General features: G+C 34.9%; 1 pseudogene across 1 annotated transcript; it reads right to left on the reverse strand.

The window, feature by feature from the left end:
• Nucleotides 1-12,645: 12,645 nt before the first annotated feature.
• On the reverse strand, nt 12,646-16,592 carry LOC149579966 (uncharacterized; annotated as a pseudogene). Its single transcript, XR_016352946.1, has 2 exons — nt 13,402-16,592; nt 12,646-13,294 (listed from the first exon to the last, which is right to left on the reverse strand). The product of XR_016352946.1 is annotated as an uncharacterized LOC149579966 (transcript).
• Between the last annotated feature and the right edge of the window lie 55,497 nt (nt 16,593-72,089).

The raw sequence follows: 72,089 nt of genomic DNA on the forward strand, positions 1-72,089 counted from the left end.
AAGAGGGGCAAAATTTATAGTACCAACATTCACAGTCCAATCTCCAATTAGTCCAAAAATGGTGTATCAACATGATAGGGAAGTTGGATACTTCAAGGCATAGAAAGAAAAGAATAAAAGGAAAAGAGTTTCTCCTCAATGAGCTAAGCCTGAAATTGAAGGGACTCAAGCCCAAGAAGCCACTCAAGTTCAACATAATCCATAAGTGCCACCACTAGAATAGGGATAGAGACCTGAAGAAGAAGCACAAGAGGTATCCCCATAGGTTCAAGAAGAAGAAGCCTCTCCATTAGCTCCTAAGAGGAAAAGGGCTAAGACTCCAATTAAAAGGACTAGAAGGCAGAAAGTGCAAAGCAAGGTTATTCACATTCCTTTAGTCCTAGAAACCATTCCTAAAGAAGTTGAAGAGGATGAAGAAGATGAATAGGATAACCTGCCCTTGAGTAAGAGGACTCATCTAGCCATGGCTATCGAGGAAAAATGAAGAAGGAGTTCCATTGTAACATTGGGCCATCTATTCCTACATAATCTATTCAAGTTACAACCTCGAAGGATGACCTACAAAAATGGATTGATGAGTGAGATGACCAAGGGATTGATGTCTTTAAGATTTCTGATTTTGAATTCATGCTTGTAGGTACTAAACTCATAGGCAACAAAATAAAGGATACACCAACAAATCAGCCTTTGGGAGAAGATGGGAGTCAATTCCCACCTTCTCTACAAGGACCTCTAGGTGCCACACCATTACTAGGTCAAGATTTATCTTTAGTGGATAAAGGTTTAGCCACTCCTCTCCCTCCTATTAATGAAGAGAAAGTACAAGTTATGCAAGAATAGGAACCACGAAAAAGATCAGCTGATGAAGTATCAGAAGAGGGGAAAATATATGAAGACCCTCAACAAACTTCTTAATATATAGAGGTAAGGAATGTGAACTCGACAAATACAGGGATACCTAATGTAGATCCCTCATAGAAAGAAAGGACTCCAAAGAGGAGCGATAAGGGAAAGGGTCTAGAAGAAAAAACCCCCTCTTCATCTAAGTATAAGTCTCCAATGGAAACTACTCCAAGATGGTTGAGTTAAGAGGTGATGGTTAGGCATAAAAGGTAGCTATATTGTAGTGAGGATGAGGGAACAAAAGAATTATTTGAAGCCCTCAAGAAACCTGAGTTACCTAAGAGTGATGCACCTATATTGACTTTTATTATGAGGAACCAAAATTAGGACTTGTTTGCTCACATTGTCATCCCTTATCTACATGAAAATACTAAAGATCTAACCACAAAAGTTTATTAGATTAAAGAAGTCTTGCTTGGAAAGCCAATTGTGGAAATGACTAAATTGATGGTCACTACAGGAATTAAAGAAGTGTTTAAGAACTTGGAAAAAGATGAGTCTGAATCATTGAGGCTTTGAAAATAGAATTAGCTTCTAAGAGACTATTTGTATGAAATGGTTGGTCCTTTGGACCTTGATAATCCTTAGGAAATTTTAGGTGTGACACTTGATAGGAGGGAGAATGTAGGTGTACAATTGGATCCATTTTGGAAGGTGTATCAGCAATGGTAGGAAAGTTTTAAGGAAAAAGGTGTGCAGATAATATAAGTAAACCTTAAATTATTGCACCATATGCAAAATAATGTAGATAAATTGGTTTCTATACTGAACCAAGATTTTGGATTAATGGATGAGATACATACTTGGGGTAAGGATCTTCAAGCATTATAGTCAATAAAGGGCCAGAGGTATCGTATGCTCATGGATGTATATATGGGGGATGAATTAGATAAGATAGATGATTGTATTGAGAAGATTATTTCTAGTAATAAAGTAATGAAGACATTACATGTGGATACTCATAAGCTCGAGGATCAAACCCAATAGCAGATTTTGGAAGTTGAGAATTATTACAACAATGCTTGCCTTGACATTTTTGAAGATTAGTCAAAGGATAAACTCCTATCTATGAAAACAATTGTTGAATAGTTTTGGAAGATCTTTGAAGAAGCTTCGACTGATGAAGACATTAGACAAGAATTTAAGACCGAGGAGGCATTGCTAGAATTGGATGTAAAGCTTAGAGACTCTATCGAGACTCACGTAGAAGTGACAACTATAGACAAATAGTAAAAGATAAGTATGATGTTTTGGAATTTCCAAATGCAACCCAAGTGATGGAGATCATAGAGAAATTCAAGGGCAAAATAGTATCCAAACATAGCTCTGGTATGAAGGGGAAGAAAACCCAGAAGCTAGAATTTCAGTTTTGACACTTGAAATTTTTTTGTATTTTTTGATTTGCCACTAAGGTGTGCTTCTCCAAAGGTGTGCAAGGTCTGCCTCTCCAAAGGTGTTCTAGAATTTTTTTGAGAAGTTAAAGGTGCACTGATAGTTAACTACCAGTTCCAAATTTAGAGCTTTCCATGCACTGAAAACACATTCTAAATGATAGTTTAACTCCTACAAACATCTTGATAAGGTTGAGCTTCTATTTTTGGCATCTCCAGAGACTCCTACATCATCTAAAAACTTCTTTCTTCTTATTTTATCATGCTTTCTTTGTTTTAAGACATGTAAAAGGCTCATGTAGCCATTAATTGATACAAACAAGGGTGGAGTCCTACTTAGCACCATTTAGAGAGTTAGTTTGTATATAAATAGATTTGTTTTATTAGTTTAGAATCATATGTTTGTAGGATTTGAGAAAAATTGCACAATAAATCCATGAATCCCAAGAAAACCTACATGCAGAAAACCTATCACAAAGAAGAAAAAGACAAGAAGAGACAAGGGTTTGATCTGAAAAACTTAGATGAAGAAAATATTATTCAACGAATCTTCATAATAAGAAAAATACAAAGAGATCAATCCTTATAAAAGGAGATCAAAACCCGAAAAGGGTAACCTAAAGCCTAAAAAAGCTAGGTTGCACAATATAATTAATAAAATATTAATTATATGCACCTACAATATAGCTTAAGAAAACTAGAGTAATAGGCAACTTATTTAATTAAATCAAAGTGATTTAATTAATAAGTGAAAACAACTAATTACTCTAACACCACCCCTTAAGCAAAGCTCAGGAGGTAAGCTAACCTAGCATAGCTATGAAAGTAAAAAAATGGGTCCTGGCAACAAGGCCTGATGAGGTACCCAATACAAGGAAATCTCTATAAATTGGAGAAATAGAGAAAACCACATGGGAAAAACCCTACTCCAAAAAGAGATAGCAAAGAATGTTCTAGAAGAAGGAACACAGAGATCAGAAGAGAATCACTGAAGCATGAAGAATTTCAAAACTCTATCAAAATGTTGATTTGTAGAACCTCCATGGAAATAGAAGGCACGAACCGAGTATGTCTATATGGTAGATGATCCATCTCATCGAAATGCATAGGTAGCTAGCCACTAAAATCACCTAGTATGTAGGATCAAGTACTAAATACATAGCTCACACGAACGAACCATCAAACCAAGGAAGCATAGAACAATAATATAACCCCCCCTTAATGTAGACTAGGTGAGGTGACAGGAAACTGAAAAGATGGTCCAAAAATCTCCTAAAACACATGAACCAAACACATTGAGAGTGAGGTACAGACACCTATAAAGGCACATGTCATTGACACATCATGGGGCTAATGTCGTGGAAGGGACACTCACTTGACAAAGGAAGAGGGCCTAAATGACAATCAACTATCCCTCCATGGCACTTTATAAAATAGTGCAAGTACAATGAATCACAATGATGAAAAGGATCCTGAAACGCAAGAGTGGCACTGTATCTCAGTGCATTGTATAAAGATGCTTACAATGAATATCAACAATGATAAAAAAAAACATAAGGCTAAAACAACAGAAGGTAGAGCTCAAAATGAAGCATCTAAAGCAACAAAATTGATCCCTAGACCTGAAACAACTAGGATATCCACCAACATACAAAAATGTAGAAGGCTAAATAAAATGTTCCTAGAGAAGAATCTAGAACAACAACCAACATCATTGAAAAGAGAATAGAAAGAGCTTTCCAAAAATATAAAGAAGTCCAAAATTAGAGATCAAATGCTCAAGAAACACTCACTGGAGTCAAAAATAGAACTTCAAACTTTAACTACAAAAATAGGAAAATAAACTATATCAAAACCAAAAAAACTCTTACACCACTCTCTCCATCTCGGAACCAGCTTTTTGGTGCTTCTTTCATATTGGAAAAATACCTCTGTATGCTCAAGATATGGCCAAAAAAGTGCGAGTAGGTCAAAAAGGGACCCTGGACAGCCTGCAAGTGTGTTGATATCATACTAACGTCAAAATTTTAAGGCAAAAAAATTGATGGCCAAGGGGCTATCACAGAAAAAAAGGGCCACGTGGCAGGAAGCTGACTGGGCAGGTGATGTGGTAGGGGCCACGTGGAAAAGTGCCAACATGGTACCCATGCCATGTGTCACCCCTAGAAACTACCAATTGTGCAAAAAATGCCACACAGGCGCTAATGTGGGTGGTCACTACAAACAGGCGGCGGAGGGGGTAGGATCTTCGACGGAGTGACACAGGTGGTAGGATCCCAGCGGAGGTGGCCTAAATGGTGGTGCTACAATAGAGAGAATAGGAGGTGTAGCTGTGGTGGGGCCCGGGCATTGCAAGAGTAGTGCGCCAGTGTTTGGCGGAGCATGGACTGAGCACGGGTAGCCCTGCAGTGGGCACTGGGCGGTGCCGCAGTGGTGCACCCAAAAATTGGTTTTTTTTTTTAAATTATTTTTTTTGCATCTCAATTTGTGAGCCGAGGGCCGTCTAGCCCTGTCGAGCAAAATTTTTTTTTGCCTCCCAGATCAATGTTGTCCAAATCAGATAAATTTGGGGGTTTTGATGCCTTCTGAATCCATCTGTGAGGTCTGTTTGGCCTCAAACTACTCCAAAAATTAGTGACCCCCCTATTTTCTCAGAAAAAGCCCAAAAAAAACCAGATTTGATCTGCCAAACCCTTGTTCTCCCTTTTTCTTGAAACATTGAACAAGCTATAATAGATCTGGCTCTAATACCATGTAGGATTTGAGCAAAAGCGCACAACAAATCCATGAGATCAAATCCTACAAAGGTAGGTTGCACAATATAATTGATAAAATATTAATTATATTCACCTACAAGATAGCTTAAGCAAACTAGAGTAATAGGCAACTTATTTAATTAAATCAAAGTGATTTAATTAATAAGTGAAAACAACTAATTACTCTAACAATGTTTGCATAAAGAGATCTTTCACTCTCAACACAAATTGAGGAGATAATTTCTTATAAAATCTAGAATGTAACATATATTTTGGGCCGATATTTTGGTGCTCTCATTCTAAGTGTAGTTATTCTTATTGAAGTGTGTTATTTTTGTGCATTCTTGTTCATGATAATAATGGAGCCAATAGTTTTGTTGTGTTGATTTGATTGTGTGATATTTTAGTTCTAGTGTTTTCCATGTAATGATGAATTCCACTAACATACAGAGTTGGAGAAGAGATCACCCTTTTATTCCTACATAGCTTCTTGTCTTGCATGAGAGCACTTTTCACAGCCTTGCGATTTGATAAGAAGTGAAACATCTTTCAGTTTTTACTAAGTTTCTATCAACAATTGCATCGGTGGATTTGAGGAAGTGCTGCTCCTACTTTCATTAGTTTCCTACCCAATCTTTTCAATGATTTAACTCGTAGACAAGTTGTTACTATGTTTATGTCCGTTAGGAATTTCCCTTTCATACTATTTACTTTTATCTCTTGTTACCTTATCTTTTTTATTTTCTTTTCTAACCCTTGGTTAAATTAAGAATTCACATAGTTGCATTGTTAGATTGCATTCATAAAAGATAGAAAATACCAAAAACATCTCTCTTTTGTGGGTTAATTTTGAAATAGCAAGTAAATTTATCATCTTATCCGAAATTGGTTTGAACTAGCAAAGGCCTCTTTGTGAACAAATACATTTATCTTCAATTGAGCAAATTCTAGTAGGTCACAAGATCGCTCAAAACCTTGGATTTGATCCTAGATCAGCTTTTCAGGTGAGGATTTCAAAAGAATTCCTATCATTAAGCATCGTGTAAAATGACAACTCAACAATAGGATAACCTACAACACCCTTTGACCCAATTCATTATGACATGCATCTATAGGGGTCCTAGGACCCCTATGGACATATGGTAATAGATCATATGGGTTGAATGGGGCCATAGGCTAAATTATGACCCCCTTCAACCTATTTCATCATGACATATTTCCCTAGGGGACCCCTAGGGACATATGGTAATTGATCATATTGTAATTTAATAAACTACATAATACAATGTTAAAATATACATTATAGTAGTATATGTAATAATATATATTTAATATTATATATAATACTATATAATAATATATAGCACTACGATCCTAGTATACTATCTAAAAATATTTAATATCATATATAATATTATAAGAATAAAATTTATTATATAATATATAATAATAAAATAAAAATCAGTAATATTCAAATATCATTATATCTTAAATGGGAAAATATTTAAATATGTTTGTAAGCCTTTTGGTTTAAAATGTACAATTGGTTCCTACTATCTCAAATTTAAAATTTTTTGTTTTGTCACCACATTTTGGAAACCTAATTTTGGACCAGGTACCTGATTAGGCTTGGTATTTATGAAACCTCTTTGGTCAACTCAAAAACATATCTGAGACATGTTTCCCTAACATTCAGACTTCGACTGGTCATCTAACAATATTTTTTCATCCAAATTCAATGGAACAAAAAGGATTCTTTGAGAACACTCAAGTTTCCATCAATATAATTGTTGTCAAATTATGAGTTTGATAAGTATTTATTAGTTAATTTCTAATGAAGATGTGTGTAAACTACTGATTGGCATATTGATTGAAAAATATATATTCTTTCAAATGGTATAACATTTTTGAAATCCAAAAGTTGTGTCACATTCTATGATTTGCCTAGTATAAAAAAAAATATTTTTTTTGTAAAGTTTTCAATTAGTTAAGGTGGTCAAAGATGGGAGATTTTTTATTCTAAAAAATTTATAGTATAAAATTCATATTTAATTATTTATTTGGAATAAAAATACCCAAAAATAGGTGTCACATCTGGCCATGAGTCTTCTTTTTATATCTATAATTATATTAAAAAATATTATCATTTGATTTTGATTAAGATGGTCAAACATACACCTACTTTTTATTTTTGCCTTGAAATTTTTGTAGTACTGCATTAAAATCCAAAATTTTGACCAATCAAATAATTTTTTCTCCAAATAAGGCCTAGTATTTTAGAAACTACATTCAATTTCTGACAGATTCTTTTCTTACAACTTTTTGATATAAATCCCATAACTAATTTAAAATTACGTGTCAAGTTAACATAACCTTAATTTGTTGGTTTTTCACTACCACTTAAGGCCATAGTTTGCTTGAATTTGATCCTACACATACATAGTACTGGAAAGATACCTTTTGAGATTGTTACTAGAATATGACCTAGACGAGTATCATATTTGAATGATATTATTGACGAAGAGAAGAGAAATGTTGAAGAAGAGGTATTTTCCAATTTTATAAAGTCTTTGCACATGAGGAAATGAAGTTGAAGTTGGAACAAAGTAATCAGAAGTAGAAGGAGAATGTTGATAAGTCTAGAAGACATCATGTCTTTGAAGTTGGTGGTGAGGTGATGGTTCATTTGAAGAAAGGTAGATTTCCTACTGGGAGATATAATAAGGTGAAGGTGAAGAAGTTTGGTCCTTTTGAGATGTTGAGGAAGTGATAGTGGTAATGCATATGAAGTTGTTACTTGATGATAGGAATATATCTCATATATTCAATGTTGTTGATTTGTATGAGTATTACAAGTCAGATGTTGAAGTTGTTGTACCTAATGACTATCCTAAGAAACATATTGAAGAGGTTTAACATATATTAGATTAGAGAGTTGGCAACAGAACAAGAGGAAGAGTTACTTTGAGTATTTGGTGAAGTGGAAGAATAGACTAGTTGAAGATGCTTCATGGATTTCTTAATTTGAGTTGGATTCAACTCAAGTTGTGACACTTGAATGATTCAGGAGAATCATTTCTTTCAACCCTGGTTGTTTGATGTAGAAGCATCATGTGTTGCCTTGTTATCATATTCATCTTCATCTATTCTGCCAATTAGTGCCGAGTTGTAGTTATTTCCAAACTCCAATGGTTGTTGAGTTGCAGTTGTTGTTGAGTTTTTTTAGTATTGATTGAATTCCCTATGGTGATCAAGTTTTGTTGTTGTTGAGTTCCTTCATGTGTCAAGTGAGCCAAATGTTTGTTGATGGCCAGTTCCTTCTTTGATCGAGTTTGTTTGTGATCAGTTCCTAGTATGAGCTGACTTGTGTATTTAATTTTTTTCATGAATTTAATGTATGGATCTTGTCTTGGGATGTGTGCAGATCGTTACATGAGGTTAGCCTACTATAATGTACAGATCTAGAATCTTCTGTAAGTCATTTTGGAAAGTATACATAGGGGTGTCTAGGGTTAGGTTGGGGATATATGATTGATGATAGAAGATGATAAGAGAGATTCTAATAGAAAATCATAGATCTAGCATGGTGAATGCATTTTGATGTACATTTGATCATTGTATTGGTCATAATCTAGAAAGCTTCACAGTTGAGCATGTTTGTTGATATTTGAAGAGTTAATAAAGATATTATTTTTCCTTTTGTCTTTGGTGTTGTTCTCTATTTTTTTCTTTTATTGTGATTACTCTAAAAGGTGCTTTGATAGTTATGTGTGCCTTTGGCCCTAATTTTCATCCCCCCTTGTGTCACTACTTAGGCATCTCAAAGAGATGAGCAAATAAAAGTCTCTAGGGTAGTCCTATAGTAGATGTAAAAAGGTGGTAGAGTGGTTAGAGGTTAGTGAAATTGAGTTTCTTACGTAGGACATAGGTCTAGGTTCAATTTTGGTTTGAAGCCTTGAGCTCAACTATTAGTAGTTGCTTCACAATTGAGACATAATTAAGGCTATTAGACCTATTGTCCTTATGCATGGTTTAGTAGTTAAATGTTGATGTTGGGTCTTGAAATTTTGGAATTTTTCGGTTGTCCAAAAGGGTATCTAAATCTATGTTTAGTTGTTTGGATACTTTGGGGTTTTTGAAAGGTAGGTTCTAAAAACTAGTTTACAAGGCCTACTTGTCTTGTTTTTTAAGTGTGCCGGGTAAACTTTTTAACGTGAGCGGTAGTGCTAGCGCGACACCCCCATCGGTACCACGGGGACGGGGGAGACTAGAACCCGTGACCAACTCCCTGCAACAGGGAATATTTAGCCAACTAAGCTAGGGCCCCCACCCCTTACAAGGCCTACTTGTCAACTAGGTATTTCATTGATCTATTTTTGTGTAGAATTTAGCTATGAAATAAATGGTGGTCCAAATAGCCTAGATAAATTGTGTTGTATAAGGTAGTTAATGTTTTTAGTAGTCTCCATTGATTCTTGGTGGTTATTTAACAAAGTATTCATGAGTTTCAGGACAAGAGCTAATATTGGGGTCCATGAGATAAATAATGAAACCTTGGTAAACCAAAATGGTCATGAATTTTTCCTCATTGTTAGGAATGACTAATGCTAATCTAGTTCTCAAATGTGGGTTCATGAGCTTCCAATGTAGCTCTATGTCGGTAATCCTTACCAGCATATATTTAAAGATAAAAAATTGTAAAAAATATTCTATGTTATGTAATGACCTCTACTAGCTTATATATATATATATACACTATAGATGAAAAATCCTTCTTGAGGCTCCTATTTTGAAACCCTAACAATAAAACATACCTTGCAATTTGATGAAAATAGGTGCCTCGGGAAGGATTAGTCTTAGTGTAGTATTTTGCATTACTACTAGCTTATATATACTTATAGATAATACACTTAGAGTAATCCTTCTTGAGTCCCTTATTTTCATACCCTAACACTAACAAAAACCTTTCTCTTTGATAATAACAGGTGCTTCAAGAAGGATTTCTCTTAGCATATACATACGTACATACATAGATATATGTATGTATGTATGTATGAATGTATGTATGTATATGTATATGTATATATATACATATGTATGTATGTATATGTATATGTATACATTTGTCTATCTATCTATATAAGCTACCAATAGTCTACATACATTTTCTTCAAAATATACAAATACATGGTCTTGGTAGTTTAGAATTATAAGTTAAAATGGATAGTAGAGTAAGAACCTCTTATGAGTGTACCATAGATTCTTTAGCACTTTAATCTTTCACTTAAGTATAAATTAACTTGCCCATGAAATAATGTAGCAAGATAGGAATATTGAGTTTTCATTTCAGTATATATGAAAATTATATTAGGTCACATATTAGTGTATATATGTATTGAAAGGATCTACACATAATTTCCTAATGTAGCATTACTGTTTAGGTAGAAGAATTTTGTATGGGTTACTGTGAGGAATAATTGTAGCTTTATTAACACATGATATATTAATAAAAATCAAAGATAACAAGATAGCTCCCTATCATATATTAAGAAAAATAAATCAATACAGTGACTATGAGCATAATTTATTTTTAATTATAATTTTGAATCACAAACATGAGTTTATAAAGATCCTCAATCTTGTAAAACATCTTACAAGATGCAAACAAAAGAAACATAAATACTTTATTAACTCGAACTACACTTTAAAAAAGATTATTTATTCAAATACATATATTATAAGCTTATGATTCACAAGAAAGCTACTTTTTCTACCTTCTGACCACATAAATCTTTTTGTACCTTCTCACTAAATAAATAAAAATGACTTGAGTTTCTTAATTTTCTTCATTTCAAAATAAAAAGAATTGATAATATGAAGAAGTTTTAGCATAATATTTATTTCAGCCATACTATTTTCAAATCTTTAAATTATAACTATACATCAATATTAAATTGTGAGCGTCAAAATAATTTTGCATTGTTGTTTCCGCCATACCAAAACCTAAGAAATGATGTGATTGAGATTGTTTTGTATTTAATTTCTTAGAACAATTATCCTTCATTCCTTGACTTTCCCGAAAGGGGCATTAGCTTAGACTTATGCTCTCACACTAAGAAGAAAAATAAATTATCATATACATTGATATGGGTACATTAGAGAGGGGACTATCATCTTGCATACATTTTCATAATTAAAAAAAAAAATTATACAAAGAAGACAAAGTTTGAAATGATGAGTGTGAAGAAATGAGTGAGATTTTGAAATTGGTAGATTTCAAAAGCATATAGAAGGCGCTAGAGATTAAGAAAGCGTGTGACTAGTGACACTAATTTTGAAAGTTCTCAAGTAAACAAAATGAATAAAGAGTGGGATTGTGTGTAGGTTAAAGGAATAGAAGAGTATGGCATATATGAGAATGACATCATGTTGACTCCTATTTGAGCTCATGTTGCTATTGCTTTTTGGTTTTTCTTGGTTTGTAGAATAATTTGTGGCAATTTCTTATGGACCTACACAATTAGATTTGGAAATATTGGAAACCTCTCTTTGGCAGTAGGATCAAACTAATTATTTGTACCAAATGATACTTAATTGTATAGATTGACTCCTTATAAAAAGGAGGGAGATTTTGTGCTTGATAGTAGATTTTGACTATGGCGAGATTAGAGATTTCTCACTTTTTCAAGCCTCTTTCGAAGGATTTCTCCATGAGGCTATTAAAATGGTAGTTTTAAATTATAATCTATTAAATTATACTAAATTATACTTTTGAAAGAAGATTACAAAGGATTAATAATTATACTACATTTTATAAAAATAATAACAAATACTTTAAGAAACTCTTATCACTGACTACAAGGAGAGATATTTTGCCTTGCAAGGTTCTCTCCATGTTTTTGTCAAATGCCCTTCGTTTGCTGCATTCTATCTACATTGGGGTTAATTGTTGGGAAGTTGTTTAAGCATGGTGTGGTTTTGGAGGAGTCTTTGCTCTTGGCAGTGCAAAAGTATGACCTTTGGAAGGATAAGGCTTCTATTGTGGGGTCTCGTCTTCTCTCAGGATTCTCTAGTAAATTGTCATTTCTATGTTTTTGGTTTTTTAAATTTTGGTCAATGGTGTGTTTTGTTTGAAGCTTAGCTGCATCCATTTTTCTATGGGTGAAATGTAGGGTATGAGCTTCTACAAGTTAAGGAGTAAATAGAAATCTTGATTATTTTCCATATACTTGCTTGGTTTGGATATTTTGATATTGCCATGCTCTGATAATATGTTTAGGTACAGTTTGGTTCTATACAATTTAGCTCAATGAATAAGGATATTTGAAAATTTGGTTGACTTATAGAACCATAATTTTATGTATTCAGGCTTAATGTCTTTCTGTTAACAACTAATAATAAATACTTTAACTAAGATTATAAAAAGATTATGTTAATTAAAAATATATTAAATAGATTGTAAATTGTAAATATAGTAATCAAATATAATAATTACATTTCATAAAACAAACAACTAAACTTGTTTGTAAAAAAAAATATATAAAATAGTTTTGAAATGGATCATTGATGAAAAATATTGCATAATATAACTGGTATCACTTAAAATTGTAGAAATATATATTAATCAAACATATTAAATCTTAATACTAATGTAAATTAAAATTGCCAATATAATAATTACAGGTCATAAAATAAACACCTACACTAGCTTGTAAAATAAATATATATAATATGGAACTAAAAAGTAAATCATAGGGTAGATCATTGAAGAAAGATCTTGGATAACTTAACTGGTACCACTTTCATTAGTAATTGAAGATGATGTTCCTCCACTTGGATGGCTAAATCTATCACCTGGTGTCATTAAATTCTCTACTGATGGACGCCCCTCTAACCTGCCATATGCTGAGCCATGCACAATCCTTTCGAGGATGCCCTCCACCTCTCTCATTGTCGGTCTTTCCCCTGGACTGTACCTCGTGCACTGCAACGCCATTCCAATCAAGTTAAGCAGCTCTGTGGATTCAATGCTACCCTCCTCTGCAAGCAACTCATCACCCACCATTTCTCTGTCGATCACTTCCTCGACTGCTTCAGGAAACGCCCTTCTGACCCAACTGGGCAAAGTTTTGTTTCCGGTGAACATTTCGTCAGTGGGCCTCTTTCTTGTCATCATTTCAAGGACCACCACTCCGAAACTGTAAACGTCCATCTTGGTCGTCACATTTGCCCCCAATCCATATTCTACAACAGTCATTCTTCTTATTAACTAACGAATAGATTGGAAAAAGTAAAGCTAGAAATAAAATAATCTAACACAAGCTTGGACTTCGTATCGCTTAGAAATTTACCTGGAGCAAGGTAGCCTACCGTTCCCTTCACTCTAGATGTGCCGCTGCTCTTTGCAGAATCGGTAGAAGGAATTAGACGCGCTATCCCAAAGTCCGCCACATGGGCAGTCATGTTCTCATCCATTAAAACATTTGAGGGTTTCAAATCACAGTGAACAACAGGACGAGAGCAATCATGGTGTAAATACGCCATCGCGTGTGCCACATCTACGGCAATGTTTAATCTCATCTTTAAACTCAACTGATGGCTACCCCCGTGCAGATGTGTTTCAAGGCTTCCCTTTGACATGAACTGGAGTAGCAGAGCCTTGAACTCTGGCGTTGAGCAACAAGACAACACTTTGACCAGATTACGGTGTCTAATTTTGCTCAGTATTCTGCACTCATTATAGAAATTCTTAAATGAATTTCGAGGGTCCTGATTGAATACCTTAACGGCCACCAATCTCAGTATACCGACCCGAAGCTACCCACTCCTAGCAAATTGGCAGCATTAAATCCTTCGGTTGCTGTGTGAATCTCCTGGCTAGAGATTTGCATGAAACCTTTTCCCAATAAATTATTTGTGAATACTTCTCTTTTACTCTTTCTGAAGAATACGTAAAACGCACCTAGGATGCAACACAATGCCAGGAATATGCCAATTGAAACACAGACAACAACTTCTCTGTTAAACCAGTTCGGACGGATGCCAGCAGAAGAGCTTGTGCAGTTTGGTAAATTCAACAGGCCTGAGACTGAACATAATCCAGGATTACTCAAAAAAGATGTTGCGCTTAGATGTCTAAAAGCTCCTTGATTGGGAACTGATCCATTCAAGTTGTTGTAGGAGAAATTCAGAATGCGGAGCATTGTGAGATTTGCAATACTGTTTGGTACCTGTCCTGATAGTTTATTGAAGGACAAGTCAATGACCTCAAGGCTCTTGAGCTGTCCTATTGATGTTGGCACTATTCCACCCAATCTGTTCTTGGTCAGGTTAAGGTACTTCAGCCCAACGCAACTGCCAATATCGCCAGGGATGGGTCCTGAGAGTTTATTAGCAGAAATATCTATGGCTTGAACAAGTTGCATTGCTCCCAGTGAAGGTAATCTTCCTGTCAATGAATTGTGTGAAAGATTGAGGTAAAAGGTCATTGAACGGAAGTTTGAGATCTCCGTAGGGATATTTCCCACAAGGCTGTTATGGTAGAGGTCAATCAACTCCAGACGATAACATTGCCCAACAGCATCTGGTATCCTTCCTGTAAGCTCGTTGTAACTGAGGTCAAGTTTCCTTAACTGTTGGAGAGTGCCCGTTGATGAAGGAATGTCTCCGGAGATTTGATTATGTTGGAGCCATAGATATTCTAGGTTTTCAAGTTGTTTCAGCTGCGTTGGAATGCTGCCTCGGAATTTGTTGGAGCTCAAAGATAACGACTGTAAATTCCTCAGGCGGCTTAGTGCTTGGGGCATTTCACCGATTACATTGTTATTGTCGAGATGAAGAGTAGTCAACGCAGTAAGGTTGCCAATTTCTTGCGGTATATTGCCAGTGAAACTGTTAAAACTCAAGTAAAGTTCCGATAGGATGGGAGGGAGCTTTCCTATGCCTCTCGGCAAAGTGTCAGAGAAATCGTTTTGAGACAAATCCAGATCTCTGAGATTGGAGCAGTTGGTAAGGATACCCAAAACAGATGTTTTGCCAGAGCTTTCAGTGGACAAATTGTTTGTCTCTAGATTCAGTATTTCCAGAGCAGTTAACATTCCCAGTTCTCGAGGCACTTTACCACTTAGCTGATTGCCACCAAGATCAAGAAGTAAGAGCTGAGAACAATTTCCCAAAGACTTTGGGATTTCACCGCTGAATAGATTTCCCCCCACAGAGAAAAATTGTAGATGGTTGAACCTGACACCAATCTCAACGGGAATGGAACCCTCGAACCTGTTCAACAGGAGTTCAACATTACCTAGTCGTGTACAATTAAAGAGAAAAGGGAAAACAACTCCGTGGAAGCTGTTCAGGCTAAGCGTAATTGACCGTAGTTGAGTCAGCATCCCTATCTCTCGGGGTATCATTCCACTCAACTTGTTATCGTCTGTCTGAAGAATAGAGAGAGCCGAACAATTTCCAAGAGATTTAGGGAGGCTACCGCTTAGAGTATTGTGGTCCAGGTAAATCTCTTGCAATTTGGGCTGGTTATAGCCTATATCCTCTGGAATTGTCCCTACAAACTTGTTTTTGCGCAGATTCAGATATTCTAATCTGGACAATGATCTGAAATTTTCAGATGGAATCGGTCCCTCAAGCATATTCTCCGACAGTGACAAGTAACGCAATCTTGTGCAGTTACTTAGAGACCTGGGGATTTCTCCCGAAAGCCTATTTGTTTTCAATTTTAGTACTCTTAAATCGCTGAGAGCACCAAATTTAGAGGGGATTCGTCCGGCTAGAAGGTTTGCGCCGAGATGCATGATTTTGAGCGCAGAGCAATTTGCTAATTCTTGTGGGATGACATCTGTCAAATTGTTTGAGCCCAGCAGAAGTCTTTCTAAGTTGTGCAATGAACTCAGCTTTGACGGTATGCTTCCGCTCAGGAAATTGTTCTGCAGATTTAGTTGGAGCAGGCTTCTGCATCCTTGCAAACTAGGCGGAATTGAACCTTGCAAATGATTTCCATGCAAGTTAAGGTACTGTAGGTTCTCCATTTTACCAAATTCACGGGGAATGGAGCCATACAAATAATTGTAAGAGAGGTCAAGAGTTTTGAGGAAGGAGACGTTGGCGATATGTGGGGGAATCTGGCCGCTCAGCATCTTAAATTTCAGAACCACACTTACTACGCGTTGTTTGTCATCACAAGTTATTCCAGTCCAATTGCACACATAATTCCCAGCAACCCAATTAAAAAGTGAAAAAGTTGGATCTATTTTCAGGGACATTTTTAATTCAAGTAAAGCCTGTGCGTCCATTTGGTTCTGACAGAGTGTAGGCAACACACAAGTAAACAAGAGTGGGAAGAAAATAAACAGACCTTTATTATTCAAGCGTCCTTGGAATCCTGTCCTCATATCTGCAAGAGAAATAGTCTGCATTTGCAGATGGCCGCCGGGTAGCAGTAGGATAAATGTGAAAAGTAATATGTGGAACCTGAGAGACGTTTTCTTCAGTGGACGCGCACAAGAAGAAGTTTGAAAGATGAGCTACATTAATAATTGTACCACACTATTACCTAGATTCAGGACACCAGTTCGAATCATTATTGCTAGTTTCCTTTGGGGCAGTAATACTGATACATCAGACCTATTTAATTTTATTCATGGAAGAGTTCTATTGGTTCGTTATGAAAGAAGTCGGCCTAATTGTTTCAATCAATGGTGCAGTATTAGTCAGAGCCCTTGGACGACCATGAAATTGATCATGGCCGTTCTTTGTTTTTCCAATTTTTCTATGCAGTCATCTACAAGTAGACAATACATCTTCCATCAAAATGGGTTCCAGCTATAATCTAATTATTGTTCAAAATTCAATTAGTTTCTACCAATTACAAGCTATTATTTTTTTCTAAATGACATATTTCTATAGTTTTCACATTTATTTGTCAATTTATATATTATAAAAATATTTATGAAAAACTTGATTGAACCCCTTTTTGCGGAATGTATTTCTTAGTCAAGATTTCCGAATTACAAAACATATATCAATATTAACTTTTAAATTATAAGATGTGAAAAAATCATCACATCAAACATTTAAATTGAAGTTAATAGTATTTTAAATATTGTAATTTTTATAATAATTAATTCCAACAAATAATAATTAATCTAGGTTTCAGCCATTTACCGATAATTTTTTTTTAAAAATTATTATTTTTATTTTAAATTTTAAATTTCAAAAAAAAAAATTACTTGTTGAAAACTTTAAAGATATGTTATTTATACTTTTAAATGTTAAAACTAAATATTTAAGATTGAACAAATAAATATTCAAATATTTGATTCAACAAATAATGATTTCTATTTTTGCAATTTTTTTAATCTTATTTCTTTAATTTAATGAAAGATTTAATTTATAAAATTAAACCAATTTTAAATCTAAATATTTGGTCTATAAATGACAATAATTTCATTTTCAAACTATTGTGACATTTTACAATTATATTAACATGTCATATTTTAAATCAATTCTAATGTTTACATTCTTATCAACTATTAAATCAAATTAATTAAATTATTATTAAATCAAACTATTATTATGTAATCAAAAGTTTCTAGATAATAACATTATTACTATCAACTATATGAATACAATTAATGTGTAATATTCTTATTTCTAACTTCACAAATTTCATTTCATCAAAAAAACCTACAATTATATTATGAATAATTTTTAAACTATAACGAAAAATACACACCCACTATGTGGCACTTGTTTTCTTCCACCTTTAACCACAATGAAATGTGAAATGAAAAATATATGTAAAAGAAATTCTACTAAGTCCAAAGGAGCCCCAAAAACTATGGTGATCTAAGTGTGGTGTGGCAACCGACATAATGGTTGTTTATTAATTCTTAGAAATTTACAACACTGTGAATTTACGATTTTATATTAATATTAAATAATAAATTAATACCTAATCTATTGGTTGGGTAGACGCTTCTGCGGTGTGGATGGAGATGGAGAATTGGCAATCACTCAATTCTTCAGTAAGAGAGTAGAGTGCACTATCAACTGCCCCAAAATTTTAATGTTTAAATTTTTTTAAAATATCTTCAGGTTGTATAAATTTATAGTGAAAGTTAGACTTTACTATTGTTGTCCCATCAAAATTTATTTTTCTTGTAGTTTCATATCAATCAAAGAATAAACAAGATCAATAAATTTACATAATTTTTTATCTTTTATTGATATTTTAAATAATATTTATTTGAAAAATAATTATGATAGAGGGCCACACCACCCTACCAACTCATAACCAAGAGTGCAACAATATGGAGACCAAAAAAAAATGCTTCACAAGAAATTTTATTATAGTTGAAGATCCTTACAACACCCACAAGATGATATCAAGCTTCTCCTTGAGCTTCTCCTTCCACAACTTCTACTTCTCAAGTTTCTACTCCTCGAGCTTGATTACAAATGATAATAAGCCTTGCTTAAATAGGCACTTCTAACCCAAGACATTACAAACACAACCAATGTGGGATAAAAGGTAAATACAACTACCTTTAAATAAATATTAAATTTCCATCCAAATATAACTAAGCACCCAAAAAATATTAAATACATGATTTATCCAAAACCTTCTAGAATTTCCACCTACACACCTCGAATGACAACTATTTTTCTTATTTTTCTATTTATGCCACCTATGCACCTCGAAAATAAAAATCCTCTTTTCCTTTCTTTTCTCCTTTTTATTTTTTTATTATTTCTCCTCTAATTTTCGTCACTTTTCTCTCTCCAAAAAAAAAAAAACTTTTTTTTTTTTTTTTCCCAATAATTTTTCATGCAAGATGCTCCTGCATCAGACTCCCTCGGTAGATAGAAAAGTGTGTCCCACACTTTGACACCAAAAGAAAGATCTACCACCATCTTCATCTTCACCAAAGGCTTCCACCTCAACGGGGACAACAAAACCACCATGCAAATCTTCCACATCTACATTACTCTATCAAACACTAGAATCTCAACCATCCAATCAACATGTTCATTCCTAGGAACAAACTGAACATAATGCTTTATTAGCAAACTCCCATTCACATCAACAACTAGTGAATCCACACCAGCAACAACAAACCTCGCATCAGCAACAACAAACTTCATATCAGCACCAACATGTAGATCTCCATCAATACATGCCAAACTCTCAACACTAGAAACCTCATTGCTCACAACAAGATGCTCTGCAATATATAACTCACCTCCAACAACCGGATCATCCACCTCCAAGTGCTCCATAATCTCCATGTCAGATTCAACCAATTGATCATGAAAACCAACCTCCATCCCAATATTAGCAAGGTTAGGAATATCCTCAGCAACAACCTCTATTTTCTCTACAGGTTCTGCATCAGACTCCACAGACTGATCAGCAAAACCAACCTCTTCCGCCTCAACCTTGCGATGCCATCTTCTCTCATGAACCTCCTTAACTTGATCAGCCAATCTATCATCCAACCGAGAAATCATCTTAGAAAAATTCCTCTCCACTATATCATGGATTTTGGCAATCATCTTAGGGTCCAATCCTCTTGGAGCCATCTTCCAAGATCTTCGTAAACCCTCTGCAACAAATCCTTCCTATGCTCCTTGTGACAACCAAATTGTTTGCAAGTCAGATCGCAACCTGCCACCTCGCACAAACAATCAGGAACCACATCACAAGTCTAGGACAACAGATTTGCAGTCCACCAGCTCTGATAAACTTTGCCCAACCAAGGTCCTGGTACAAACTGCCTCACACTTCGGCGATCTGCTTGTACACTCAGGATCTCCCGCTCTGATACCACTGATAGAGGGCCACACCACCCTACCAACTCATAACCAAGAGTGCAACAATATGGAGACAAAAAAAAAATGCTTCACAAGAAATTTTATTATATTTGAAGGTCCTTACAACATCCACAAGATGATATCAAGCTTCTCCTTGAGCTTCTCCTTCCACAACTTCTACTTCTCAAGTTTTTACTCCTCGAGCTTGATTACAAATGATAATAAGCCTTGCTTAAATAGGCACTTCTAACCCAAGACATTACAAACACAACCAATGTGGGATAAAAGATAAATACAACTACCTTTAAATAAATATTAAATTCCCACCCAAATATAACTAAGTGTAGACACCTAAAAACCTTTAGAAAATAAAGTATTTTTATTTTCTAAAAAAGTCCTGATGACATCATCATTTATTAATTAATTAATTATTTAATTAATTAATTAATTTTTATGCCATTAAATCCATTTATCTTAATTAAAAATATTTAATTAAGGAATCCCTCCCAAAAATGTTTAAATCTTATTTAAACATTATTTTCTTATTTATTAATTATTTAATTAATAAATTGACCAAAAATCCTAAAATAAATAAAAAATTTATTTTTTGCCCAAAACTTGGCCAATTTCCTTATGACCAATAACCTCTTCCAAAATCTTCTAATCCTTCTTTAATTTCAATTAAAGGCTAATCTCATCATTTCCTACCCCTAACCCCAACTCAAAATATTTAATTAAAATTAAATATTAATCCTCATGTTTATTAAAAAAGTTTTAATAAATATCTCCTCAACCCAAACCCTTGAAATAAATAAAACTTTATTTATTTCTTAAAAATCTAATTTATCCTCATCCTAAGAAGTTCTAGACTCTTCTAGAAAGTCTTCATCCTCATCCTAGGAAATTCTAGACTATTCTAGAAAGTCTTTATCCTCATCCAAAGTCTAGACTCTTCTAGAAGATGTCTTTAAACCTAATCCTAATCCCCTCCTAACCTTGTCACATTCCCTAAACATGGGTTAAGACTTACTAACCCAAGCCAAAGTTAACAAATATCTCCTCCTTCACCCACCCTCATTAAATGCCATCCACTTGCCTATCCCTAAGCTAATCCTAAACCATCCTAATCCATCCTCTAATCATTTGCACAAGCCTAAACAAGCTTAAAACCTTCCTAATCAAGTCCAAGTCGAAATTGCTCTCATCGCCCTCAAAATATCTCAACCATAAAACTTTATGAAGTCCACTAGGTCATAAATGACTCTTACAAGCCCTTTTATTGCTCTTACAAGTCATTATGAGGGTCTTTATGAAGATTTTATCCCTTGAGCCTCCTTTGTTGACTCATCCTTCCCCTTTCCTCCATCCTCTCACCATGTGACATGTGTCACTCCTTGATTGGTTGTAAGGAAGCACAATCCATGTGCTCTCCTCTCATGCAATCTAAGCCCTCCATGAGCTTTTTTCCATCCTTGCATCTTAGCCCTCAATCCCTCAAGCCTCTTGCCTATAAATTGGATCCTTCCCCTTTTCAAAATAACACAATCCATGAAGTAAAGTTATAATGCTATTTTGAGAGCCAAATCCATACTAAAGCCATCTATCCACACCAAAAATCCACAATCATCCATTGAAGCCCTTTTTGAAGCATAAAGCTTGAGCATACATCCTATCTATTTAGACAAAGCTACTCAACAAGAGAGCTTCTTATTGAGAGAGCCCATTAATGGCTCATATTCTCAATTAAGAGCTCATCTTAGTCTATCTTGAAGTTTATGAATTTTGTTTAGTTTGTAGAAGCTTTATTTAAATTTGGTTTCTATTAGCATACTAACATTTTCTCATATGCATTTTGGCACGCCCGGTGGGACCCCGCATGGGTCATCTTCATTAGCTTTTTTAGTCAAGTTTTGTATGTTATTTGCTGATTTTGGCTAATTTTTCTTGTTTTTGTGATTGGTAGGATTGTATAAATTGGTTTTGTAGGTCCACATGAGCATGAAGAAGACAAAGGAACTCATAATCTATCTCATAGTGTTTGCAGATTTTTCAAGCTTATAGGTGGACAAAGAACTTGAAATTCTTCTTCCTCTTCTTGTCTATATTCTTCTTATTCCATCTACTTCTTCTTCTTCTTCTTGTGGGAGATCTTGGCCATTTTTTTTTAAGGAAGCAAAATCATACACACTTCTTTTTAGTGCTTAAAATGAACCCCCAAATCATACTTAAATCCATTGAAAAATTTAAAATTTGCAAAAAAGAAAAAATCTTTTAACAAGTGAAACTAAACCAATCTAATCATTTGCATCCTTGCAACATCAAGGTTTTAGATGCATTCATGCAAAGTTAGGAACACTTCATTTTTGGAAATTTAAAAAGATCTTCAAGTTTCCATTTCAAAAGGTTCAAAATCAACACTAAGTGCACACTAAAATCTAAATCAAACTCAAAGCATCAATCAAGGATAAAATGAACCTCATTTGCAAATATTTTAAAGTTCTTTCAAAAATCTCATGAAAACTAAGAGTCCTAAATGGTTACCAAAAATTGTCCTAAAAGCTTTGTTATTTGTTCCAAAAAAATGTCTTGTTGCAAAATCTTGAATGTTTCTTAGGGTTTTCATGTATCAAAACAACCTAGGAATATCATTTTTGGGCTAAAAACATGCAAACTAGAACACAAAATATTGAATGAAAACCAAAGTCCAAAGAGTCATTTTCACTTTTGAGTCCAAAACAATCTTGAATGATCTAAGGTTAAAACAAAGCACTTCAAAGTTCTTAAAACAACACACAAAATCTCAATCTTGAATGTTCAAAGGAAAAAACTTGAATTTTTAATCACTTGTCTTTGAATGCATGTTGCTAAAATCACTCTTTAGTGCCATGGATTAAAATCAAGTTTTTATTTTTTTATTTTTATGAATGCATGATTAAAACAACAAATCTAATCTTGAATGCCATAGATCAAATAATCATCTTTTGGGGCATAAAAAGAATCCACATTTTTGAAATATTCTAAGTTATAAAAACTAATAAAGACGCTTTGAGTAAGTTTGTAGTTGGACTCACCCTCTTTAATCACCCATCAACTTAACCATTGGTTGCATTCTCAGTGCCATCTATGGGGATGGGTCCACCTAAGAGGGTGTTAAGTGCTCCACGCAAATCAAACTCCACTCACTTGGGTTTTTAGTGGTTTTTTTAAGTTAGAAAATTCCTTGAATGCACATTAATCTTGCTCACACTTCATTTGGGCATAAAAATTGGACAAATCTTGACGTGGAGGGCCTCCGGGCACGTGCTTGAAATCGAATCTCACACACCTTTGTTTTGGGCTTAAAATAAACTCACACTCAATCTTGAATGCCTTAAAGAAAAATCAATCGATACTTGACGTGGAGGGCCTCCAGGCGCACGGGTTTACCTTCTTGTTGACCCTAACTCTTCTTCTTGTTCGCATTCTTCAATCAATTTTATTTTTGTCGACGCTTCAAATTTGGAATAAACATTGTATCTTAAACATGAGTGCTTGCAAAGTCTAGATCAAAAAACTTAAGCGTCAGTTGGTAAAAAAACAAGCATGTTTTTTAGCCCAAGATCATCCAAGTCTTCTCTCCCCTTGTCGTCTTTCGAGGCCATCTTGGGTGCATAAGATTAGGATCCAAAATCTTGTCTTAGCTTTTTAGGAGGCCTGCTTGGGGATTTCATCACCCCTTGGGACGACCTCAACTCCAGCGTTCTGGCGGAGTATAAAGATCGGGAGGTGAATCCAAAGACACCTCTCTTAGGATCAAAATTTTGTCACTCGGGCTAAGCCTCAAGGAACTTTATACCCTTGAGAAGTGAAAGAGGAGAAGTGGGTTACTGCTCCTCTCGGCTGTGTGACATCTTTTTGGTTTCATCTACGGATTTGGGCCTCACGTACCTTGCGTATATCGAGGACTCCCTAGCTAAACCAAATTTCATCCTTGTAGAAAGCTTCCTAGGATGTTGGTGTGTTTGACGTGCTTGCTCCAAAATTTTGTCTGCTTGTTTGTTCATAGCTTTTGAATGAATGTTTGCCAACTTTGTTCAAAATCCCAAAAAAGCAGAAATCTCCCAGCTCAAGGCATATTTAGCGTAGTCACTGCCTTATCAGAAAATTATCCAAGCTCCCCCGCTGCAACTGAATCTATCTAGTTCTTTGCCTTAGAACAATCCCAAATCCAAAGTCCATCCAAATCATCCCCCTAGCCAGTTAGCAACCCAATCCAAAATCACCCAAGCCTTTAAAGAGTTGTTGTCACTTTGCTAGATTTTGTTATCCAATCAATCCGACCAATCCACCAGCCTCACCAAGGTTATCCCTTTGACAGAGCTTTTTCTAGGGTAATCTAGCTTTGTCACTTGTTATTCCTCATCACCTTGAGCTAAAGGTTGGGATCCACAAGTGGTCAATCTCATGTCATGCCCATAGGATCATTAGTCTATCCTTAAGTTGACACAATCTCCACCAATCCAGCGCATAGGAAAGCAAAACTCTCACTTTTTGATAGCATACCCTTGAAGTCTTCCACCCACAAGAAAGCCAAAAATCTCCAGCCAATCCTCCTTAGGTCTGTCATGCAACTTTGACTCTCCCTAGGAAATCTTTCATCAGCCAATCCAAAATCTATGCTTAATCCAAATCCAACCATGAGCTTCCGTGTTCATCCATATGCAAGACCCCATTCCCATCAAACTCATCATCAAAGCATGAAGTACCAATCCTATCATGATGTGTTTGGTCGCATTGTCCTTGCTCCTGCCACCTCCTATTCCAATGATGATGAAAATCTTGTTGACTATGATGGGTCTATTGAAAGCCTTAGAAACATTCCCCCAAACATCCCCCAAAATCCAAGAGTTATTCCAAATTATCTAGTCATGCCATCTGATATTTCAGCTTCCCCTCCATCACCCCATCAACCAAGCTTCCAATCTTCCACCCCCATCACACTAGCTATTCCTGTCAATCCACCTTCACCTTCGACACACGAGTCTCCAAGGAATCTCCTAGAGAAAATATAAGAAAAGTTGCCTCCAACAGTCGATAAGCCATGTCATCTAATCCAACCATGTGAAGTAGTCAGTGATGAAGCTTCCCCATCTATAATATCACCTCCATCTCCCATAGCTATCATCCCCATACCATCCATCAAATTGCTTAAAATCCTTCCACTTCCCGCAAGCATCAAAATCCCACCACCTATCAAATCCCTCTAAATCCTATCCACATCACCTCCAAGCATTTCCCAAATCTCTCGTAATGACCCTTATGCATCCATCTTCTACTCACCCATCTCCACTACTGAATCCCCCATCTATCCATCTGCTGCCTTTGAAGAATCCATCCCTTCACCTCCTATCGCACCATCCACTCCAAACCAATCCTATCAAGATCCTGCCCAAAAGCATGTTGACATCCCCCAAAGCATAAATGAAGATATCATCGTACCATGTCTTCCATCCATAGTGCAGTCACCATCTCCTCCATCTCCAAAACCTCAAGCCATATCTCATCCACTACAAGATATCTTGTCATCCCACCAGCTACATCAAGATCCTATCCTTCCATCTCCCCTGCTCCATGCTTCCATCTTACCACCTATCCAAGCTATTCCACCATCTATAATCTACCCTCTTGGTTCACTTACATTCATCCACGGTGGCCCTCTCTCAGCAGAAGAATTAAGAACAGTATCTCCCCATTGCAATACACCTAATAAATCACTTCTACCATTTTTTGCAAGAAAAAAGTTTCCTCAACTTGTTCAAATGCTCAATCGATGGCATTATCAAGGTCAAGGTTTAGGACCACAAGAGCAAGGAATCAGAGAGCCTATTATTGCACAAAAAAATCTAGGATTTCATGGTCTTGGATATGTATCCAAAGGCTCACCATCTAAAGGTGTTGGTACACCACACCCCCAAACCAAGCCTATCTCCAAGCCCACCATGCCAGCCTCCCATCACTCCTTCAAGAAATCTTATGTCATCCCCCCTCCACCATCTTTGCAACCCAAAACAACCTACCATATCCCCCCTTCATCCGCTAAATCCATTTTGGGTCCCTATGTTCCAAAATCTACCATCCTCCATCCTCCTATTAGCCATCATAAAAATCCTATTCCATCCATTTCTATGCAAGATCAACAAAGGCACATATCAGGGCACATCATCCATCATCATCCCCCTACATGCTCTTTCATATTCTCTCCATCTCACAAAGCTTCTCCTAACCATCTTCCCAAAGCTTACCACAACAATGTGAATGCCAACTTCAAAATGCATAAAGCTAAAAATCCACATCCTAGGCAATCATATGTCTATTCTAAAAGACATACTCCAAAAAGGCAAAATCCAATCAAAGAATGCAAAACAATGGAAAAGCCTATGAAAAGAAAATCCAAAACCATGTGGATCCCCAAGAAAAAAGTTGAAACCCAATGCATAATGGCATCCACCATTGCTAATCCCCCATCTAGTGACTCATATCCCCCATCTCCTAACTCCATCTTTGGTGCCTATATCCCCAAGCACGCTTCCACAAATCCTCCATCATGCCCGCATCTACCATCTATCCCCCATATGCTCTTTTCACACCCGTTCCAACATGTGCCAATGTTGCTCTTGCAAGCATCCCCATCTCATGCTCCTTTCCAGCATTTTCATCCCTCCATCACTTACCATCAATCCCATCTAATCTGATCTATTGCATAAATCACACATCCGGTGTACCAACAACTAGCAACAAAATTGAACATTCCAACAGCCAGTGAAAAATCCCAAAAAAGCCAAAATAGCTGAAGAAAGCCAAAATCATTCCAGCTAAGTCCAAAGTCAAAAAATCAAAAAAGAAAAGAAAAATAAAGCGTCCACTGGTGAAAACTTGGCAATTCAAGCGCCTTGGACAAGTACCATGATGAAAACTTGGCAAACAAGCGTCATGCGTAATCCCGCCATCCCCAGCTTAGCCTATCACCCTCATGCTTTTGGTCATCTCTTGACATCCAACTCCATCTTCCAATCTATCCACCTATCCTCCATCCTCCAGCTTCCATCTCACACCATCCACTAATCTTATGCAGCTTCAGCCAATCATCTTAGCTATCATCCATCTCCCTAGCCCCTTTAGCTTTTTCTATCCTAGCTTCAATCCTATCACATCCATCATAAGACCTTCCACATGTTATCTTCTGATTGGGGGCACTATATTCCTTGGAGGTCTTGTCTTGTCCATCCTCCCTTTTCATTGGTATCCAGCTCTAGGCTATCCTCATGCAAACCCAATGTCATCTCTTTATATCCATCATAATCCTAGCTATCTACCATCCTATCTAGCCATCTCATCCTGCTCCTCTAGCTATCTTTGGTCACAAAATCTCTCATCATCATTGGATGCATCCTTCCAAATCCATATCTTTTGCTATCACCCCACCCTTAGCTTTCGCATCTTGCACACCATCGAACCATCCCGCTATCCTATCATCCTGAGCTTTTGCCTGCTTGTAACTATCTTGGTCAGCTTCATCTTGTAAATATCTTGGTCCGTCAGCTTGTACATCCTCTTTAGCTTAGTACCATTGTATCTATCCAGCTTTTGTGTCAGCTCATCCTTGATCAGCATCTTGCACACATCACACATCTTGGTTAGTTATTCCAACGCATCCTTTAGCTAGATTTCCTATCACCAAAGTGTTATCTTTCTTAGTTCAGCTTGCCAGACGCATCACTCATCCAAATCCACCAGCTCCGGTGCTCTCCGATAGGTCCTTGCAGGATATAGCTTTCCTCATGTCTAATATTGGTCCGTTAGTACCTTGTCCTACCCATCTCGTTGGCAAACGGCTCTCTTTTGGATTTTCACTTTCTTTTGATTTGGGATCTTCCCTTTTGGGTCTTGAAGTATCTTTTCCAAGAAATCTCCTTGTTCCCTCCTCAAGGTTGCCACGATCTTCCATATCATGGTATACTGTGAATGGGGCAATCAGAGCGTAAGGTCTTGATCATGTCTTTTGCTTGTTTTCTTTTTTTCTTGTTGGTTATCCAGTGTCGTTTCCACACTGCTTCCTCTGGGATTCATGTGTGATATTGGGGCAATCCTTGTGTTTTTTTTTTGAGTCAGTTCGTCAGTCCTCTGGACGGTTGGTAAAAAGGCCTTGATGTTCTTGGTAACCCTGGCAATTAACCAATAGTCCTATAGCAAATCTAGTGCTCAACTACATGGTGGTACTTCTCTTTGAAGTATCCCCCCGCTCAAAAAGCTTCAATGGTTTTCCTTCATCTCCATTACCCCCATCCATATCCAGCATTTGTCTCTCCTACCCCAGCTTATGCATCAGTATCTCTTTGAATCACTCATCACTCTTAGCTTTAGGGATCCACAATCCTAGTCTTAGGGATCCACCAATCCAAATCAATCCACCAAGCCTCATCTTTTGAGATCCACAATCCTAGTCCTAGGGATCTCCGAAACCCATCTTCCACCAATCTGACTCTTTGAAATCCTGTTGCATCAGCTTTTTAATCCCCTCATCCATCTCCCTATCCTGGATTCCTTTTTATAGAGCTCTGCTCCTTCATCCTCCACCTTCCCTAAAGTCTTAAGCTTGCTTCCTCTTGTGCATCTGATTCTCCTTTATCATTCTCCCATAGTGAGAGTTTGAGCTAATTCAGCCCCTTCTCTTTGCCAATCTGAGTTTCCTTGCTCATCCAAGATTCTTGTACATTTCAAGAAGCCATCGAGCCTCACTTTCTCTCCCCGCTGCCTTCTTGAGGGGGCATCTCACAGTCCATTCTCTCCTCTTCTGCTCTAGCCTTGGGCATCTTATTTTCTTATCTTTGATGCCATGCCACTTGCGGCATCACATCAAAGAGGGGCAAAATGTAGACACCTAAAAACCTTTAAAAAATAAAGTATTTTTATTTTCTAAAAAAGTCCTGATGACATCATCATTTATTAATTAATTAATTATTTAATTTTTATGCCATTAAATCCATTTATCTTAATTAAAAATATTTAATTAAGGAATCCCTCCCAAAAATGTTTAAATCTTATTTAAACATTATTTTCTTATTTATTAATTATTTAATTAATAAATTGACCAAAAATCCTAAAATAAATAAAAAACTTATTTTTTGCCCAAAACTTGGCCAATTTCCTTATGACCAATAACCTCTTCCAAAATCTTCTAATCCTTCTTTAATTTCGATTAAAGGCTAATCTCATCATTTCCTACCCCTAACCCCAACTCAAAATATTTAATTAAAATTAAATATTAATCCTCATGTTTATTAAAAAAGTTTTAATAAATATCTCCTCAACCCAAACCCTTGAAATAAATAAAACTTTATTTATTTCTTAAAAATCTAATTTATCCTCATCCTAAGAAGTTCTAGACTCTTCTAGAAAGTCTTCATCCTCATCCTAGGAAATTCTAGACTATTCTAGAAAGTCTTTATCCTCATCCAAAGTCTAGACTCTTCTAGAAGATGTCTTTAAACCTAATCCTAATCCCCTCCTAACCTTGTCACATTCCCTAAACATGGGTTAAGACTTACTAACCCAAGCCAAAGTTAACAAATATCTCCTCCTTCACCCACCCTCATTAAATGCCATCCACTTGCCTATCCCTGAGCTAATCCTAAACCATCCTAATCCATCCTCTAATCATTTGCACAAGCCTAAACAAGCTTAAAACCTTCCTAATCAAGTCCAAGTTGAAATTGCTCTTATCACCCTCAAAATATCTCAACCATAAAACTTTATGAAGTCCACTAGGTCATAAATGACTCTTACAAGCCCTTTTATTGCTCTTACAAGTCATTATGAGGGTCTTTATGAAGATTTTATCCCTTGAGCCTCCTTTGTTGACTCATCCTTCCCCTTTCCTCCATCCTCTCACCATGTGACATGTGTCACTCTTTGATTGGTTGTAAGGAAGCACAATCCATGTGCTCTCCTCTCATGCAATCTAAGCCCTCCATGAGCTTTTTCCCATCCTTGCATCTTAGCCCTCAATCCCTCAAGCCTCTTGCCTATAAATTGGATCCTTCCCCTTTGCAAAATAACACAATCCATGAAGTAAAGTTATAATGCTATTTTGAGAGCCAAATCTATACTAAAGCCATCTATCCACACCAAAAATCCACAATCATCCATTGAAGCCCTTTTTGAAGCATAAAGCTTGAGCATACATCCTATCTATTTAGACAAAGCTACTCAACAAGAGAGCTTCTTATTGAGAGAGCCCATTAATGGCTCATATTCTCAATTAAGAGCTCATCTTAGTCTATCTTGAAGTTTATGAATTTTGTTTAGTTTGTAGAAGCTTTATTTAAATTTGGTTTCTATTAGCATACTAACATTTTCTCATATACACTAAGCACCCAACAAATATTAAATACATGATTTATCCAAAACCTTCTAGAATTTCCACCTACACATTTCGATTAATGGAATGACAACTATTTTTCTTATTTTTCTATTTATGCCACCCATGCACCTCGAAAATAAAAATCCTCTTTTCCTTTCTTTTCTCCTTTTTATTTTTTTATTATTTCTCCTCTAATTTTCGTCACTTTTCTCTCTCCAAAAAAAAATTCTTTTTTTTTTTTTCCCAATAATTTTTCATGCAAGATGCTCCTGCATCAAATTAAGATATTATTTCTCAAAAAATAATTAAGTTTACATCATTTATGATAAATTGTAGAAATGAATGAAGCTTAATATTAGGTTTTTTAAAGTAAAAACTAAATTTAAAATTACATTTATTATTGTAATTATATAGATTAGATTCCAATTCCAATTATATTTTTATTATCTACTGTATTAAACTAGAAAATATTTAATTGATATTTTTTTAAAATTAAAAAGATATAGCATTAGTTTGATGATATAATATACAATTTTATGGTTCTAACATGCATGTAAAATATAAATATAATCTATTATTAAAACATTCTATATGAGAAATAATATTTTAAAATGATTATTAATTAAATTTGTTACAAATAATAATTCTTTAGTGCAATGGCAATTTTTTAGCGAACTTTTTCTACAAGTTGGTGTTTGATTTTTTTTCGGCAAAGGGATGCCTGATGGTGACCCACCGATAGATCCTACTAGCATCACACTAGATCTCGGCGACCAAAGCAGTGTCAAGGTGGTTGTCTTTGAAAGCAACATAAATTGCAAGGTGGGGAGTAATGGGGGCGCTCTTAATTGCAAATCACCAAATAAGGACCTTAACAAGTGTGATCTTTCCTTTCCCTCAAACCCTTCGATCACACTTCCATTTAATTTTTCTGCAGGCATTGTACCACCAAACACAAACCCTCTTGTGATCATAAAACAATGCTTCGATTAATAATGGTATGTAATGGGCACCCCTGGATGTCCCAAAAAACTAAACCAAATTGCTGAAAGGAATTATGTCAAACAGTTTGCATTCAACTTCTTATTTCTCCGTTTAATGTTTTAAACCCCTTATAATTCCGGAAATCAAACATTTATTGTTTGTTGTGTTTCGTGCATGGAATTGGTATCATACAACATAAACAAGAAAGCAACTACAATGATATGCAAAGTGGAAATGAACTGCTGCTAATAAAATGTTATTTTCAGAATTCATAAAATCAAATACATAGCAGATTTATCAACTCACTAATTACTTCAGCAATATTGTCATAATACTCCAGCCCATGCTTACGAACTTGCTGCTACAATACTTTGTCCTCCAATCAGTCCACTACCTTCATAATACCATTCCCTCCAAGCGGCATAAGTGTCGGACAAGTAGTGAAGAAGATATGAGCAAAATATCAAATCTGCCTGATAATGAAGCCAATAAGAAAGAATTCCAAAGGCCAAACCCCAAGGGAATGACGTCTAGAATGTTACAAGAGAGGATAGACGTCCTCAAATGCCAAAAACAAAGCTGCAACTCACACACCAATTTCTTCTCATATTCAACCTGTCTAATGAAGCCGCAAATGCTTCCTTTTATTCTATTCCCAAGGGTCTGCTCAACTCATATGGGCAATGTGGGATAAAAGATGTGTAATATATAAAACATATATTAAAATACCCCTTATGTCTCCCTTGGGTACACATCACCATAAAATAAATATTAAAGTAACACTTTAATATTTTACAATTAAATTAGATGTTACTTTAACAAAACTTCAGGCATTAAAATGTATTAGCAATTGGACTCTGAATAATGCGAGTGATAGCTCATCGGAAAGCTCTCACCGAGGAGTATCAAATCCAATCACCAAAATTGACCTGCACTGTGTCCTGCTAACTTACTAAAAATAGTAAGTATGCCTGAAACTGAGTAAATCAACTTCGTTTTGGCCCAAATTGGAAATGACTAAGCCAAAACACTTCAGGATCCCATTAAACCCTTCGTTAGCCCTCGGGACCATGTAGAACAAGGCTAACACACACACACACACACTTGGTCAACTACTAAAAGAACGTGAAGGCCAAGAGATGGGATCATTACATGGTAACAATGTTTCAAGATCTACCAATAGTGTAGATGTTAAGTCGAGGTCCTTCCTTGAGGTAGTTGCTAAATCTACTCTGGTGATTGTCTCTAGAGCTCATTTTACCTCACCTGCAAGCGTTGAAAATTCAACAAATGATAAGAAATCTATGGACATTTCCTCATTTCATGTTACCCCAAACCAAGAAATGTTAGCTGAGATAATAAGGGAAAAGGAAAGATTGAGGAACATTGCCATTTTCTTCTCTGCTGTAGAAATTGACAATTTTCCTACAAGAAAATTTTTAGATGACTGGTTTTATAATTACTAGAATCTTAAGTTAGGCTATAGGCAATACTATATTTAGAGCTTTGGCATGGAATGTTGAAGCTAATCTAGATGAAATAGTTTCTTTATCAACCCCCACATGGGTTCTCATTAAGAATATACCTCCCTTTTTGTTGCGTTTTATTCCCTATTTGGTTGAACCTCTTGGAAAATTTATCTGAATGGATGATTCGGCTAGGTTGGTTCCCCATCTTGATGCTAGGGTTCTTATTGCCCTGAAACTGGGCCATGATTTACCCAAAGAAATTTCTATCACTATTGACAAGGAGAAGTTTTTTTGCCCTGTTGAAACCCTAGGAGATTTAAGTGTGCATTATTTTATGCAGGAAAGAGGGGCATTTGAGAAAAGATTGTCCCATCATTAAGAATAAAGTCTCAAAAATGCTCCCCCACTCAATTGATTAACCCTACCCCCACTCAATCGATTCCTTCTTCCTCCACTAAAACTAATCCTTTGCCTCCCCCTCTCACTCCATCACAGTCACCTCTCTCCCCTCTGCCAATTCCCTCTTTTAGCAATGCTTTTGTTACTGGTATGGTGGATGCCGATGGTTTTTAGGAAGTGACAAAAAAGAGAGAAAATAGGTCTACCAAGAATAATGTTGCTCCAAAAATGGTCCCGCCTCCTTCACCAGTTAAGTCGACATACAAGTTCAAGGACTTTACAAAGTCCTCTACCACCTTGGTTAATAAAATTATGCCAGAAGCCACTATGGTTTCTCCCCCTATGGTCAATACGGTTGTGCAGGAAACCATTAAGGTTTCTCACCTTACCTTAAAGATCGTCAACCTGAAGATTCCTGTCAAAATTTTTCAAGAAATATCTGATGAATTTTTCTTTGAGGTCATACCTGCGACTTATGTTTCCAATCAGCTTGTAGAGTAGGATGAGGTTTCTCCTTTGCTCTCAAATCATGAGAATATCCTCACAGAAAAGAAAAAAGGGAGACCTCTTGGCTCCAAAAATAAAAATAAGAATATTAAAAAGTAGAATCAAAATATCTCTGATGATGCTTCTCCTATGGAGGATGTTTTTTCTAAAGTGTCCATCCCTAAAACTCTTTCTCAATGAATTGTATTTCATGGAATATCAGAGGACTTGAATGTCTCGATGGAAAATTTGTGGTTAAAATTTTTCTTAGTTCTATTAAGAATATTGATGTTATCATGCTACAAGAAATCAAATCCACTAGATTCAATCTTGAATCCAATCTAAACTTTATTTCGAAGGATGCTGTTAAATTTTGCACTAACCATTCTCAAGGGAGAGGAGGAGTTGTGATTTTAGTTAGCCCTAGATGGGGACCTAAAATTAAGAGCTTTGGCTTTTCTCCCTGTAATAGAGCTATTTGGTTGATTTTTAATCATAAGGATATGGATTTTGGTATCTACTCTATATATGTTGCTAATGATTATAATGAAAGATCTATGTTTTGGTCTTGGCTCTACTTGCTTCCAGATATCCCTTGGATGTTTGGAGGTGATTTTAATATGATAGAAGATTAGGAGGATAAGATGGGCGATCTCCCCTTGTCCTGGAAAGATCAGGAAAGACTTGCTTGGAATAATTTTAAATTTTCTAAATCTTTGTTCGACCCATTGACAGGGAATACAAACAATAATCTTGGTCTTTGGTACAATTACTAGAAAGGTCAGGCTATAATTTATTCTAGGTTGGATCGATTTTATCTTAATCATAATTTTTTCTCTATGATCCTAGATAAACTTAACAACCTTGTTTTGGTTTCTCCCACTACTCTTTTAGATCATCATCCTATTTATATTTTGGTCAAGCTTGGTTGTTTCCCTTCATGTAGTAAAAGTGTTAATAATAAATTCATTCTCAATACTAGCCTATTGGAAGATGAAGATATTCTTGCTGCTATTTCTATTATTAGACATATTAATGAGTCACATTATCCTGCCTTATCTTATATTGATAGGTGGAACATGGATATTTCTACCTGGCATAGTCTTCTTAGAATGGTGGAACAAAAGAAGGCCAAGGATTACAGACATAAGGAATCTTGGCTTATCAATAATTTTTACAATGCTGAGATGACCATTCAAAACAATTTTGATGACCCCCATCTCTATCATCAACTGGCTCATGCCAAGAACACTTTGAGAAAACATCAGCACCAAAAAGCTTTAGGATCCAGAATCTGTTCTAGAGCTCATTGGCTTCAATTTGGTGGCAGATGTAGTAAATTTTTCTTCAAGCTTATTAAACAAAAGCAGGTTAAAGAAACTATTGATAAATTGCTCATTAATAATCATATGATTTCTGATATTGAGGTTATTAAAAAAGAGTTTGCTCAGTTTTATGAAGATCTTCACTTCTAAGGATTCTTAAGAAGCTAGGACTCCTAGAAATTAGTGTAGAAATCTTATCCCCAAAATAATTTTGGCTAATAATGCCTCTTTTCTTGAACAACTTATATCTTTAAATGAAATTGAAAAGTCCATCAATTCGCTTAATACTGATAAAGCTCCAGGACCCAATGGGTTGCCTGTGGAGTTTTATAAAGCCAATAGTAAATGGATTTGCAATGATTTACTTAAAATTTATAATGAAGCTATTGATACTAGTAATTTGGGTAGGGAGATTAATTCTAGACTCATTAAACTCATCCCTAAAGAGGGAGATAAATCTTTGTTAAAGAATTGGAGACCTATAACTCTTCTAAATGTTTCTTACAAGATTCTTGCCAAAATCATGTCTAAAAGATTGGAAACTAATCTTCCTAAATTTGTTTGCCCTACTCAAACTAGTTTTGTTAAAGGGAGATATATCCTTGAGAACTTGATTACTAATTGGGAAGCCCTTAATTGGGCTAAGTACATGGATCAAAATGTTGCTATGTTTCTGCTAGATTTTGAAAAGGCTTATGATAGAATTGAATGGGATTTTATCAGTATGATGCTTGATGCTTTTGGCTTCCCCTCCTTCTTTTGTGATATTTTTAATATGTTTCTTAGAGATGTGCATACTCAAATTGAAATTAATGGTTCTCTTTTAGACCCTTTTCCCTTGGGTAGATCTATTAGGCAAGGTTGTCCGCTTACCCCTGTCCTTTTTGTTATTGCCTCTCAAGCTCTTTTCTATATTCTTAGAGACAACACCTTATCCCTTGCTATCAATAACATCACCCTTCCTAACAATAAGGCTCTTATTAATTGCTAGTTTTCTGATGATACTTCTCTCTTTCATGAAGCCTCTAAAGATAACTTTGTTGCTATGATCAATAAGCTCAACTTTTTCTGTAAGATTTCTAGAGCTAGGTTATCTCAATCCAAGTCTATTTGTCTTCAATGGAATGACCAACCTCCTAATTGGTTTAGTAAGTTTTTCTTCTAGTGGGGTGGTTGTACTAAAATTGTTAGATATCTAGGAATTCCCTTCTCTGTTGATCCTTCTTTAAAAGATATGTGGAGTTGGGTTAAAGACAAGATTCATAATAAGTTGAATAAATGGCATAATAGGTCTCTATCTTTTGCTGGTAGATTGCAAGTCTGTCAAAAGATTCTTTCCTCTTATAATATTTACTATGCTTTGGCTTGGATGTTTAGTGAATACCGATTTATGGAAATTCAAAAAGTTATCAGGAATTATCTCTGGTTTGATGGGAAAGGAAATAATAAGACTTACTCTGTCAAGTGGAGCTAGTGTCATGTTGATAAGCTCTTTGGGGGCTTGGGGCTCAAAGACCTAAGACTAAGTGGTCTTGCTTTAGCCTCCAAATGGATCTTTCATGCTTTAGAGGGAGAAGACCCTTGGAAAGTGCTAATTCGTGACAATATTGAAAGGGGTTATCCTAAGAATGCCAAATTCTGGAAAAATCTCCCTCTCACTGATCTTATTTGTATTGAATTTCCTATCATTATTCAAGGCTCGATTGTGTTCAAGTCCATTTGAAAGGCCTGGAACCATGTTAGGAAATTCATCACGAATAAGGATTTTTTTTATAATAAGATCCTCCATGGTGAGAGGTCCATTTGGTGGAATCTTAAGCTTGGTAATAAGCCCCTTGTTCTTACCCAAGGCCATTCTTCTAAGCACTGGGACAACCTTGGGACCAAGAAATTTATTGATGTTTTTGAAAATGATAGACTTATTTAGTGGGATGAGTTAAAGATTAAATTTAATCTTTCTGATTCTCATAAGAAAACATATAATATGATTGTCAGGGCCAATAGGAATATTCCTACTATTTGCCATGTGGATTCTAATAGTTATTTGAAAATCAAGTGGCCTGGTGGTATTATCATTTCCATGCTTAAAGCTAAGAACATTTACTATATTATTAACAACAATGATGATATTATTAGGCATATTAATGATACTTGGTATACTAACTTAGATATTCCCTCATAGAATAAGATTTTTGACAATATTTCTAAAAGTTCTATAGATCCTAAAATCAAATGTTTCAAGTGGTTACTTATTCTTAATAAGCTTCCTATTAGGAACTCTGTCTCTGATACTAATATGTGCAGCATTTGTAGAACCCTAAAAATGAGAAGACATATTTTCTTTGAATGCTCTTTTGTTAAAGAGGTTTGGTTAATGTTTGGTATTTCTATCCTTGCTTTGTTCAATATTCTTGAAGTTATTACTAGTTTTATTTCTAATGCTAAAAAAGATGTTAACATGTTTTGGCATATTCTCTCAGCTAACATTATGTGGCAAATTTGGAAGTGCAAAAATGAAGAAAGATTTCAAAATGTCCCCAGATTGCTTACTGAGTCTTTTCGAAGTCTCACATATTACAAAAAATTTTGCAAATTCAAATTACTATGAAGGTCAACAAGGCTAAATTCAAAAGATTTCTTAAGGATGGACATGCCACGTTCTTTGCTAATGAAGTTAAAAATGGTTACTTCTGGAGGCTGCACTTGGATAATATCCATGCTTTCAACCAAACAGTCAACCACATCAGCAAAAAAATTAAAAGAAACCCATAGAACACTACTAGCGAGGTGATTTACATGCTAAAGCAGATTCAGGATCAGAAGAACTCGGTCTGGATGGAAGGTGCTATGGGTTGGATTGCATGGGTGGACACCTTTGAAGATGTGTTGCATTAGCTATTTTTTCTGGTTCAGTCCTTTTTTTGTTATATACTCTAGTTGTATGTAATTTTTAGCTTTTTTGTTGTGTGAGGCTAGTCCTCTGATAGTTTGACTCTCAGTGGTCTTTGGTTATTTCTGTGAACTACTTATGCTTAATAGAAAAAAAAAATATTACAATGAAAATGATTAAATAATCAACTTAACTACAATGCTAATTTATTTTGAAGATGTATGTTATATAGTACATTTATTATATCATAAATTTGTTTAAATAATATTTTTTAATGATTATTTCAATTTTATCATATTTATTAAATAGTCTTAATTGTGTTACTTAATTTCTAAGTATTATTTAATTTATTGAATCAATGTATAGTTGATCTATAATTTAATATAGAATATTAATAACACATGTATCATATATGTGTACATACATACATGATAATATCTCTATTTATTTTTAATTTTGAAGATAAATACATCAAGCATGGATTCTATTTTTAACTTTTTAAATTAATAATATACACAAATCAATGAAAAAATAGTAAATCAAAATTTATTATTTATATTTTATATTGTTCCCCAGATATCAAAATTGCCTCAATTTTGACCTTATTGATGCTATGGTTATTTTTGAAATATGCCTCGTTTTAAGCATTAAAATAGTCATTTTCTCTGAATTTTTAAGAAAATTTTCCCTTCAATATCTCTGGCTCATTCCCAGCTTCGCCCAGCACTTCAAATTTTCAAAATCCATCTTTTGAGTCAAAAGTTGTTGTATGTTAATGAAGGAACCAAAAATATGTATTTTCAATTGCATCATTAACCATTAACCTCTCAAAAGGTTAATATTAAGTGTCAAAACACATATTTCATTTTGAAAGCTTAACCATTAACCTCTCTTTTAAAAAAAAGGTTAAGATAAGCTTGCAAAATTAACCTTCGTAAAAAAGGTTAAGATAAGCTTGCAAAATTAACCTTAACTTCTTCTCTCAAAGGTTAAGGTTAAGCTCCAAAATAATTATTTTTAAGGTGGTTAATTAGCCTCCCTAATCAAGTTAATAAAGGATGAGAATTGAAAAGTGAATCACTATGAACCGATTCAACTTTTCATTTGGTTCTCCATTCAATGGCATTAATTAGCAATGGATTGATTTAAATTTATAATAAATTAATCTACTTACCTGTAGCTTCCCTCTTTTTCCCAACCTATAACTTCAATGCAAATGTATCAAGAATGCACAACTAATTATAATAATCAAGTCTTGAGAATGGATAGAGAGACTAATAAAAAAATGAGAAGAAGGTTCAACTTTCAAAGACAAAGAAGAACTCGATTTGCAAAAGGGGAATGGAGCCATGTGCCAAAAAAATGAATTAACGAAGGAGCCTATAGTTTTTAAAGATTTTACTAGTATTTCTTATAATCCATGCACATATGATAGTTGAGACAAGACATATGAAAAGTTACATTGGCATCCTTGTTGCTTGCACCAAATTGGAGATATAGAATAGGGTATAAGTATTCAAACACATGTTTTTTGAGTCTTGGATTGAAGTGAAGAGGTAAAGAAGATAATAACAACTTTCAAGCATCAATGTGATAACCCACATGGTAAGGCCAAAGTATTCAAAACAGAGAAGGATGCAGCAAATTATTTATGTTTCTTTGTATTTGACCACATATGATTAGAAGGAATATACATATCAAAGCATGTGATCTCTTTAGAGGAAGATCTATAATCCCAATCATGGCTTGCCTTTCTTTTCCAAAACAATCACATTGGTGGCAACCATTGACAAAGCCTACAAACTATTTAACAAGATGTTGAGTTCGAAGGTGATATTGGTGGAGACATGTGAGCTACTTGTTTTCTCTCATATTTTCATTAATAGTTACAAGATTCATAAAACATTTTGTTTTATGAACATAAAATTTGCAGCCCAAAGCAATTAAAATGGTGTAAGATAGAGTAAGGAAATTGGCATGTTAACTTTTTTACTGAGTGTTATTTGGATAGCTAGCCAACTTGGAGCATAGGAACATAGACAAAGCACTCAAACTATTTGTCAAAATGTCTATGTAAATGAACCCACTAGCTTTTGAAAGATCAAATGCAAAATAAACATGCATGCTTTGAAATAAAGCGGCAATTTCATATACATTAAATTTGAAAGCATGGACACACTCCAAATTGGTGCTATCATAAATAAATAAAGAAGCAATATTTTAAAGGTAAATCCAAGGTTCGGTGCATGTTGAAAGCTATAGATATTCATCAGATTACCTTAATAGGAAAACTCTAAGAAGCCTCCAATTTGTGAAATACCTTGAAGGATTTGAAAAAAAATTAAAGTAATCAAGAGAAGGATTAGTAGCTGAACCATGAAGTATAAATATCAGAGGTTGGATTATGCTCCCATTTTAAAAAGTACACTTCCTGACATTGTTGATACCATTTTAGGAAGTATTAGTCTTCAAGATTTTTGGTCATCTCTTGAAGTGAAGATAGGACCCCTTTAGCCGAAAAAATATTGGAAAGCAGTTTGGCTCGAGCACAAGGGCACCCCATTTTAACACAGTGCCCTAATCTAGTATTGGAGTGCATGAAGGCCTATCATCCAAATACCAGGGAAGTCATTTCATCAAATAATAAAGTGATTGTCTATTTGGATCCTATTTCTATTGCCATTGCCTTCTAATTACCTACTAGAGTGCAATATGCCAACATCAATTTAAGAACTACCAAGGAGTATTATCTGGCGAATCAAACTCAATGTTTAAACACTATTTCCAGATCATGGCTCCTACAACCAAGGAAAGGGAAATCTCAACTAGCCAAATCCATCCATAGATCATTGTTAAAGGAAGATATAATGAACATAGTAACTTTATTAAGCAAGATAATAGGACTCTAAGATTTGCATGAGTTTGAAGGTTGGATGTTTATGTTTATTAACATGGTCTATGAAGGGAAGCAAAACATTGATTGACCTAAAATTATTAGTGACTCACTGCATAGGCAACTCAAAGAACCTCAGGCAAATGATTATTTCTACATGACTAATGTTGATCTTAGAATGGTTTTGACAATTGAGCGTCAACACACTTAATACATTTGCTAAGTTCATGCCAAGCTTGCAACATATGCCGAGTATAATATATGCAACTGTCGAGTTGCAATAAGTGTCGAGTCATTCAGGTGCTAAGAAAATAGATAGTTTCGAGCAAGTATGTGTGTCAAGTGAATAATAGATGCCGAGCATATTTAGGTGCCAAGCTAGACAGAATTTTAGTATGTGTCGAGAAACAGTTTTATTGAGTGTCAAGTAACACAGAATTAGCATATGAGTTTGCACCTTCACAGACAAAGATGTAATCCATTTTGCATTCCAGCTAATGGATAGATCTCAAATATTAGAGATAAGATAAAATCTATTTGATTCCCTATGCAATCAACATGCAACCAATTAGAAAAATGGAATTCTAAAGAGGCAACAAAGGATGAATCTCAGCCGCAGATTCATACCTAAAACTAAGTCATGAAAACTTTTTAAGGAGGTCAAAGCCCCATAATTCAATAGAATGAATAGAGTGTGAGTGAGAGAAGATTAGAAGAAAAAAGGGGTGAAGTGTTGAGAGGACATACAAGTTGACTTAGCAAATTGTGAGATCAATTAGAAGAATAGAGTATCAGTACTACAAAAAACTTCATATCAAATCAACAAGGATCAGACTAGATTGAATAGTAATCTGGAATCAGCAATAACAAATTGCAAGTAATCAGGTCAAACATTCTACTATACTTTCTGACAATTGTATTAGCAGAATGAAATCCTATGGAGATAGGTTGGTTTAACAACCATTGTATAAATCCTTTAATAGGGTGACATTCTAAGTGAGTTTTCTAAAGTCCTTTAGCCAGATACACTTTTGATAGAGTGTTAAAATCCTTTAATAGGGTAGGATCTAATAACCCTTGTAAGCCTTTAACAGGGTAGGCCTTTCATAAGGCAGATCATTAGAATGGTCAAAACATGTAACCTTAATAGGTGAACTTTATTGCTGCAATAGTGAAGAGTTGTGGGTGTCATCTCCACTCTAGTTTTACCTTCTCATTTTGGAGGGTTTCTAGGTGATCAAATCTGGTGTCAACTATTTTTATGTATGCTTTTACTTTCATGTTATTTAATTATGTTACATGCATGAATTGATTTAAGTTAAAAAGTTTTATTAGTTAAATCTCATTACTTCTGATTCACCCCCCCTTAGAAGTATACTTTCCATTTGTAAATCCCAACAATTGGTATCAGAGCTAAGTTCTCATCAAGAGAAGCCTTATAGCTTGGAGAAAATATCTTGAGATGGAAGCCTACAAGTTGGGAAAGACCATTGAAAATTAGGAGATTGAGATATGCCTCTTACTACAATAATTGGATGAAGCCAGAAATGCTTTGAGGAGTTCGCTAAAGAGAAGGAAAAATATTGCCATAGCTGAGAATGCATGACACCCAATACAAGGAGATTAACACCACAAAGTTATTTGTAGATGATAAATCATTTGAGTTTGATACAAGAATTGCAGATCTCATTGACAAGAATAGAGCACAAGCTGAAGAGATCAAAAATCTCAAGTTGGAGTAGGAATCACAAGCAATACTGCTATGTGACGTGACTAAAAAAAAGAAGAAATCCAAAGAAGACAAGGCCATGATTGAAGAAGGCAAAAGAATCTTGTCAAAAAAATTGGAAGAAAAACCAACAGAGTTGTCTAGGATCTCAACCATGCAGTTGGATACCCTAAGCCAAATGATGAATGCCCATCATGAGTTGAATGTGAAAGACATTGAGATAACTACATTGAAGTTGTAGAATGAACAACTATAGAATGACCTAAAAAGAGAGGAGGAGTTTGCTAAAAGCTTCAACAAGACAAATAAGGAAATCAAGTACTTTGAGAAACTATTGAAATCCCCTACATCTAGTAAAGACACATTAGGTTTAGGCTACACAAACACTAAAGAAGGAGAGTCATCCAAGACTATTGAACAAAGGAATGACAAAGGTAAGAACTCCAAACCCACTTGTCATTTTTGTGGTAAGAAAGGACATATAGCTAATGTTTGCAGGAACAAGAATGGTAGTTAGAATGCCAAGCCAATGAATATGACACATTGTTACAAGTGCAAAAAACAAGGTCATCAGGCATATGAATGCAGAACTAGAACCATGCATGAACCAAAATTTGAAGGACACTGCTACAATTATCAAAAGTTTGAACATAAAGCCTTTGAGTGTAGATCCAAGACCACATGGTCATCAAATAAAGGAAGAAGCTAAGAAAATTCATATAATTGGGACTACAATACAAGACATAGTTGTCACTACTATCAAGAATATGGACACATCCCTGAGAATTGCATGAGAACATATTTTAGTGGAAGCTATGTCAAATGGTTAATCCAAACTACATGCTTTAGTTGTTTGAAGACTAGTCATTTCAACAAGCACTGCCCAAGAAGGACAAAGGAACCTAACCTAGAATCAAACAAGGGAAAAGGCAAAGTAGATGTTGAACACATTAGAGGAGAGATAAATAAGACATTGAAGAAGAAAGATGGATGCAACACATCTAATGGATGGCTCACTTCACCTATTAGGTCAAGTGGTCACACTTCATCAAACTAAGCAAAAAGGTATGTGGGACTGATATTTAAATGCTTTATAATACATCATTTCTTAGAATAAGTTAGTACTAAAAAGGATAGATCAACATGAATAAAGATGCAAGGTTAGATCTTCAAAGTTTTCACATTGTTGCCGAATAAGAAAAGTTTCCTTCAGATGCCAAGTAAAAGTCAATTAAAGTTGAGTTAGTAGTGGTTGCTAAGTAAAAGGAAATTATTATTGAAACCTAGTAAGGGAAACTCCAATGGATGTAAAGTGTTGGAAAATCAATGGAAGCTGAGTGAAACAGAAATTGCATAAGGAGCCAAGTGGACAACTGTATATGCACTAAGCATTAAATGTTGTGTATTGAAGGGTATAAGGTCAATTTTTCAATCATTTCTCATTACAATGAATACAGAGCAAAGAGTGAACAAAGAGAAGAAGCAATTTCAAACAAGGATGAAGCATTCAAGCAGATTATACTAGCAATTCAGAGTGATATCATTGATTCAAGGTATTTACTCAAGTGTTGAGCTACGCTATTTTGAAATTGTTAAACCTTAGTTTGCAAAAATGGCTTCTAGCTTGAAAAACCTTATAGACAAGGAGCCCTTCAAAGTCCAGTTAGTTAGCAAAGAGGTTAAACAACCAAATTTTAGGCCAATCCCAAAGGTGACATACAAGAATGACCCTGCAGGTGCATTATCTATCATTCTACCAAAAGTTGTTATGGACCAAGACATCAGAAAATGCTACAATTTAAAAGTTGGAAGTATAGGTGATATGGAGATTTGTGAAGCCTACAATAAACTATGTGATAATGGTGTATTGAAGGAGGAATTAAATATTGTTGAAAAGAAGGGACTTACTCATGCCCTAGATTTTCCTACGATCTTCAAGACAGAGTGAATTATGTTAGTATTGAGTAGAATTCACAATGGTTACTTGTGGTTGGAAGGTGGACCTATCAAAATAATGAAAAGAATCATCCATAGAGTCACAGGTTTCCCAACACTAGATTGGCCAAAGACTTTGAGAAGTGACTCCAAGGAGGTCATTAAGAAAAACACTGGTGCACAATGGAATAAGAGGGGTATGACAATAGAAACAATCAGAGACCCACTCATAGAGTTTGTTGTAAGAGTCATCTCACACAAATTCTATCAATCAAGTAGATTGAATAGTGTGTCTTACATTGTAGTAGATGTAGGTTATAAAATTGTTAAGAAAGATCATACATATGATCTACCAGAGCTACAACTACAACATATAATGGAGAATTTAGGAGCCATAAGAAGATCAAAAAGTGATCAATGTAAGTTTGGGTCAATTCTGATATGTACATTCTTTTATGTTCAAAATGAATTTCCTTCTTTTGGTCACATAATTTAAAAGACCAATAGGTCTATAGCAGTACAGATTAATGATTATATAGAGAAAATGGGAGCAAACTTTGAAACCATCATGACGAGCTATTTTGAAGATTTCAAAAACTCTATGAAGCAAAGGCTTAGAATACTAGTTTCCCTTATACAACAACACATCAATGACATTTTCTTTTTAGTTGATATTGATTACACTTACATCCAAGAAGCAGTACAAAGAATTAGATGGCTAAGGCCACTTGGATATGAGATAAACATAGATGAGGCCTTAGTGGCAATCACAACATTGCTTGCAAAAGAAATTGACAAAAGTGCAAAACCCTTCAGCACTTATGATGTTGTAAAGTCAAAAGTGGAAATGAAACTAAAAACTACATCCACAATAAAGAAGAAAGACAAATTGGTCAAGAAACTTAAGGCCAAATTTGGATAGGGAACAACAAAAGGTGAAAAGGACGATGAAGAAGAAAAAGAAGAAGGAGAATAGGGCCAAGGGCCACTTGCCTTGACACAAGGCATGCAAGAAGAGGAAGAGGAAGAAGGTGCCAAGGAGGAACAAGTTAATCAAGTACCTAACAAACTAGAGCTTAAGAAAAGAAAGGCAAACACAAAGCCAACAACAAAGTCAAAGAAATACAAGGTTGCTCAACCAAGCCCTACAAGGCCCACTACAAGAGAAAGCACAAGGTCTACCACTCAAAAGGCCAAGGAGCAGGCCAAAGAAAAGAAGAAGGCAACTGAGCAACAAGGTCCAGAAAAGAAAAGACTAAGAAGAAAATATGTTGCTCAACCTGATTCAGATGAAGAGAGAACAAAGTCAAAAGACACAAGCCAATTTAAAGTGGTAAGTCATACATTAAAATCTGATTTAGAAAATATTTGTGACAATGTTAAAGATAATGCTGACTTAAATGGCTTGAAGAATATTGAATTCATTAAGTTAAGTAGGAATGAGCAAAACATGGTTCAAGAATTAGTTTATACCATGATGGCCAAGTTCAAGACCACCCCAATTGAACTTGACAATTCAATACCAAAAGAGTTATATTCTATTGTTGAAAATAAATGGCATTATTGCCTCAACATGGAAAAGGAATATAAGAGATTCTACATTGGCTCAAGTAATGCCAAAACTTACCAAAGGAAAAATAGCAAAGGCTAACAAGAAGCATGAGAGAAAATTTGCACCCAAATATAGATCCTTTATCATTCTTTAGAATAAGATTGAAGATGTTGTCAAAAAGTCCACTTGAATGTGGAAATTAATATATGGGTTAACAATAGTCAAAGAAGGAGAAGAAGATCCATTTGAGGGAAGAAACAATGGAGAAGAAGATGATAATGATAAGGAAGGGGAAGGTGAAAAAGAAAAGGTAGATAATACAATGGAGGAGGAAACACAAAAGGAAAATGATATGGAAACTACTAAAGAGCAGCAAACAGAATAGAGTGTGCAAGACACGCAAAGGCCACCACCAAGCCCTCCACATGGCATCTCTACACCTGTAGACATAATGAAAATAAAGAATGTTCTTGATAACTCTATTCAGAACATAAACCCATTGACTATAGAGGATCTCAAGAAGATCCTTGACCAAACCACTTTGTAGGCACAATTGTGCACTAATCCAATTTTGGTTAGTGTGGAAGAGTTGTGAAAAGTTGTACCTGACTTGACAAGGAATAATGTGAATCCAAAAGAACCACCTTCTAACATCCCTATAGCTACAAGTGGAAAACCTATAGAGAAAAAAAGCATAGACACATCTACCAAGGTTGATTCCATAGTTAAAGTCTCGATGATTGAGCACAAGACTCAAAATACAAAAGAGAAAGAGCCTACAAAAGATCAAACAAGGTAGATAGACATTTCTATCTCTATAGTACAAGAACAAGGTGCACCCCAAATAATAGTGATTGACAAAGATAAGTTAGAAGAGGAAAAAGAAAGTCCGAGAGAAAAGGAGTAGGAGGTAATTCACACTTTGGTAAATTTGCTAACCACTGGAACTCCTAGAATGCTTCAGAAGCTGAGCAATAATGTCATGCCATTACAAATTGCTACACCAAGATCAAGCTCCACAAAGGTTGCAAGGGTATTTCACTATGGAGACCCTACATTAGATGAGGAAATAGTCATTCCAAAGTATTACTATGCAGCCATGAACATTGATCAGATCACTGAAGTGCAAGAGGCATTAGAGAGGAAAAAGAAGCAAGAGATATTCATAAATGCGTATAAATAGAAGTAGGCACTATAGGAGATCAAGGACATCTTCTTAGATGCCTTTAGCTTGAAATCACCTAATGAAACAAAGCCCATTATGGAACAACTTTTAGAAATAGTGGACCAGGTGCAAAGTGAAGACCATGATACTAATGCAAAACTGATGGAATGGTTAGAAAAGAAGTTTCAGGCAAAGGTGAATGAAAGAATATCTAGTGAGATAACACTTTAACAGGTAGAACTAGCTAAGAAAATAGAGAAAGTGAAGGAAGTACTTGAGAATATCTTCTCATTGTACTCAAAATTGTGTGATCCTTCCATTTTCACATAGGAAACTAGCAAGAGAATAATGAGCTTGGAAAGAACCTTGAAATATCTAGCATGCAACTGCCAAAAGATCCAGCTCAAAGTGAGAAGTATTTTCATACAACTCTTCACACATAGAAAGAACTAGCTATACTAATAGTAGATGAGGATAATACAAGAGCCAAATTAGTTCAAATTAAATCCACCATAACCCCTCACATGGAAATTTTACAAAAAGAGCTAGCCTACGCAAAAAATGTGATAAAGAAAGATCCAAATCTTTCTACATTAGATGGTTTAGTTCACCTTGCAATAGAGACAACTATCCAAATTAAATTCCTAGAAGTTGCACTACAAAAATGAGATGCTACTCTAAGGATTGTAATGGAAGTAAATAAAACCTTCTTGGAAAAATATTGAGTCAAAGTATAGCCCTTTGACATAAGTGTCAAAAAGGGGGAGAAATTAAAACAAAGGGGGAGAAATTGTAAAGCCAAAAGGAGACTTAATTTGCAAGGGATAAATGTGAAAGGGGGAGTCAAAACAAAATAGAGAAAAGAGTAGACAAAAAAGGGAGAGTGAACAACAAAAGCACATAAACAGAGCACATCAAATAAAGAATATCAAAATGAATCATCATGAATAAATCAAATATGAGAAGTTTTGGATATAGTAAAGGCACATCAACTTAGGGGGAGTTACAAATTTTGATGTATATAATCCTTCACAAAATTTTGAAATTTTGTATATATGCTGAACTAAAGTTATATTATACTTAAGGGAGTTAGATACATCATGTATAGTTAAGTTTTTTTGACACTCATGTCAAAGGGGGAGATTTTTTTATCTTAGAATGTTTATGAAAATTGAGTGTCAACACACTTAAGCCATTTGCTAAGTTCATGCCAAGCTAGCAACATATTCCGAGTATAATATATGCAAGTACCGAGTTGCAATAAGTGTCGATTCATTCAAGTGCCAAGAAAATAGATAGTGCCGAGCAAGTATGTGTGTCGAGTGAATAACAAATGCCGAGCATGTTTAGGTGTTGAGCCAGAAAAAAATTTAGTATGTGCTGAGTAATAGTTTTATAAGTGTTGAGTAACATAGAATCAACATATGAATTTGTGCCTTCATAGACTAAGATGTAAACCATTTTTGCATGCCAACTAATGGATAGATCTCAAAGGTTAGAGATAAGATCGAATCTATTTGATTCCCTATGTAATCCACATGCAGCCAATTAGAAAAGTGGAATGCTAAAGAGGCAAAAGAGGATGAATCTTAGCCACATATTCATAGCTAACCCTAAGTCACAAAAACCTTTTAAGGAGGTTAAAGCCCCATAATTCAATAGACTGAATAGAGTATGAGTGAGTGAAGAGTAGAAAGAAAAAGGGGTGAAGTGTTGAGAGGACATACAAGGTGACTTAGCAGATTGTGAGATTAGTTAGAAGAATAGAGTATTAGTACTACAAATGGCTCCATATCAAATCAACAAGGATCATGTTGGGTTGAATAGCAATCTAGAATCAGCAATAGCAGATTGCAAGTAATCAGTTCAAACATTCTACTATACTTTCTAAGAATTGTATTAGCATAATGAAATCCTATGGAGATAGGTTGGTTTAATAGCCATTGTATAAATCCTCTAATAGGGTGACATTCCAAGTGAGTGTTTTAAAGTCCTTTAGCCAGGCACACTTTTGATAGAGTGTTAAAATCCTTTAACAGGGTAGGATCTAACAATCCTTGTAAGCCTTTAACAAGGCAAGCCTTTCACAAGGTAGATCATGATAGTGGTTAATACGTGTAACCTTAATAGGTGAACTTTATTATTGCAGTAGTGAAGAGTAGTGGGTGTTATCCTCGTGCCCTAGTTTTACTTTCTCATTTTGGAGGGTTTCTAGGTGATCAAATCTGGTGTCAACTATTTTCATGTATGCTTTTACTTTCATGTTATTTAATTATGTTACATGCATGAATTGATTTAAGTTAAAAAGTTTTATTGGTTAAAGCATGTTACTTCTAATTCATCCCCCCCCCCCCCCTCCCTCCCTCAGAAGCATACTTCCCACTTGTAAATCCCAATAGGACTTCATACCTTTTCTACGCTATTGCAAGTACCAAAAGTTGGCCAGAGCTTAACCAGCAAGGTATACATGATGATACGACTATTATTTACAACCATCTTCCATAGATATAATATGACAATATCTTGCACCATTTTAGAAGAGTGAATGATGCGTTCACAATGTTGATTGTAAGAGAAATTCAAGGAAACATGGGACTCAAAATTTCATTTAAAGCAGCAAGGGAAGTACAAAAATATGGATGTGTTTTCATATAGTTCTCAAAGTTCACTTATATCAGGTTAGCTACCTATGATGGGTGTCCCCTAATGCTACCTAGATTTTTTGATGACAAATTGGTCTTGATTGAAATGTGCAAGCAGATTAGCCAAATAAATAATCTTTGCAAGAATAGGAGGATAGATGAAATACCTTTCCCTATTAGCATTGGATATTATAGCTATGATACTACATCAGATGTGAGAAACATAGAGAGATCCATCACCACAATTAATTTGCATCCTTATACTATGTGTTTTCGTTATGATAGTAAAGGCTATGCAGTTAATGAGTTAAAGCTAAACCCCAACCTTAGTCACTTTTTGGCTCTAGAAGATTTTTGGGAAGATTGTGAAAATGATTTTGAAGTGAGGAAGTGAGATTGGATGTAGCTTACTATAAGGCAAGTGATAGAGTTCAAGGTGGATATTGATGTGATAGGTGTAAATGATGATGAAGTTTCCTTGGTTGATCCCTTCTACTATGAGAAAATTGAATTACTAGATCTTCCTCCTATTGATTGGTCAGTTCAAGAGTTAAAAAGCCTAAAAGAAAGAAGTGCCTATGTCCTTAGAAGAACAAGATATTGGGTTAGTAAAATCATAGTAGAAAAAGTGACTGGTTAATTTCAAAGTAAAGAGAGGAGAGGTAATCAAGGAGAATCATCTCAAATGGCATTAGAGGAAACTTCTGGTGAGAAAATACAATAATTGGATATGAGTGCTCTAGATCAAGATGAAGATCTAAATCGATTGGCTAAGTTTATAGTCAAAAGAAGGACAAAAATGAAAGGTAAATCTACTAGAGTGAATAAAAAAGGAGATGAATCTAATGAGAAGAACCAAAGAACTCCTCAAATTGTTGAACCACGTATGCCTATTACATCCTCTCATGACATAGTAATTCCTTATTTGAGTCTTTCTCTTCATGAGAAATCATTAATAGATGTCACATAGTTGGATAATTAGTTATCTAAATTAGAAGATTTAATGATGATTGCTGAAAATATAATAGGTGACATGGAAGTTTCACTTCTAGATACCACACATTCATGGCTCCAGACGAGTCTTCAAAAGAAGAAGAAAGTTTTTCAAATGATCCCACCTCCATTTGATGTAATCTCTAGTTTCCTTGAGAAGTCTCCTAAAGTGAAAGAGACTAAAGTGATGTGAAAGTTGGCCATTAATACAACTTTAGGAAATCTATGCACAGAAATAGCCAAGCCCATAATTGAAAAGAATGTTGATGAAGCATCTAAGTCAGATTTCATTTTGGATAAGGTTGATCTTGGTCCATCTACTATAGAAAGAGACTTTCAGATTTTGAAGTGACTACTACCCAAATATTACAAACAATAAAGAAAGAGAAAAGATCCAAGGAGCAACTTAAAAAGAAAGTTTAAATGTTGGTGTCTCACATCAATTCAATTAGTGATTCCTCTAATGTGAAGACAATAGTTACTTCACCAACCTTAGCATGTCTTGATGGCATTCTTGATCATGTTGTTGTTGAAAGAGTAAACAAATACAAGTCACATATTATGATGATCGAAGCTTGGATAAACAAAATGATAGAAGATGCTTCAAAAATCATAACTAGAGTGAAGGAAATATATGGAAAGTAGATACATGAAATGTCTAAAGAGCTAGCGAGCAACGAAGAATAGAAAGTCACTTGGCAAAAAGTAGCTAATGAATTACAAGAAATAGCCAAGTTAGATACAAAAACCTTAGTTCTTGGGAAAATTATTGCTGATCCAAGTGAAAATTAGAGATGTATATGGAGTAAAAGTGTTAATTGGAAAATGATAATTATTAGCAAAGGAATCATTGAGTTTGAAGAACTAATAGCTTCTTGGGAGTAGCTGAAAACAAAAGTTGCAGATGAATTAGTCTTTACTATCATAGGTGGGGCGACAGTAAGTGATCTTCAACATATTGATTGCCAATTTCTTCTTGAGTCTTTCAGTATCCAAATTCATTTAGAAATATAGAATCAAATATCGAATGCCAAAACTATGATGAAGCTCAATCTGGTCATAGTCACTCTAGAAGATTGCAACATTTCAGCCTATCGACAAGAATCAGAAGAGATCCAAGATAAATACTTCATAGCCAAACTCAGGATGGAGAACATGCTCATTTTGAATTATGATTCAATGATGATCATCCTCGATGCTTATAGGTCTTTCTGAGATAAGTCAATCATGTCCAAATAGATAGTGTTCATAGCTAGAAGACCAATGATTGGAGATGTATACATTCCAATTAATTCTAGCTAAAGTTTTGTTTTTGGAAGTTTTCCTTGTATAGGTTAATTTTAGTGAGGTTAATTAACCTCTCCAAAATTATGTATTTGAGGGGTAGTTATCAACCACAAAGAGATAGTCAACCTCTGTGTCTATATAAGGAGTCTTTCTGGCTTTGTAAGGGACTTTTTTGGATGTAGAATAAGGGAACACTATGTTAAAATTTTGATCAGAAGACAACTTTTGGAAAGTATGTGCAGGTTTTGTCTTTGAAATTGAAAATCTTTATTATGTTCTTGGTGTAAGAAAATAAAATGAGACATGCATTTGATTTTTTGTTCTAAAATCTAGATTGTTGTAACATAAAATTGTTGATTCTCTCTATAGTGAATGTTTTCACAATATTGTGTGAATGCTTATGAATCATGAATCGACATGGTCAAAATGATCATTTTCAAGTGTAGTTCTTGATTGTCTTTAATATCATTTTATGTTAACTCTAGAAAGTTGTGAAGTTGCATGGTGCATTCATCATCAATGGCTTTCTCTTGATCTTTAAAAGTTTAAATTCTTTATTTGAAAATCTTTGAATTCATATCATATGAGGGAGCTACCCCTCTAAATGTAGAGGAAAGCCACATACCAAGGGCCTATTCAACTGTTGTGAATATTTTGCCACATACACTCTGTTGGGTCTTTTTTATAGTGACAAATTTGTTTACCAACATATATGAAGATATTATGTTTGAACTGAAATAGAATTTTTATAATTGTTTACCTAGTAAGAATACATTATTGTATGAAGATATTTTTTTTCTATAAAGTTGAAATTATTCTATATTTAGAAAAAATGGAAGAAATCGAGCAACAATTATATTGTGTTATAAATAAAAATATTTATAAAAATAAGAAAAAAATTAATTTAAAGTTTATAATGAAATTTATAAAAAATTTGAAAAAAAATGTCATGATTTGTAACAACCAATCATAGTGTAGAAAATAAAAATATATTTTTTATTTTGTTAAAAAATGTGCATCATACATAAACTTAAAATAATTTTAAAATAAATAAATTATCTTTAAATTATTCAATATTAATACTATGCAATTATTTAATTTTAGTTAAAAGTTTCATAGTTTATTAGAAAAGTTGAAAACTGAAGAGATGAGAATTATAACTTGAATGTTTTTGTCAAAATTTAAAACCTTCCAATTATTAATTTATATAAAATATTTTGTAAAGAAAATGATTAAATATTTTTATGTTTAGATATAAGATTGATTTCAAAATTTAATTTTTTGTTAAAAATTATATCTATAATTATCATTTTTGAAAAAAAAAGTATGTATAAATCTAAATAAGATCAAAATATTCATTATTTATTTTAATTAAGATTTTAGTTTTTTAATTTAATTTTTCAATTATCTAATTTAATTTCCTTCCAATTTACTTATCATTTCTACCTTTTAGAATTAAATTGATATTTATTAATATTAATATTGCAAAGATTTTGAATGCTTTACCAAAAAAAGCTACAACATTCATACAATCAAATTGCCTAACATTTCAAGTGTCACATTTACTTAATCCACTACAACAAACTACGTTGTCAACACAACAAAAGAAGGCATATGATATTGTTCTAGCATATCTACATTCTAACACTCAACAATTACCATTGAAGATTTTTTTTCAAGAAATAACAGACACATGAAAGTCACACCTTTTGAAATGCCTAATGTATGCAATGGTCAACTCAACAACATATGGACAATCACCAATGCTACTTCTTGCACCTATAGGCATAGTAACATTCAACATTCAAGTATCAACAAGTCATTATGCCCTTTGAATGTCCATCAAAGAAATGGCACCCTTGCAAGGATGAATACTTGCAACTTTACAAGAGATTGTGTACTTCATTCGTTGTGTTCTAATAGATGAAATATTTTTTATTGAACTTGAGTTACTATAAAAAATTGATATGTGGCTATGACAAGTATTTCTTACTTATAACCACATCCTCTTTGGAGAAATCGTTATATTTGGTGAAATTTATAACTAACATCAATCAAAGACATCCCAATGTATGCTTTGATTTTTTATGGTGAGATAGTATGGAAAAACTTCACAACTATTGTTACATCAGAAAACATATTTCATCAAAGTGGTGACAATTCTATCCAGATGCAATTTTGGTCTCTCCTATCAAATTTATGAAATGCAACACCAACAATTGTAGATTTGTAGATTCTAATGTCATTATCAAACTCCACACCAAGTTCATAAAAGAAAACTATCTTTTTATTGTGTCAGTGCAAGAAGTTGGGTCTCATTTTTGGCCAAAAAGTGGAAGTGTTTTTCCTATTTGTAAAATATCTTGCCAATTGATGCAAAATTTTGAGGCATTTAGAGATTAAATATAAAAGACTCACAAATAAAAATTGTAGTGCTTGGGATCTCTTTTTTGAGTATGTAATTTATTTGTATACCCATATGATACTTTTTTTGGTAAGGATTTAAAAACCACTTTTTCAAGATGTCTATTTTAGGACCATGCCACACTTGTGTACAAACACCATAATTTGACACAACTAAATGATTTTTTGTGAATCCTTCAAAAAAATGGATGTTAAAACCTAATTTATGCAATGGTCAACTCAATAGCATATGGACAATCACCAATGCTACTTCTTGCAACTATAGGCATAGTAACATTCAACATTCAAGTATGAACAAGTCATTATGCCTTGTGAATGTCCATCAAAGAAATGACACCCTTGCAAGGATGAATACTTGCAACCTTCCAAGAGAGTGTGTACTTCATTTTTTGTGTTCTAATAGATGAAATATTTTTTATTGAACCTAAGTTACTAGAAAAAATTGATACGAGCCTATGACAAGTATTTCTTGCTTATAACCACATCCCCTTTGGAGAAATTGTTCTATTTGGTGAAGTTTACAACTAGCACTATTCAGAGACATCCCAATGTATGCTTTGAGTTTCTATGGTGGGACAATATGGAAAAACTTCACAACTATTGTTACATTAGAAAACATATTCCATCAAAGTGGCAGTAGTTCTATTCAAATGCAATTTTGGTCTCTCCTATCAAATTTATGAAATGTAGCACCGGCAATTGCAAATTGGCAACTTCTAATTCTTGATCAAATTCTACATCAAGTTTAGAAACGAAAACTATCTTTTTATTATGTTAGTACAAGAAGTTGGGTCTCACTTTTGGCCAAAAAGTGGAAGTGTTTTTCTTGTTTTTTGAAATATGTTATCAATTGATGTTGAAATTTGAGGTATTTAGAGATTAAATATTAAAAAACTTTAGAAATAAAAATTGTAGTGCTTGGGCTCTCTTTTTTGAGTATATAATTTATTTGTATATCCATATGATAGATATTTTTGGTATGGATTTTAAAACCACTTTTTCAAAGTGTCTATTTGAGGACCATACCACACTTGTGTACGCACATCATAATTTGACACAACTAAATGAATTTTTGTGAATCCTTTTAAAAAAATTTACTTGACACACCAAATATTAATGAGAATATTTTTTTATAATTTTTTAATGATTTTTAAAAATTAATTTACATTGACAATTAAGCTAATTTCTAAAACCTCTCATGTAAAGACATCAAAATTTAATCAAAGTTTAACTTTTTTAATTAATTTTTTTAACTTCAAAAGGATTCTATTCAGATTGATGAAATATAAATTAATTTAAGAGATATGAAAAAATATAAAAGTTATTAAAGTTTTAGTGAATCTTACCATTTGATGTTTAAATGACACTTTTGATTAATAAATAATGAAAAAATATCAAATGAACTCTTAACACTATAAAATTTACATTTTTGAAATCAAAATAGTAAGACCTATAATGAGTTTTCATTTTGTCAAAAAATTCAATGAGGAAGACCCTATAAAAATTTATGGCAATGCCTAAAATTGTCGAATAGTTACCTTAGTCAAAATTTGATACATAAAGGCACAAGGTTGGTCCTACCAAGCCTATAACATGCCTTCTCCCAAGGAAAAAATTGATGGTAAAGGGGAAATTCTCTTCTGTGGCTTTAGAATTGGGCACCCTATTCTTAATTCAAAAATCAGGTGCCCGAGTCTAATTTAGTTGTTGTTAGAATTAGACACCCAATTTTTAAAAGCTTGATGCCAAAGGGAGATTCCCACCCATAGATTTAGAATTGAGTACCCAATTTTTAATTTAAAAATTGGGTGTCCAATTATAATTTCACTATTGTAAGAATCAGGCACTCCATTTTTAAATAATCGGGTATCCAATTCTAAAAATCACATACTTGATTGTTTAAAAATTGGGTGTTGATTTAACAATGGGCACCTGATTCTTAAATTCCCATTGGGCTCTAAAATCTAACCCAGAAAGAACTTAACAATCATTGCAATGATTGTTTGACAATTTTGAGTTGCAACAACAAATTTCTGTCATATTATTCTACTTTCTTGGACCATCATCTTCTACATTTTGCAAGATCTGACTCATTTGAATTCAAAGTTGAAGAAAACATGAGATCAAAAAATAAATAAAAAAATTTGAAAGCTCTTACAACTAAGGAGATTGCAATAAACAAAGAGAAGGAAGCACAATGTCAATGCGAGAGAAGACAAATAATTAGAGAGTTGAGCAATGTTGGGTCTTCAATTTCAAATAGTGTTTTAGAAGATAAAGACATTAAGGATACCATGACAGATGAGGAGGATGAAGAAGAGAACCCAATTCAAGGAGATTTAGGTGCACATTATAATCAAACATTCAATATAGGTGTGTCTCCAAATCCTCAAGTTTATTCTCATGATGAAATTGGTGATTTTGTAGAAGCAAGTTATGATTTAAATGATCTAGGTTTTCTTCATGAGAATAGATTCTCAAATTGTCATGCACGAAAAAATCTTATGGAAATGAAAGCCCCAAAAGAAATACCAAAAAAAATGAAAATGAAATTCAAATTCCAAAAAACATTGAAAATGAAATGCCAATTGGAAACAACAATTATATGAATGTAGACATGGAAACACCAAGTACTAAAGAAATATGTTTGAATGATACTAAAGTGCATGAACATAATTTTTATTTTTCTAATGATGTGTCAAATAATCTTCATGGATTGGTTTCATGGAGATAGATTAGGACACATGCTAATAGATTGTATAGACAATTTTTTTATAATACAAAATTTGGGTTTCAATGTCAATTAATGTTGTAACTAATTAAAATGTCTAAAATGTGAAAAGTAATGAAAACATTAGGGATGCATGAAAAATAAAAGAATAAAAATAAGTCTTTAAAATAAGTTGTATCCACTATTGCTAATTCTTTTAATATTATCGAAAAGAGAAGTCTGTCTAAGGATAAGAATGCAACATGACGAGCAATAACAATAACTTTAGTTAACAAATCAACTACTGAAAAAAGATTGATTAGTAACATAAATGGATATATTAATGTGAGTTTTAAAAATTCTAGAAATATTTGTAAAGAGAAGGGTTAACTTTGAATTTGATCCAACAAATAGTTTGTGAACTTAAAGTGGTAGACTCCCGAGATCTAATATGAAACTTATTCGTAAAGTCAAAAGTTTGGTTGAAATATTTTGGCATTATAATACAAGAGTATCACCTAATTCAATAGATGTTATCAAATTGAGGGTTGGCTCAAAAATATGTGATCCACATCCTAATTTTTACACCTTGTGTACATGACTCAAATTGAATTGTTCAAAAAAAATTTAGATGATAAGGTGTTAACTATTACCATTAGTCAAAGATCTTTTGAAAAGTGTAAACCATGGTATGTAAGGATTCACAAGGAAAGATTCATATGTTGTTGTAAAACTCATGTTCAATTTTGTTACCATTATGATGTGTTTTGATCTATACATAGTGCCATGCACAATAAAGAAATACTGTAGGAATGTGGTATAAAAATACCACCTCAAAATATAAAAGATTTCATATCAAGTTTTTTTTGTAAGCCACCTTATAACCAATATTTTATTTTCAATGCATGTATTTCTATTACATTTGCTATGTGTGACAATCTTGTTTTGTTAGATGAATGTTTGCATGAAAATTCTTTGACTACTTTTGGACAACAATTAGTTGATGTAAAAAGATTAAAAACTATTGAATATCCATCAAAGGATGGGAAGATTGGAAGATGGTGTGAATTAGTTATAGATAAAGTTAGTTGTCATGCATTTATGGATGAGTTTAAGAGTGTGATCATGCCAAAGTATGTTAAACACTGTCAATATGTAAGATGGCTTGATGGACACTTTTTCATATGTAAGAATACATTTCCAATTGGTACTAGACTTGTAGTTGTTGACTTTGCAAAGAACTACACACTTTCACTCCAAGATGATGTACAAGCACAATATTACAATTTGGTACAAGTAGCAATTTTTGTTCATATAGTTTATAGGTATGCACTTAATAGTACAGAAGAGGATCAAAAAATATTCAGAGAGTTCCATTTCTATGAGTGATAATAAACTTCATTCATCTGAGTTTGTCTAATTTTTTTCAAGGTCTTTTATGGTAATTTAAGAGAGACAAATTCAAATTACACAACATTGAATATGGTCAGATAATTGTACAAGACACTTCAAGAATGCTAGAATATTCTATTGTTGAGGCTGGATGGTGGTGATGCATGTGTGAAGAGATCCCTTTGTAGAGAGCAATTAAAATTTGAGGAAAAAGTCAAATTAAAAAATGCACATGACATTGTGGAATGGTGTAACAAATATTTATACATAGGATCAGGTTGGGACTCTACAATCAAATGTTTCTTCTGCCTAGTTGAAGAGAAGAATATCCTATTAGGATATGATTGTTAGACAATTAGAAGGTCAAATAAATGGCATTCATTTAGGAGTTCAGATTCTAACACTTGGACTATATGGAATAGGGAGCTTGCTTGTTTTTGTCAGTTTTGTCTTGCAGGTGAATGGGAAGAATGCAAGAATATAGAATGGGTTGAAGATTGGAAACATAAATCATTAGCACCTACTAGCACACATATTGAAGATAATATAGTAAATGAAGGCCCAAATTTTACATTTGCATAAGAAGACTATGGTCATATTTCATACCCCACACAACTTGGTATGTATAATTTAATTAAATTTTGTTCTGATCATGCTTCAATTTATATTATTTATTTATGTACATATCATTAATATAATTCAAGTATAGAGGAAGACAATTTCTTTAGGTGAAAAACCAAAGAGGCCATTGCCATTGGCAACCACCTGCAAAATCTTAATCGTGATGAAGGGTTATTTCTTAGCCATTCATGGCAACCCCTGTTATCATCTATCAGAAACTTTTCTTGCCACACCTAATGCTCTCTCTCTCTCTCTCTCATCATCCTCCGCTCTACCTCTCCTACTCTCTCTCCCCCCCCCCCCCCCCAATTTTTTTGTTCCAGTTTTCACTTAGTTTTATTCTTCTAGTTTTATTTTATCTTTTGCTTTTCATATTTTCAGCTTCTAAATTATTTTTTTATTTTTATTTTTATTTATATTTTTTTATTTTTTTATATTTTTAAATTGATATTATCTATTTATTTATTTTACTATTATGGTTATTATTATTATTATTGTTATAATTTATTTATTATTATTATTGTAAAAATTTTCTTTAGTTATTTATTCATTTAATAATTATTTTCATTATTGTAATGTCCCCTCTTTAGTTCGACATGGCATTGATCATGGATTTTCCTATTCCAGACTCTCGTAGGCAAATGGTGTGGAAAGAGAGTCAATTCTACGGATCAGATAGTCATATCTTGCTCTTGAAGAAGTGTTACGAGGTTATATTTTATCATTATGTGATATTGGGGCCCACATGTTATAATTTTAATTTGAGTTGCACTTTTTATTTTATAAAATTACTTTATTATAAAAAAAGTGCATTATAATGAGAAATTATAAAGGATGTTTCTAGAAGTTCTAGCAACTTCTTAGAAAAGTGAATAAATAGAGGGCTGGGCCTCTCATTTGGACATGGTTGGATTGGAGAACTCTTCTACTTCTTCATTGTGAAGACATTTGTGGACTTTGGATCTGCAAATTATTCGATCTTTGGGAACGAATCACTCCCTTGGATTGGCGACTTTGAGGGTGTGAAATATCACCTGAATTGTTGCATAATTGGAGTTGGTATTCAGCCATCTCATTGGAGCTTATTGAGAATTCATTGTTAGGGTTTGTTTTTGGTTGGAATAAGGATTTTAGATTTGCCCTATCATTGGAGAAGCATTTGACAAGAGTTTGAAGACAGAATAAGTGCATTTTCAGGATTGGCAAAGCAGGGTTCGGAACCACATAATTGCTCATATCTCCTCAACCCCTTGGAGTTATTTTTTATGGTTTTACAGGGTTACTACCTAACCCTAGGTGCCCATTTTCCTTGCATTTGGGGGTCCCAAAACCCTAATATTATTTTATTTCAGCAGTCGTACAGGTATGGCCTGGTATGGCCCTGCTAGTTTGGGCAGCAGCAGCAAATTAAGGACAGTTTGGGGGTGCGGTTGGAGGTCTTCATCAACGATCTGCAGCAAAATGTGGTGTTCTTCCATAGTTCTTCAAACCAGGTTCTTGCATTCTGAAATATATGTCAATCTTTGGGTAAATTTGCTGTCATACAGTCATTGTAATAATCAGTCCAGAATTGGTAATAAAATAATTTCAAAATTTATTGCATTGTAATTGAAATATAGTTCAATGGCTTTATATATATTGTAATTCTATGATTATATTCTGAAAGTATCAAATCTGAAATTACCATATTCTGAATATTGTTATTGTTACACGCCAAGTGTTTGACAAAATTCCTAAGTTCAGTTTGAGGGTTTCTGTGGCCTTTATAGAGAGGGCCATTATAGTGGTATCAGAGCTATAAGTCCTACCATCCTGTGGAGGTCTTATAGGGAATTTGGAACAGCTGGATAGGAGGGAAAGTGTTTGACGAAATGTCAAAACACTAAAATCAGAGCATGCGACAAAGGCCTTATAATTTCCGCAATACCAAAGCAAGACAAGATAGGATTTCTGACCTGCAGAGCAAATAGTCTAGCTCATCTATCCAGGTGGACATAGAATCCAGTCATACAGACACAGGGGAGGTATTTTTTGATCAAGACTACGACTACAATATGGATAGAGGTGGGAATGCCGGTCCAGATCCGCAAGAGGAAACATTTTTACAGTTATTAGACACCCTGGCACAGGGACAGCGATTAGCCAAACAAAGAGCACAAGAACAAAATCAGAGAATGGAACTTATGATGCAGATGATGGCTCGACAAATGGGGTTGAACGCTAACATAGGTGGAGGAAATAATCAGAATGGTCACAATCAGAATGGGAATAATCAGGATGAGAGACATAATGGAGGCGAACAAATTGGGAACAATTTCGCTCATGCCCCCCAGCAAGCTCGGACAGTAAGTTCGAGGCCTATGATTCTTACGTTCCTTCCTAGAGCTCCAGAGCAGCCGGTACCAGAACCCCAGATCACTGACATACAGGATCAGCTGAGGAGAGATTGGGAAGCAGGAGGACCAAATTTTACAGCTGCAATCACCTTTAGAGAATATATGGATGTGCGGATGAAGCATATGCCCCGTGGACAAGACAAGACTCAGAACTATGAGCTACGAAAGAAAGTAGGAAAACTACAGTTACCATATTATGATGGCTTGGGGAAGTCTACAGCAAGAGCTTGGGTTCAAAAGCTTGACACATACTTTCAATTGAATCCTATGTCTGAGGAAGAAGCTATTAAGTATGCAGCAATTCACCTGGATGGGTTAGCACACGAATGGTGGCATCATGGTATGATCACTATGGGTCATGCACACATTACCTCATATGTGGAGTTTACGCAGAGACTGATTGAACATTTTGATAAGAAAGATCCAGAACTCCATTTCAAGGAATTAGCTCAGCTTAAACAGTGGGGCTCATTGGAAACATACATTTCAGAGTTTCAAAAACTTGCAGTGTTAGTAACAGATGTATCTGAACGAAGGCTATTGGTTTTATTTATGGATGGGTTAGTTGATCCGTTGAGAGGGTGGATTAAAGCTCTCAACCCTCCCACTTTGCAGGAAGCTATTAAGAAAGCTCGTGACATGGATTCCTCTTCAGCTTCTAAAAATAAATTTCAGGCAAAGAGTTTCCCTTCAGGAAAAGATAAGGACAGGAAACCCTTTCATAGAGAGGCACAGCTACCTAAGGAAGAAAGTAAGAGGCTGGACAAGGAGACACTTAATGACTTGCGTAGGAAGAAGCTATGCTTCTATTGCAAAGGCCCGTATGAGTACGGCCATGACTGTCCTATGAGGCCAAAAGGGAAGGCCAACCAGGCAATGTGGGCTTATTACGAAGGCTCAGATTCAGATGGTTCAGAACATCATGATGAGGATCCTGATGAAGCAGAGGGAGAGCAAGAGATAGACAGTGTAGGGCAAAGGCAGGAAACAAAGCTACATTTACAGGAAGCATGACTGTCTAGTATCCAGAGAGAGGGATCTTTCAGACTTTGGGGAGTCTTGGCTGGACAGAAGGTTATTACATTGTTGGACATAGGTGCCATGCATAATTTCATTGATGCACGATTTGTAGAGAAGCATGGACTCATTACTGAGGAGTTCAAAGGACTAAGAGTCAAGGTAGCTGATGGATACACTCTTCGTTGTGACAGGATGGTACGAGACTTACCTTTGCGCTTGAACAACTATGAGTTTAAGGCAGATTATCATGTAGTCAACATGGGTGACATGGACATAGTACTTGGGATGCAGTGGCTACATTCATTGAAGGTGGTTACCCTGAGATTAGAGGATATGGAGATACAATTCGAAATAAATGGTAGGATTCATGTGCTAAAGGCTATCCATAATGGAGACATCAGGACTATCTCATTTAGGCGGCTGGAGAGATTAACTAGGCATAATGATATAGAGTGGGCAGCAATTTGTACTTTGATACCTACATAGGAGGAGCAACATAAGGCAGAATATCATCCTGATATTCAGAATTTGAGGATTAAGTACGAAAAGGTATTCAGTGAGATTCCACCAGGCAGGCCACCGGACAGAGGTATTGAGCATATTATTGAACTGGAGGAAGGTGCTAAACCTATCATGATCACACCATATCGACATCCAAAGTGACTCAAGGATGAGATCAAAAGGACCATTGAGGAGTTGCTAGCTATGGGGCACATCTGACCTAGTAAGTCACCTTTTGCATCTTCTGTTGTTTTGGTAAAAAAGAAGGATGGAACACTTCGGATGTGTATTGATTATAGGGCATTAAATAAGAGAACCATTAAGAACAGGTATCCTATTCCTCGCATTGATGAGTTGATAGATGAATTGCATGGGGCCTGTTATTTCACGAAAATTGATTTGAGATCAGGATATCACCAGATCAGAGTCCGTGAACAGGATATTGAGAAAACTTCTTTCAGATGTCATTGTGGGCACTTTGAGTTTGTAGTCATGCCTTTCAGTCTGACCAATGCACCTGCCACTTTCCAGTCCACTATGAACAGAGTTTTCCACCATCAATTGAGGAAATTCGTGCTGGTGTTTTTTGATGACATTTTGATCTATAGCCGAACATGGCAGGAGCATATAGAGCATTTGGAGATGGTGTTGAGCATTCTACAGAAGGAGTCCTTGTATGCAAAGGAGTCCAAATGTGACTTAGGGATGACCGAGTGGTTATATTTAGGAAACATCATTAGTGCAGAGGGAGTGCGAATGGATCCTGAAAAGATTCGCGCTATTGTTGATTGGCCTCCACCAGAGAACCTTACACAGTTGAGGGGGTTCCTTGGTTTATGTGGTTTTTATCGCAGGTTTGTCAGTGGCTACTCACGACATGCAGCTCCCATGACAGATTTACTAAAAAAAGGGGAATTTGTGTGGACTCAGAAGGCACAGGACTGTTTTATGAGATTTAAGGAGATAATGACTACGTGCCCAATTCTAGCATTACCTGATTTCACGAAGCCATTTGAGCTTCAATGTGATGCATCTGGAGAGGGAGTAGGTGTTGTACTTATGCAGAATAAGCACCCCATAGCTTATGAGAGCAGGAAGCTCAGAGGCCCTGAGCATTCATTCAGTATATATGATAAGGAGATGTTGGCCATCATGCATGCTTTGGCCAAATTCAGACAATATCTTGTGGGTAGCAAGTTTTGTATTAAAACTGATCATAACAGTCTGAGGCATTTCTTGGGACAGCAGGACCTGAATGATCACCAACAAAAGTGGGTAAGTAAGTTGCAGGCATATGATTTTGACATCTCATATGTCAAGGGAAATCAGAATGTTGTTGCAGATGCTCTATCTCGAAGGCTACACCTCACTCTTATGGTTCAGATATCAGAGGATTGGCGACACTTGATTATAGCAGAGTATGCCAGGGATACATGGGCCTCCGATATAGTAGAGGGAACAGTGATTGATACCAGATACACACTTGTGGATGATTTGATCATTTACAAGAACAGGATTTACCTGGTCCCAGGATCGAAGGTTAAGCAACTGATTATGAGAGCACTTCACGACTCATCGACAGCAAGCCATCCCAGGGACTTCAAGAATTTTAAGTCAGTTCGAGAGCGGTTCACTTGGAAGGGGCTGAAAGCTGATGTTTTTCAATATGTTCGAGAGTGTCTTGTTTGCCAGCAAAACAAACAAGAACACAGCTATCCGGCAGGGCTCCTACAGCCACTTCCGATTCCCGAAAGGAAGTGGGAATGCATCTCCATGGACTTTATCACAGGTTTGCCCAAGGTACAAGGACAAGATTGTATTTATGTGGTGGTAGATAGATTAACGAAATATGCTCATTTCTTTCCTATCACCACTACACATTCAGCAGCTCAGGTGGTAGAGGTTTTCTTTCAGGAGGTTTTCAGATTGCACGGCTTGCCTCAGAACATTGTGAGTGATAGGGATAGCCATTTCATGAGTCACTTTTGGCAAGAGGTATTCCGATTATGTGGCATGGAGCTTACACCCAGCACTAGCTATCACCCACAAACCGATGGTCAGACAGAAATTGTGAACAAATGGGTGGAAGGGTATTTAAGGAATTATGTGGCAGCTCAGCAGCGAGCTTGGGTCAGATGGATATATCTCTACGAGTATTGTTACAATACTACATATCATATGACTATACAGATGACACCCTTCATGGCACTTTATGGTTATGAAGCACCTAGTTTCTTGGATTTGTTGTTGAGCGACAGCCGGGTACCTAGTGTAGGTGAATTATTACAGGAGAGTAAGGATAGAGTTGCTACCCTCAAAGACAATATTGCAAGAGCTCAGAACCAGCAGAAGCAGTATGCAAACCAGAAGAGAACTGAGCGTAGTTTTGAGGTAGATGATATGGTTTACCTCATGTTGCAGCCATACAGGCAATCTACTCTTAAGAAGAGTGGGGCAGAGAAACTTAAGCCACGTTATTATGGACCATTCAAGATTATCAGGCGAGTTGGTGAAGTGGCTTATGAGTTGGAGCTTCCCGCAGACAGCAGAGTGCACAATGTGTTTCATGTGTCATGCCTCAAGAAGGCGTTGGGTCAGAATGTGGTGCCTTCTGCAGTATTACCTCCTTTAGACGATGAGGGAAAATTGATTTTAGTACCAGAATCCATCCTGGAGAGTAGAGAAAAGCAGCTTCGTAGAAGGGTGATCAGAGAATACTTTATTAAGTGGAAAGATTTACCTGTTGAGGATGCTACTTCGGAGGGGGAGGCTATTTTGCAGCACCCAGTGTTGAGATTGCTTGAGGCCAAGCAATTTCAGGAGGGGTGGACTGTAATGTCCCCTCTTTAGTTCGACATGGCATTGATCATGGATTTGCCTATTCCAGACTCTCGTAGGCAAATGGTGTGGAAAGAGAGTCAATTCTGCGGATCAGATAGTCATATCTTGCTCTTGAAGAAGTGTTACGAGGTTATATTTTATCATTATGTGATATTGGGGCCCACATGTTATAATTTTAATTTGAGTTGCACTTTTTATTTTATAAAATTACTTTATTATAAAAAAAGTGCATTATAATGAGAAATTATAAAGGATGTTTCTAGAAGTTCTAGCAACTTCTTAGAAAAGTGAATAAATAGAGGGCTGGGCCTCTCATTTGGACATGGTTGGATTGGAGAACTCTTCTACTTCTTCATTGTGAAGACATTTGTGGACTTTGGATCTGCAAATTATTCGATCTTTGGGAACGAATCACTCCCTTGGATTGGCGACTTTGAGGGTGTGAAATATCACCTGAATTGTTGCATAATTGGAGTTGGTATTCAGCCATCTCATTGGAGCTTATTGAGAATTCGTTGTTAGGGTTTGTTTTTGGTTGGAATAAGGATTTTCGATTTGCCCTATCATTGGAGAAGCATTTGACAAGAGTTTGAAGACAGAATAAGTGCATTTTCAGGATTGGCAAAGCAGGGTTCGGAACCACATAATTGCTCATATCTCCTCAACCCCTTGGAGTTATTTTTTATGGTTTTACAGGGTTACTACCTAACCCTAGGCGCCCATTTTCCTTGCATTTGGGGGTCCCAAAACCCTAATATTATTTTATTTCAGCAGTCGTACAGGTACGGCCTGGTACGACCCTACTAGTTTGGGCAGCAGCAGCAAATTAAGGATAGTTTGGGGGTGCGGTTGGAGGTCTTCATCAACGATCTGCAGCAAAACGTGGTGTTCTTCCATAGTTCTTCAAACTAGGTTCTTGCATTCTGAAATATATGTCAATCTTTGGGTAAATTTGCTGTCATACAGTCATTGTAATAATCAGTCCAGAATTGGTAATAAAATAATTTCAGAATTTATTGCATTGTAATTGAAATATAGTTCAATGGCTTTATATATATTGTAATTCTATGATTATATTCTGAAAGTATCAAATCTGAAATTACCATATTCTAAATATTGTTACTGTTACACGCCAAGTGTTTGACAAAATTCCTAAGTTCAGTTTGAGGGTTTCTGTGGCCTTTATAGAGAGGGCCATTACAGAGTTAGTAACCGTTGCACCAAAAGCCCAGACTGTTAGTAAATGGCACCTCCCTGCATTAAGGGGGCAACCCCAGGACGGCCTACCTCGGACACGTGGTAGCGACAAACTGCACGGACAGACCTACGTCACCTTCCATTAGGGGCCCACTCTTGGGACATCACAACCCACCACGCTCCGCGGGTCTCGACCTCGAGGCCTCCGGCTCTGATACCAAGTTAGTAACCGTTGCACCAAAAGCCCAGACTGTTAGTAAACGACACCTCCCCGCATTAAGGGGGCAACCCCAGGATGGCCTACCTCGGACACGTGGTAGCGACAAACCGCACGGACAGACCTACGTCACCTTCCATTAGGGGCCCACTCTTGGGACATCACAATTATCTTTTCATTTTATTTCTTTTTATTTTTGTGTGTATGTGTGGGTCAAATTTGTTCTTTGGTGTTTATGCATGTGTCCTTGTTAAACACACACACATAAAAGCACTCTTAAGCGTTCTTATGTTATATCCATGCTGTTATTGTCTCATAGTCCCTTTCTAGTGTCGTTTTAGCCTATTACCATTATTTCCTTTATTATAATATAGTAATGATTACGAGTATATAATATTGATTATTATTATATAATAATGACCATTATTATATAATAATAATTTCTATTATATTATTTGGTCATTATTCATTTAGAATTTCGTTGGCATTTCTTTAGGTTGTTTATATATATAATAATTTTATGTAATAATAAATATCATGCATATTTGTACATTTTCATCTATTGTTGTGTTTTTATTTTGTTTCCAGCCTTCATATTCACCCTTCGGGTCACCCTCTTTTGTTTTATTTTTTCTTTCACTTTGGTTTTTAATAGTAGATCTGTCATTATTTATGGTGGTTGTTTTCTCTCTTGTGGTTGGATGTATTTTTATCTTCTTCTTTTTGGGGTCCCCTTCCCTCCTTGTCCCTATTGTTGAACCTCAAACTTTTCTTGATTGTGGTGCACCTAACCCCCCCCCCCCCCCCTCCTTTCCCCACCTTTTTATCCTTATTGGGTCTGCAATCTTTCTACTTTTTTCCTTTAGCTCTCTCATCCTGATGATGGATCACAGAGTGTGATCCGAAACATTGATGCAAAAATTGTAACACAATGTACCCAGAAAACATAGCTAAGAACATTAATATATTATTCATTTATGTACACATGTCATTATTATTTATTTACTTTATCTTATCTTGTAGGACATGTTTATGTTGTTATTGCACTTGATGATAATGATGAGCAAGCTGAGTATTGGCTAGCTAGATGTGTAGACCTAAGAAAAATTGATATGTCATCAAGTAGATGATGATGGCTTTGAGTATCTAATTGGGTGTGTCATTGTACCTTGCACCTGGCTATGCACATAGCTAACAAGAAGAAATGATTTGCCAAAATTTGAAGACTACCAATTATAAAAGAAGATTTTACACTATTCTCATTTGGTTGTGGTAAAAAATATCAAATTAGAAAGATACAAAGGGAAACCCACCAATAAGGTATTATGGACAATTTCAATTAAGACCATGAGGCAATCATAGATGCATTCCAAAAGAGAGAGGATGTAGATGGTATAGTAGGATGACTACAAAATACACACATGTAAGTGTTTTTTTCTTTATTGTGCTCTTTTAATATACATACTTATATAATTTAAATGTATATATGCATTAATAGAAAATTAGAGAAACTATATATACCTCTTATTTAGGTCTCAAGTACAACTTATGCAAATTTATATGTTTTAGGTGGATCCAACATCAACATCTTGTGCAATTACACATAGTGAGTACATACATTAAACATATTTACATAATACAAATAGGTCTTATTAATTTATGCTTTTACTAACATTTCAATTTTATTTATTTTTTTAAATAAATTATTTTGCAGGTTATCATTTGAAAAAATGTGTTCAACCAATTTTTTATTTGAATTGAAACATGTTCTAATCATTTTAAAATAGGACTCCACTTCTATTTATGTCCTTCACATTGCGTTACATATATATATATATATATCTTTACTTGTTTTAAATATATGACTTCACTTTTTTTTAAATATATGAGTTTAGTTGTGTAAAATATAGGAGTTCACTTCTATTTGAAAGTTAATTGTGTGCACTTAATTTTAATTTTTTTGCCAATTCAAATAATGACCTCCTATATTTTTCCATTAATTTTACATTCAAACATGTTTAAATAATTGTTCCTATATTTAATTAAAATTTATTAAAATTATTCTTCATGTACTGTGTACTAACAAAATGTGTCATACCATTAATAAAACGTGTCACAATAAACAAAATGGGTCATACTTACAACATGATTTAACATAAGAATCTATACTGGATACAATAGTATGATAACAAGTCATGAAAATATATAACATGGTCTAACATGTGATAACATGAACTATGAAGTCAAAAAAACATATATAATATAGTTATATCCTAATACAAAGTGTACCACAATAAACAAAATGTGTCATAAAAACACAATGTAAAGGTTCCAAAAGACCTAATCTATCTGATCTGTAGTCCTCTTTACTCCACGCAAAGAGGACTCAAATGGATCATCCTATGTAACATGATATGTCTCATCATGTGGGGCATCATGTGTCACATCCTGTGTGGCATTCTTAGAAGACAATATGTACATGCTTAATTGAAATGGGTTTCAAAATCTAGCTTGCAAATAAAATAAAATATTTAGTGCTTATGTTTAAAATAATACCATGTGAGATATGTGTCCCTTTGTAACAGGAGGAGGTGCATTGTCATAGCTACCAAATGTGGCAGTGATGAGGTCTTGTAATAGAATACATAAATTTTAAAAAATTGATAAAGACCATAATGAACTATGTATAAATAATGTAATATTGGCCTCAAAGGATGATGTTTATACCTCCATTTGGTTTAGTCCTATACCCCCACCAATACTCATGGTGGCATCATCCTAAAATCATGGATACATAAAACTTGAGTCAAAACTATATATACATGAATTTAAAAGTGCATAAATTAAAAGGTACATAATTTTTTCTACATTTTTTTGAAATAAAAGCATATATATCATACTTGAGTACTAGCTAGTGTCACATTTGTGTCTAGAGATATGCTACCATGATGATCACGTACTCCAATGATATACAATTACAAAACACAATGATGGATTAGAGTTTTAGATATGATTTAATAAACATACATATGCAACAAAACAAACTTGAAAGAGTACATACAATACATATTTGAGGTTGAGCCTCACTACTAGAAGCATCAACATGTCTAAAATGGTCAAAAGATGAAGGACTCAAAAATAGACTATACTAAGGCCTAGATAGAAAAGTATGATCCATCCCCTATTCATAAAACCAACATACATTATTATACATAAATCAAAGTTGAAGATAAGTTAATAACAATGTGTACATAAAAATAGTAAAAAGTATTTTTCTTGAAAAGTTGATACCGTAAGTATTTGAGGTTGTGCTTCACTAGTGGATGGATCAATACCTATACAAGCATATACTATGTAATTGATGACAATCCCTACAAAATTAGATAAAAGGAATATATGATCACATTTTATTAAATTTGGGTTCCAATTTATATTATTTTAAGTTTAATTCAAAGTGCATATTGTATGAGGGATGCCAACATTTGAAGGTCTCAAAAAAAGACTACACTATATCCTAGGAGGAACAATATCATCCATCCTCTATTAATTGAAAATCAACATACATTAATATGGTTAAGAAAATTATGCATATATGAAGAAATTAAATAATAATGTACTTTATAAACTTTAAATTAAATTTTTACCTACTTCTCCTAACTATCTCCCTCCCCACAAAAAAGTTCAACAAATGATGACACATCAATATAATCACTAGCACAACCATGAGAAGCATATGCCTCATCATCAAAATCACCACCTTCAGCATCATGGGCATCCTGTGTTGTATATGCATCACTATGGGGTCCTCTATATATACCCCCCACAACTAGTACAAACGTGTCCAAGGGGACAAATATACTCAACTAAATCCATTGGTCTACTAACTTTCCTGAAAGGGAACTCAACGGTCTAAGAGCATATGGCACTGCTTGATGATGGAGAGGCACTAGAACAACTGATGCAAGAAGAGGAACAAGAGGTTGAGGATGTCAGCGATTCCTCATATTATCACTGAGATTTTCCCCAAGCCTATCCTAAGGCATCCCTCCAACAACCTCCTAAAATGATTTTATATTAAAATAACTAGGTTTCAAACCAAATTCAAACTCTATCCATAATTTCCTAAGAATAAAGTACATGGGCACCTCATGATTAGCATGTGGTGGTAGTCAAATACCATCCGTCGCTGCTCACAAAAATGCTATGATATATGGGGGTGTGTGCACCATCTAATAGATATATGAGGCTTCTTGTCAATTATATCTTCACTTGTCTTTAGGTTCTTAAAATATCTTTATAAATATCCTTTTATTTTTTTCAGTTCATGGACCTGTCTATAAAACAAGTCATTAGAATAGAAGGCACAAATTTTTTCTCCATGCTCTAAAGCTATTTATGTCATAGTGTAAGTGTTCTATAAACTATACAATTCCTTGCATGCTATTTGCAAGGCGTAGTAGCTGGGGGGGGGTGGGGGATGGGTCTCACGCCTAATAGTTTGTATATCTCACATGAGGTCACAAAAGTTGTGCCTCATGCCCTCGTGCAACTCCTCTAGGGTAAGTGGTGGAGGAGAACTAGGTGGTCATGGATTTGGGGGTGGGGGTGGGTCCTCACCAAATATGTTTTCCATGAAATATAATATGCATATATGTATTCAACATAAAAATGCATAAAATTACTATTTAATTAAAAAATCTAAAACATATAAATCTAATTATATGTCTTCAAAACTATTTAAACATC

Source organism: Cupressus sempervirens, chromosome 1, assembly GCF_028749045.1.
Source record: "Cupressus sempervirens isolate cs-2001-9-10 chromosome 1, ASM2874904v1, whole genome shotgun sequence".
NCBI lineage: Eukaryota > Viridiplantae > Streptophyta > Pinopsida > Cupressales > Cupressaceae > Cupressus > Cupressus sempervirens.